Raw genomic sequence first — 72,089 nt, 5'->3', positions numbered from 1 at the left:
CAGATACAATGTAACCCCTATCAAATTACCAATGGCAGATTTTGCAGATCTAGAACAAAAAAATCTTAAAATTTGTATGGAAACACAAAAGATGCCGTATAGCCAAAGCAATCTTGAGAAAGAAAAACACAGATGGAGGGATCAGTCTCCCTGACTTCATATATTATACTATAAAGCTACAGTAGTGAAAGCAGTATGGTACAGGTACAAAGTGAGATTTATAGATCAGTAAAACAGAATAGAAAGCCCAGAAATAAACCCACACACCTATGGTCCATAAATCTATGACAAAGGAAGCGAGAATATACAATGAAGAAAAGACAGTCTCTTCAATAAGTGGTGCTGGGAAAACTGGACAGCTATATGTAATAGAATGAAATTAGAACATTCTTTAAAACCATATACAAAAATAAACTTAAAATGGATTAATGACCTAAATGAAAGACCAGATACTATAAAACTCTTAGAGGAAAACATAGGCAAACACTCTTTGACATAAATTGCAGCAATACCTTTTTGAATCCACCTCCTAGAGTAATGAAAATAAAAACAAAAATATACAAATGGGACCTAATTAAACTCAAAAGCTTTTGCACAGCAAAGGAATCCATAAACAAGACGAAAAGACAACCCACAGAATGGGGGAAAATATTTGCAAATGATGCGGCCAACAAGGGATTAATCTCCAAAATTTACAAACAGCTCATGTAACTCAATATCAAAAAAAACAACAACCCTATGAAAAAATAAGAAGACCTAAATAGACATTTCTCCAAAGAAGACATACAGATGGCCAAGAGACACATGAAAATATACTCAACATCACTAATTATTAGTGAAATGCAAATCAAAACTACAATGAGATATCACTTCACACCAGTCAGAATGGCCATCATCAAAAAGTCTACAAACAATAAATGATGGAGAGGGTGTGGAGAAAAGAGAACCCTCCTAAACTGTTGATGGGAATGTAAACTGGTACAACCACTATGGAGAACAGTACAGAAGTTCCTTAGAAAACTTAAAATAGAGCTACCATATGATCCAGCAATCCCACTCCTGGGCATGTATCTGGAGAAAAACATGGTTTGAAAGGATACATGCACCCCAGTGTTCACAGCAGCACTGTTTACAATAGCCAAGACATGGAAGCAACCTAAATATCTATCGACAGATGAATAGATAAAGAAGATGTAGAACATATATACAAAGAAATATTACTCAGCCATTAAAAAGAATGAAATAATGCCATTTTCAGCAACATGGATGGACTTGGAGATTGCCATACTAAGTGAAGTAAGTCAGACAGAGAAAGACAAATATTGTATGATATCCCTTATATGTGGAATCTGAAAATAAAGGTACAAATGAACTTATTTACAAAACAGAAATAGACCCAAAGACATAGAAAACAAGCTTATGGTTACCAAAGGGGAAGGATGCAGAGGGATAAATGAGGAGTCTGGGATTAACATATACACACTACTATATATAAAATAGGTAACCAACAAGGACCTACTGTATAACACAGGGAACTCTACTCATATAGGTAATAACCTATATGGGAAAAGAATCTGAAAAAGAATAGATGTATGTATATGTATAACTAAATCACTTCGCTGTACACCTGAAATTAACACAACATTGTAAATCAACTATGCTCTAGTATAAAATAATTTTAAATGTGTTTATTGAAATTTATTTTATTATTAATTTTCCAGTGGAAGTCATAGAAACCAACATGGATTGTTAAAATTTGATTGGACACCCCATAAAAGATTTTTTAAAAAAAACTAAATAGAACTAAATAAGTAGGGGCAAGGCTGGATAACCTGTTATGTCTTTAGTGCTGTATGTCTGTAACATTATCTTCTGTATTGGATATAATTATTTATAGGAATGCTGTAAATTTTTTTTTTTAACTCTACATTTCTATTTTGCAACCATTGAGTAATTCAATCCTGAGCACTGAATGCATGGGATGAACAAAAATTCTAAATTATACACAGGTTTGAACATTGGCTCCTTGAAGGACAAGCTATGATAAAAATATAAATTCCAGGATGTCAAATTCCTAAGGAAATTGTGTCTCTCCTGCTTTTTTCCTGTTAAGATTACATAAACACCGATGGCCTTTGTCGCAAAGAGATTTGGAATTTTCCTTTGTTCCACTGTGTGCAACATTGTCATTACTGAATTTTTATAGTCTAGTCTTCCACTGACATCTGAAGAAGTGGTCAAATAAACTTTTCCAATTAGATTATTCTTTCCAAAATTTTCTTGCCCCAGGAAAATATTAATGCTGATGTCTAAATAGGTTATAGCAGTATGTTTTTAAAAAATACATGTAGAATCAGAAAACTTTTAGAGCTAGAAGACGTCTTAGAGGTATTCTAGTTTTGTTTTCCCTATTTCATAGATGAGGAAACACAACAAGGATATTCAGTAATTTTTCCAGAAGCACATAGGCTTTTAGTGACAGTCAGGTCAGGAATACACTTTTTTCAGATAATCTAAGAGAGCATTCTTTCAGTAATATTTCATTGCACGGTAAGACTTCATTTTGGGGAGAGCATGTGATGTGGTTCTTCTTTGTGATCATGAATAGTTGCAAACAACACATAGACTTTTTTATTCTTGAAGAAAAATAAGACTAGCTTATCCAGGGCGTAACTCGTTCCTCACTATTCTCAGCTTCAGGTTATTTACACATAAATTCTTCAGTTCAGAGTCATCTTACAAACTGTTTTTCTCTTGTTTCTCTATGTTGAATTCCTTCCAAAATTTTCAGCTTTCACTTCTGCCTTCCTCTCTCAACCTGAAGCCTTTTTTAAACTCGGCTCTTCAAGATGGAACTCTCTTATCATCTTTGAATTTATAATTTAATGTACTACAACAGACAAGAACTGGAAGTTAAAAATACAAAGCCAAGACAGCCCAGAAATAAACGCACATACTTATAGTCAATTAATCTATGACAAAAGAGGCATGAATGAATATACAATGGAGAAAAGACAGTCTCTCCAATAAGTGGTGCTGGGAAAACTGGATAGCTACATGTAAAAGAGTAAAATTAGAACATTCTCTGACACCATACACAAAAATAAACTCAAAATGGATTAAAGACCTAAATGTAAGACCGGAAACCCTAAAACTCCTAGAGGAAAACATAGGCAGAACACTCTTTGACATAAATCGTAGCAATATTTTTTTGGATCTGTCTCCTAAAGCAAGGGAACTAAAAGCAAAAATAAACAAATGGGACCTAATTAAACATAAAAGCTTTTGCACAGCAAAGGAAACCATCAACAAAAGGAACCATCAGTTTTCTCCTACTGAATAGGAGAACATATCTGCAAATGACATGACTAATAAGGGGTTTATATCCAAAATACATAAACAGCTCATACAATTCAATATCACACACACAAAAAAAAATCCAGTTAAAAAAAGGGCAGAAGACCTGAATAGATATTTTTCCAAAGAGGAAATGCAGATGAACAACAGGCACATTAAATGACTCAATATCACTAATCATCAGGGAAACACAACCAAAACCACAATAAGATATCACCTCATACCTGTCAGAATGGCTGTCACCAAATATCAAACAACAAATTTTGGTAAGGATGTGGAGAAAAGGGAACCCTTGTACACTGTTGGTGGGAACGTAAATTGGTACAGCCACTATGAAAACAGTATGGAGGATTCTAAAAACACTAAAAGTAGGACTACAATATGACCCAGAAATTCCACTTCTGGGTATATATCTGAAAAAAACAAAAACACTAATTTGAAAAGATACATGGGGTCTTCCCTGGTGGCACAGGGGTTAAGAATCCGCCTGCCAATGCAGGGGACATGGGTTTGAGCCTTGGTCCGGGAAGATCCCACATGCCATGGAGCAACTAAGCCGGCGAGCCACAACTACTGAAGCCCACGAGCCACAACTACTGAAGCCCATGTGTCTAGAGCCCATGCTTCGCAACAAGAGAAGCTACCACAATGAGAAACCCGCATACCACAACGAAGAGTAGCCCTGGTCACCACAACTTAGAGAAAGCCTGCGCACAGCAACAAAGACCCAACACAGCCAAAAATAAATAAAGTAAATAAATTTACATTAAAAAAACTTGTAGTTTTTTTTTAAAAAAGAAAAGATACATGCACCCTAATGTTCATAGCAGCATTATTTACAATTGCCAAGATATGGAAGCAACCTAAGTGTCCATTAGCAGATGAATGGTTAAAGAAAATGTGGTAAATACACACAATGGAATACTACTCAGCCATAAAAAAGAATGAAATTTTGCTATGTGCAACAACAAGGATGGACTTGGAGGGTATTATGCTAAGTGAAATTAGTCAGAAATAGAAAGAAAACTACTGTATGATATCACTTATACGTGGAATCTAAAAAATACAACAAATAGTGAATATAACAAAATAGAAATAGACCCGCAGATATAGAGAACAAACTAGTGGTTACCAGTGGGGAGAAGGAAGGGGGATTGGCAACACAGGAGTAGGGGATTAAGAGATACAAATGATCATGTATAAAGTAAGCTGCAAGAATATATTGTACAACAGGGACACTATAGCCAATATTTTATAGTAACTATAAATGGAGTATAGCCTTTAAAAATTGTGAATCATTATATTCTACACCTGAAACATATCATACTGTACATCAACTATACTTCAATTAAAAAATATAAGCAGTTGAAAACCACCCCGCTACGCAGGAACATGAGAAGTAGAGAATTAAATGTTTGCGAGTTCTCAATCCGTGGCATTTCAGGAGCAAAAACAGACACAGCCTCTGACTCGGGAGAGGGCATTTACCTGAAAGCCTGCCGTTTCCTCCTCTTGCTTTGGATTGTATCCTCAGGCAAGGTTATGTTGCGGAATCACATCTGCATCTTGAGATCATACCTTCAAACGCATCAGCACAACTCCTTCACCTGCTCCCACTGCATCCAGAGAAAGAAGGACCTTGAAATGCTGAAAATGCCAACCTCTCCAGTCTTTTGTCTCAGGAGAAATTCAGGAACAATGAGCTCCTATATGAAGACCAAATTGTGATTTGTTTTCTTTCCTGTCTGCATGTGCTCTCCTCTTACACAGACACCCAAAATTTCTGCTACAGCATGAAATCTGTTGGTTGCACTGACCTGCCCCTTCCAAACACGTGCGGAGCCCATTCTGTTACCCACCCTCTTGGACCAATGCCTGGACGCAACTCTCACAGATATACCCAGTAGCCCCCGTGCTTAATCCTGGCCTTAGCTTAGAATCACCTGGAGCACTTAATTAAAATAGCATTGATGTTTCCACCCAGATCAATAGACCGACTCTGGGGGGAGGCACAGGTGACGTTATTTCTCAATACTCCTCATGTGATCCTAATGGACGGGAACCACTTAGCTAAGCATTCCTTTTAAAGCTTTAAAGTGTGTGCAAAATCCCTTAAGGATAAGGGGCCTCAATCTAAGACGTTATGTTCCTGCAAGTTTGCACTGGGGCCCATGAAATGACATCTTAACAAGTATTTTGTTGCTGATGCTGCCCAGCAGACTCATTTTCAGCAGCATTGAGTTTGAGGTGTCACACAGCCCACCTGAGTCCTCTGCATGCTGTGAAGCTTTGGGAAGGGAACATCCCGAACTTCGGGCTCCCATGAGCCAATTCCTAGCGTCTGAGCTCATCCTGGAATCGGCGTGGCTGTGTTGTCACCTAGAGCACAGGCAGTGGCCATGGAGAGAATCACATGGTGCTTCAGAGTTGTGTAAAAGGTTCCCCTCAGAATTCTACCCAGTGCCTCGAGTCCTTTAGCCCCCTGTCTCCTCAGGGCCCATTTGATTCACAGGGTAATCCATGGTGTGAGCACCTGTCCACAGGTGAGCAGAGCCTCCATCCCCAGGAGACCTGAGGCATGAAAGTGTTTACATCACAGCTTTGCCTGAAAATAAACCAAAGACAGCAATAGAGGATAGATTAGCATTTTATGTTTGGAATGGAGAGAAACGCTTCCAAATGATGCCATGAGTGCACATTTAATGATGCACAAAGGAAGCTATGATACATGCTAAGTAACAAAGGAAATTATAACTGGAAAAAAATGCAAAGCCACACACCAATATCCTGTAAGTAGGACTTCTCTTTACCACGGGGACACGTTGAAGTGGCATGTACACAGTCAGATTTGCCCTGAAGCGAACTAGGCTAAAGCTTCAAGGCCCCTTCCCAAGCCCTGGGATGCATCCCAGCATTCATGTTGACATATGTTTTTGCAAATATTTCAAAAATAAGCTATTTTAACCACAATCATTTCAGAGCACTCTCTTTTTTACTCAGATGGTCCTTATTACACTTTCCCTGCATGGGGTAGTGGGGATTAAGCTAAGGGAAAGTTTAGTTGGTAGACATACACAGTTTGGATTTGGATTGAGTGGGATATATTTATAGCATTCTCAAACATTTCCAGGGGTAGATAAGTAATCATATCCTAGTGTAATGGCTTCTAGGAACACTTCAGCCCCTCACTGTGCTGTTTCAAAAGGGTCTGAGAGCATGTTACTTTATGAACAGGTCCTATGAAGGTTCCACTACCAAGTATAAGAAGAAGGTACTGGAAAAGGAACATGTATGAAATCTGGTAATAGAAGCAAGTTGTTTGAAGAGTACTATGTTATACCATACTTGTGTCTTAAGCAGGTAGTTAATACAAATTTACATGATTTTTCTAAGTTTTGTGTTTATAGTATTCATCAGTCTCTCAAAATCTGTTAGCTGTGATTTCTAATTCTAAATAAATATTCACTTTCATACATAATTTAGCATTTGTTTTGTTTCTTTTTCTTTAAAAGTCCCCTATTCTCCAAACTTTTATGTCTCAGGTCCCACAAATCATAGATCAGCCCTTGGGTGAATAACTTCCCAGAGAGAATCCTTTTCGGCTTCAGGACAGCCTGATCCTGGCTCATTCCAGGAGCCAGAACTGAGCCAGGCAGGGGTAGGAAAGACCTATTATGAACTACCAAAGAAGTCAAAACCTCTTTGAGAAGTGCAATAAAAAGATCAACATCAGAAAGGGTTGAATTCTGTTGACAAGTCTAAGAGGCTCATCATGGGGCCAGGAAATGGACGAGTTCAGAAGTTTCACAGGCCCAGATGTACCACAGAGAGCAAGGAGCAGTGGTTGCATCAAAGAACATTTCCATGAAAAACCTGGCATTCCTAAGACTTGTTTTCATGAATGTGCACTGCCGAATAGGAGGGTAGTTTGCCCTATTTCAAATAGTACAGACACTATGTCCACTGCCAACTGTCAAGGGAAAAAGATTTAACACACACATGACTTCAAGACCACAGCCCCTATGCATTGAAATCACCACTTTGTTTTCCTTGTATGAGTATTTTATCATATATGGTTGACCCTCCATTTAGCATAAATGGAGAAGAAGAAAAGATGTTATGTTGTACACATAAACACACCCAAATTCTAGGGTTCTGGGAGAGGGAGATTTCTCCTGCTCTGTTTTTTGTTTTTGTTTTTAATAGATCTTTATTGGAGCATAATTGCTTCACAATACTGTGTTAGTTTCTGTTGTACAACAAAGTGAATCAGCCATATGCATACGTATGTCCCCATATCCCCTCCCTCTTGAGCCTCCCTCCCACACTCCTATCCCACTGGTCTAGGTCATCGCAAAGCACTGAGCTGATCTCCCTGTGCTGTGCTTCCGGGATCTAAAAAAAAAAAAAAAGAAAGAAAAATGGTACCGATGAACCTAGTGGCAGGGCAGGAATAAAGACATAGACATCGAGAATGAACTTGAGGACACGGTGCGGGGGAGGAAGAAGCTGTGGTGAAGTGAGAGTAGCATCGACACTTCCTGCTGTGTTTTTATGGGATTTGGAGGAAGAAGAAAATGGGAACTATTTCCCTCTTGCACAAGTTTACGTTAATCTGATTGCTGATGCAGAAATTCGACTAGATTTTTTGATTACTCATCATGGTATATCAGTCATGAAATTAGCTGCCCAGTAATTTAGTTCAGGGACCACAGCTAGTCTGTGGTATAAGCAGTTTAGAAGCCAGGCATCCCATCACCCAGAGTAGGGCATTTATACTCTTTCTTACTTATATTTTATACGTGAATGTGAGCAAACCGTAGGCACTCAATATTAATTTTTTAGTAGATTGAGAAGCCAGCTGGTGCAGTGGAAAAGAAGTGAGCTTTGAAGTTACACAGACTGAGCATTCAATCCTAATTCTGCTTTGGACAAGTGATCTAAAATCTCTACAACTCAGCTTTCTCATCTGTAATGTGGGAATTAAAAAACCCACCTTGTGGCTTCCCTGGTGGCGCAGTGGTTGAGAGTCCGCCTGCCAATGCAGGGGACACGGGTTCGTGCCCCAGTCCAGGAAGATCCCACATGCGGCAGAGCAGCTAGGCCCGTGAGCCATGGCCGCTGAGCCTGCGCTTCCGGAGCCTGTGCTCCGCAACGGGAGACGCCACAACAGTGAAAGGCCCACGTACCGCAAAAAAACAAAACAAAACAAAACAACCCACCTTGGAAAGTTGTGTGAGGATTCAATGGAGTGACTGTTGTGTCCTTCTTACAAGTGCCTAGTAAACTGGGGCCATTAGTAATTGATACAGGAAATCATACTCTTCCCAGGAAAGTCTAGTGTTCAACAAGCATATATACATTATCTCGTTTAATCCACATATCTACTTTACAATGCAGGGATTACCATATCTTTTTTTACTGATGAGGAAGAATACTTTTTCCCACATCAAACAACTGACAATTAGAGAGTGAAAAGATCAAAACCAAATCTTGCAATTTCTTAGCTTTCTGACAGAGAACCTGCAAGTTAAGATATTGTGTGTTTTTAAATGATTTATTCCATTACCATTAGTCCTGTCCCAACACACACTCGGTGTGAGAAATGAGAATACTTCATAAACATTAACCTAATTATAAAATAATCAGGTTTAAAATGTAACACTGATTCTTTCAGCAGAGAAAATGAGAGCTCATCCCTAAAGAGCTAGTGAGTTGACATTTTCAGATGAAAACTATGATAAGATGTCAACAGAAAGAAGCTATGATTCTTCCAACCCATTATCCACTATTTTAATGAGATTTGAGATTGGCCTGAGTAGAAAAATAACCAGGATCCTTCAGACCAGAGGAATATGTTGAATGAATTGATTCTATATCCCCAAGTTACAAATAATGCTCTACAGTTGCAAAATCTGTCTGAACTCTATTTGGCTTGCGAAAGCCACCCTACTCTAGCTTGTTCTAAAGAATCTTCCCCTTTCTGGCTAGTTTTAGTTCCTCCTACTGTCTCTTTTATTCTAGTTAGCTAAGAGATTATTAAAATATGTTCAGGGCAAATACATTCAGCTGTGACGATAGCAAAAACTTTTGGGAACAGTGTGGTGTTCTAAGATTCTATTTGGGGACTTGAATCCCGGCTTTTACTTGTGGCCAAGTGCCCTTAGGCAAGAGCTTCCCTGATCATTTACTCAATTACTCAAATTACTGAAAAATAAGATTAATAAAAAAATCATAGTATTTACCTAGTGTTAAACTATTTACATATTTTACTAGTCTTCATAACTCTATGAAGTAGTTATTTTAAATATCTTCATCTTATGGATGAACACAATGAAATTTAAAAAGGTTAAGGAAATTGTCCAAGGACATACAACTTCTAAGTAACATCACTAAAACTCAAATCCCCATTTTTTAAATATTGCTAACAGCCTCCCAAATAATGCTATCCACATGTTATTTGTGAAAATTCCTTGAGATAAATTCATGTATTGTTCATGGTATATAGAGGACTTTTAGTACATATCCCTTCCTGTCTCTTTGTATCTACTTTTTGTTTTCTCAAAGCAGTTTGCATCTTTTTATTTCACTTGATCTTCATCTGACCAACAGAGAAACTGGAAATTTGGGACTAAATGATATCAACAAATTTCCCGTGGAACTGGTCCTAGGACCCAGGGTTTCTCCTTTTACGTTTGCCATCTTTTCTCCTCTCAAAACCTGTCAAAATCCTGTAAGAAGTAACTTTTATTTTAACTTCTCTTGAGTCCTCTCTTCCTTTTTAGGCTTTGGGTAGAAAGGCATATGCTTATTTTCATAAATGGATGAATGCCTTGATAAGAACCTGATAATACACACTTAAAGTGATTACTCTGATCTTTGGAATCTTCACGGCAGGATGGCCACTCTCAAGAGGACTTTCCCTCCCCTCGCAATGACAAGCCTTAATGGAATCTGGCCTGAGCAGTGTCTGGGCTGTGTGCAGGGCTGGTGTCAGAGCAAGTGCAAGCTGTTCCCCCGAAGCTCAGCCTTTACAACATAGTACAACTCAAACATTCCTTCAAGGCACCGCCCACCTTTTCCAGTGGGAATCTACTGAGATGATTCTCTTGGAAGCAGCGTGGAGGAATGCGGGAAGGGTGTTAAGTAGGTGTTTTCAGAGGAGCTAGTGGATGGGTGAGTGGGTGGAGACAAAAGGGGAAAATGCCAAGTAAAGATGGAAAAAATAACCACTACTGCCACCAAAATATTCTGCTCAAGGAGTGAGGGAGTACACCTTACAGCTGTCAGCACTGGTCAGCCTGTTTTGCATACTTACACACACCAGGTATTTCCAAACAGCCCTGTGTTTGTTTGAAAATCCCACGCAGAGATGTCTGGTAAAGCTGTCACTGTGAAAGAGTTATTTTCTTGGTGATGTTTGCAAAACTGCTTTCAAAATTCTGTATATACAACATAAGAGACAGAAGAGTCACTGTCATCACCCACGTTACAGAGAAATCTGGACTAGTCCATTTACCCATGAGACAACATTCAGAGTGAAACACCCACATTCTAAGGCAAAAAAAAACACCTGGTTGGTTGAAGCCAATTTTTTTATTATTACTTTTGGTTCAATACAAAACGAAAGACAAAACATCACCCAGTGATCCTGGTTAGTCCTGAACCCACCAAAGTGTGATTTTCTTAGTCACTGCTGACTCTCATCTTTGATTTAGGAGTTGATTTTTTTTTATGAAAAATGCTAACACTGGATGGATTTCTCATATAGCCATTTTCTTTTGGAAACATAAAACTCCACAAAACCACACATAGCCCATTTGAAAAAGATTAGGGAACTTCCAGCAGAAGGAATGGGGTAGTTGAAAGCTATATTTTCCTTTTAGCAAGATCCACAAGAAAAGGATAGAGTGTTGTGCTTAAAGGGGAACAGATTTTGTATTTTTTGGCAAGATATTAAATCCTCTGTTGCTATATTTGGCTTCCTGCAAATAGCCTTTAGTACAAGTGCAAAGCAAAGATCAATGCTGGTGTTCTTCATTCAGCCACAGCCAAACTTGGTATGGAAAGTAAAACAGTTGGGCTTAAGTGTTGTTTCTAAGAGATTCTAGTTCATTTATTGATCAACAGCATTCTAGAGTCTAGGTACCTACTTTACACATTAAATGTATCAAAACATGTTTGCTTTCCATAATAGTTTTTCCCCTGCTTAACTGATAACAGATGTAAGGATTCAATCTGGACAGAAATGTAAAAGCTTTACCAACGTAGTCATATATGGATATTTAGTCAAATGTGTATAAGCAGGTCAAATGAGATGCTTGGAGACTTAGGACATCACACCATGGGCATATATTCCCAAAAAAGGAAGCAAAACAATTAAATGGTAGTTGATTGTCCCCAGAGAAAACACACTTCAGCTAGGAAGAATCTGTACCAGATGTCGTGCTCACCACCCCCCTGAGTGCCTGTCTGACATAAAGACAACATAACCCTTTGGATTCGAAGACACTGTAATAACCACATAAATGTTTGAAATAGCAACAAGAATTTCCTTTTTATGCAATTATTTAAGTGAATGTAGATGAATCCTACACAGATGACCATTGCAAACATGGAACACGCCTTGCGAGTTCCAGTGATATATTAAACCCTCTTAGATTAAAAGGCTGATAAAAATTAACTGAAATCTGATAGTAATTGTGGTAGGTTAAATAATGCCCACTCAAAATGTTCACTTCCTAATCCCCAGAACCTGTGAATATGTTACCTTACATTTAAGAATTTTTTTGAAATTAAGAACCTTGAGATGGAGAGATTATCCAATGTAATTACAAAGGTCCTTAAAACTTGTAGAAGAGAGGCAAAAGAGAGGGTCAGAGTGATCCCATGTGAGAAGGACTTGACCAGCTGTTGTTGGCTTTGAAGATGGAGGAAGGAGGCCATTAGCCAAGGACTTTAGAAGCTGGAAGCACCAAAGGAACAGATTCTCCCTTATATCCAGAAAGAATGCAGCTGACAGTTTGATTATAGCCCACCAAGACTGGTGCTGGATATTTGATTTATAGAGCCATGAGATCGTAAATTTGTATTGTTTTTAGCCACTAAGATTGTGGTAACTTTTTACAGCAACATAGAAAACTCATTACACTTGTCTGGTCTAAATATGGCAGACAGTTGAGAAGGCTGTGCCACATTATTTCACCTGTGATGATGAAGGTCTACTAATCGAAATGCTGATTTCCAGGCTTTGCATTTTCACATTACAAATTCATTTAATAAGAAAATAGAAGGCCCCTGTAGAGAAACTCCAGCTTCCTTTAAAAATAAGGTCTTGGACTTCTCCTTTCCAGACACACTTCTTCAATCACAATGAATTGCCAGGAAAGTTTTGTTTCTTCTTCCACGCTACTTACAGAAGCTCCATATCACAAATGTAAAAGCAAAACAACAAAGTATACCTCTCCCAAAGAGTTAATTGATAACTTCAGAAGCATTGTGTTAAAAAAATTCACAAGCCTCCTGCTATTATGTAATTGATATAGCCCATTTCACTTGCTCTTCTATTATAAACACTTGTTTTGTAACCATACAATCCTCACTATAACATATAAATCCCTTGGCTGTAGAAATTAACTTCATTAAAAAAAAACTACGGTGGTTTAATTTCTAAAGATATTTGTAATTTGTTTAATTGAATAAGAAGAAAAGAGACAGCTTTAGTTAATTGTCAAGAAATGCAGACGAAACCAAATTGCTACATTAAAATATAAACATTAAGTTCACATTAAGTTATTTATTGAAAAAATTGAAGATGACATTTGTTTTTATTACAAAGTCCTCCATCATCTCATATCATCAACATATAGTTATGAGACCTGCATTTGAAGACTGAATAGAAATACAAAAATGTCTCTTCCTCCAACCCCATGAAAAACAACAACAATAATATGATTTTATAATTAGCTTGTGAAGCGAAAAGTTTTATGAATTACATATATTTTGTAAATTAAGAATGACAACAGAGCTAAGATTAGTTAATTTCTCTTTCTGGACATGTAAAATGAAGATAGCATAAAATTGCCCACAAAACTAATAAATCTGGAATTTTTTTGTATTTCAGGGTTGTAAGATAACATTTATATTACAAGTTTTCAGTTCACTTAATCAAGTGACAAATATAAACTTCACCATACTATGAATTTTTTGTTTATAAAAGCTTTCACCTTATCTAGACTTATGTGATGAAAGCAAATTGAATCTATGTTTTCCCTTTCAAAATATGCACTTTAAAATACAAAGAATTCACATGAAGACCCTTCCCCATATTGCATACCCAGAAAAATGTATGGAATAGTAATTTTAAATCAGATACAATATCCAAGATTGTAAATAGTCAAGAAATTAAATCAAGTGTGTAAATAATCATTAATTTTTGCCCTAGCCACAGCCTAGAAAAAAATGTACACCTCTATCAGTATCTCTTACCAGTAAGAGATATCATTAGAAAACTTCACATCTTATGCATATACCAAAATAACTAATTAAAGAATCTTGTATTCTAAAAGAGTTATTCTTAGGGCAAAATTTAGTAGTCCAGAAATTGTTAACAAGGAAGCTAATCGATGATGACGCGGCATTTTCTAGGTGTCATTGTTTATTTACACAAAAGAATTGGTAAATTACACTTAACTCAATTATCATTTCTTGAAACTTTAAAAGAAGATTTAGATAATTGTATTGGATCAAATTAATTGGTATTTTCGAGAGAACATTAGTTTGATCAATTATCTGAAACTATAAAAATATTTTTCAAACAGACAAGCACAATGGACAATAAAAGGGATAAGAAAATTATGATATTTTAATTATAATGACTATTTCTATACTTTGGAAAGTGTATAGAGGGAAATTCCCAGCGAGCACTAAAAGAAAAAAACCTACTGAAAATTCTGAAAGTCTGTTCTGTGCCCAATCTCCATGACCAAGTTACCAATTAATTAACATTTTGAAGCTATTAGAACTGAGGCTCCCTTGCAGGCCTCACCCGTTCCCCACTCTCCATTTGTGTGTAGTTTACATATCCTTCTTCAACATACATTATTTTTTTTTATTTTATTGAAGTATAGTTGATTTACAATGTTGTGTTAATTTCTGTGGTTCAGTGGTACAGCAAAGTGACTCAGTTATACATATATATATTCTTTTTCATGTTCTTTTCCATTATGGTTTATCACAGGATATTGAATATAGTTCCCTGTGCTATACAGTAGGACCTTGTTTTTTATCCACTCTATATATACTAGTTTGCATCTGCTAATCCCAAACTTCCAATCCTTCCTCCTCCCACCCCACCTCTCCCTCAGCAACCACAACTCTGTTCTCTATGTCTGTGAGTCTGTTTCTTCAACATATATTATTAAACTAAATTTTTACCCTGATTTTTCTAAAATGACTTAAATAATAGTTTTAATGCTTAATAATAGATTTAAAGGATTCTAGGGCTATGTTTTTAGAGAATACATTTTAATTTCTCTCTCAAACCACCTTAAATTTTTTGAAAGATATGTCTTTTATCCTGAAGGAGGGAAAAAAAAAAACACAACTGAGTCCTTAGGGTCCTGTACATTAAAATTGGCAGGCTGATTTCAGTCTTGGTCTCATAGTTTCAGCTTTTCTGTTGTCCTGTCTGCTGTGAAGATGCTCAATCACAGGAATTTTAACAGCCATCGATACCCCTTTGTAACCACAATGGCTCAAGTGAACCCTTTCCATCTTCAATAACTGACACAGTGTCAACATCTGCTTCCAATGAAGTTGTTTCTTTTTTTCTCAAGTAGAATAAATCTGCTGACTGAGATCATAAAGGGTTGGGGTTTTTTTTCCTCCTCTTTTCATGCAGAACATTTTTTCCACCATATTTTGCAATTTTTTCTCCAAGTTAAAAAAAATGAGATAACTTCAAAAGAGATGTTTTTATTCTAGGTGCTAAGGAAGCCCAAAATATAATGAAAAAATTAAAACTTTGGTGATTTCATGAAACTGTCACTTTAATTTTGGGGACAATAATACACAGGGTCCTGGATGAATAAAAGTTTGGAACATGTAAGAAAACTCAAAGTTGGGTCTACATACCACTAAAAGGTTAATTTATTTTCCTTCATAAACAGCACACTAAAATAAAGATAATTTAGAAATTTATGTTTTATCTTCAACATCTAGTAGAAGGCAAAGATTCTCTTGCAACAATTTCTTACAGAAAAGCACAGTCATAACTATTTGATTGCTACAGAAATGGGTGTGGAAAGTAAACAGAAGTGATGTTTGGGAGCTCAATTTTATGATTTACTTACTCAGCTGATAAGTATTTGTGGTATCTGTCATTTATTGAATGTCTACTATGAGCCAGATGATTGAGTATATATATACGATTTCCAGACTGCCAGTTAGGTATTATTATCCCACTTTACTCATGAGATAAATAAATGAAACACCAAAACACACATCTAATTATGGCTAAACCAGAATTCAGAAAATGACCTAATGTCCAAGCCAATGTTGTTGGTTTTTTTTTTTTTCATTAATTCATTCTGCTTCTCTATCCTCTAGTCGAACTGTAACATAAATACTAGCCTTTTCTACCTCTTAGTACCATTGCCCCATTGACTTAATTTGGCAAACATTACATAACCAAGGGGCACTCAGTAAGGGATAGAATGCAGTTTCTAAAAATATAGTTTCTGATTGCCATTTGTATAATGAATAACGAGCTCCTCAAGGGCACAGTTTATGCCAGTGCCTAGAATTTTTTTTAAAAAAAAGGTTTTTACAACGTTGAAGAAATTAATTTCTCAATTATTTGCAAACCACTTGTTATCATTTGCAAAATGTAGAGCAATCCCGGCCATTTTTGCTTAAAATAGTAACGTAAATAACTCTAAGAGGAAAGAGAGAGGAAAAAAGCTAAAGGGGAAAGTTAGGAGGGGACGGTTAACCTTCTTAAGATGAAGCATTGATTTTTACCTTCAGAGGTGCTTTTCAAATAAACAGTGAAAAACCAAATAACCTGTAAAGATCTACCTAATCACTATTTTGTTGTTTCTTATTTCATGATAGTTTAGTGGTTGAAGCATAGATTAGATGTCAAATCAATGAGATGATTTTCTAGGATCTAGCTCACAGATCTTTAGAAAGCTTGAATAAAGCCTAATTTATAAAATAACCAAAGGTGGAGTGGTTGCAAATGAAATTGGGGAGGGAGATGGTAGCCCTCAATAAAGCAGTCTGGAAGCCTCCAAAATTAACAGTATCATTTTGGTGCGAGAAAACCAACCCAGAGAGTGACAGCATTTTAAACTTAAACTCAGAATCATACTAAATTACAACTCATCCTCTTTTATGACTTCGGTGGTAATAGTAATATGATTGTAGCAATGGGATGTGAGACAATTACAGAGACGGGCACTCATCTTTTTTGACTCACATTTTGATCCACTCCTTGTATAGGCAAGGATCCAGTCCCTGCGATGTGCCAAGCAACACCTGGGCCTGTTCTCAATGGGGGATCTCACACACAAATCTCTCCTGTGTATAGCAGAATTCAGATCCTCAACTTTTCTTGGGTCCTCTGAGCCAAGGAATGTTTTATCAGATAGTTACCAGGAGTGACACAGGGCAAAGTGTCACCCTAAATTCAGGATGAAGCTATCTAATTGTCAGCTCTCTTGCCTTACATTCAATTCAGTGGAGAGTAAGGAAACGGGCAGAAAGTCAATACGTTTCTTCTCATAATTGGGAAAATCCAATTGAATGATCTGAATGAGTTGGAGTACAAAACTGCTCTAAGAGAAACTGCAAAGGAAGTTAACAGGTTCCAAGGGAAGAGGAGGAAAATAAATATCCCCAGTGAGTCATCCCATGGGAGCTACTGAGCACTGGTCTTTGAGAATTCAGGAGGACACAAAGTAAAACAAATTTTATAGATTCATTCAACCTTGTGCTACACAGATTTAGGCAAATTACAAATAATTGTATCAAATCAAATTGTAGATCAAAATGTAGATAATTTAACCAAGCCACTCCCTAGAAATCTAAGTTCATGTCATTAGTAAGTGGAAGATTCCTTACGTTTGGACCTCACATTAGATTAAATGTGTATACTGTGTTAAGAGTAGTCTGGTTAAGAAGCAATATAGTGATGAAAATACAAGAGAGTGTATAGATTCATAACTGATAAGATGCACCAGGAAAGAAGATTATGGCATTAAAATAGAGTTAAGGGAAATATTTGAAAATTATCTGTGAGAACTCTGCCTAGCTAAGCAGAGACTATGTTGCTCTTATATCTAAAATGTTCACACATATGAGATACACTATTTAAGATGGAAAATGTATTTCACTAAACATTTAATTTCACATGGGTGAAGACAGAGATGGGAAAAATTGAGAAACATTTTTAACAAACTAAAACTTCTATAAAATACTACCTTTTTGATATGAGCCATCTCTGGAAGCAAATGAAAGAATGGACTTTACATTGAAAGTCCTTAAAATACCAATAACGGCTACTTTTATAAACCTAATCTTTTCCTAATAGCATTTTAATGATAATCCCAACTTTTTCTTATTTAGATCCTGAGGGCCATGTCAAGTTGAATCCTGAGTCCTCAGTAATAAATTTCAGGTAAGTTGTCAATTTATTAACCTAATTTCAGTAATTGTAGTATAAATCCCAATTTAAATTTATCTTGCCCCCATTTTTTTCTTAAAAAGAACTAAATCAACTAAAACCAGAGTTAAACAGACAAAAAAGACGCAAAAACTGATTTAAAATATTACATATGCAATACATTATTTTTCAATTTAAAATGATGGGTAACACTCTCAGAAACAGCCATTGAATTAAAGGCTTTGTGATGTGTCTAGTACCTTCCCAAATATTATCCCTTCAAACTATCTTCAGGAAAAAAAAAATTCACTTAAAATATGGCAAAAAATTGCCATGAATGAATAATTATAAACAAGAAAAATAAGTCACTGGCACTCAAAGGTAGCATGATTATTATTATTTTTTTTCCAGTAGTTGGATAGAAATTCTGGTTCCATTTTTCAAAGTCAGATGGACTAGAAAGATAATTGTATACTCTAGGCAAACTCTCCATCTGATTGAAAGTTTATGCCAACTTTCTTCTTAGTCAACCTCCAAGCAGTCTTTGGGAGAAATCAAAGTAATGAAATAGCCTTTCTTTAGTGTGATCATTAAAAAACTTCCTTTTCAAGCTTTACATATAACTCAGAGCTAAGTGAGCTAGCATGGAATTAAATCTTCACTGAGATTGAATGTAAAATAATACCATATTGGCTTGGCTATGGTGCTACTTTTGTAAAAAGGAGAAACTATCAAACATCTGAGGTAAGCTAGAAAGCACAGAGCGCATCACAGACATCTTAAAGCCAAGCATTTTAAACATTTTTGCCAGTGCTTCTCTGAGAGCAAGTTCTTTAAACAGAACTTAACAATTGTTACAATATTAAAAAAACCCACATCCCTCAAAAATAGCCCATCAATGCTAAATCAAACTTTCTGTATTTTTACAAAAATAGATGCACATAGAGCTACAAAATTGTATTCCTGAAAGAATGATCATTTTCTTTGTGGTTCATCTTTTCCTGACAAGGTGGTTGGTTCAAAAAGAAAAAAAAAAAAAAACTCAAAAAAAGTGTTGAACTGAAACAAAAATTAAACCATGTATTGTTAAAAGCAAGACAAAAAATAAAAGAGAGTTGCACAGTTGGCAAAGGCTCAGATGAGGGAAAAAATAAACAAAAATGCTTTTCTTCAATGTCTATGACCCACTCTGCTTTCTCAAGAAAAGGCTCCAAACCAAAGTCAGCTGGATAACACTTCCTCTTTTCCTTCCATGTCTACTGTGTCCCACTGCAGAATGACAAACCCTGGCAGCATCTTTTCCCAGTGGGCCCATGGATTCACGCTTCAATCTAACTTGCTAATACTGTGTGTTTCAGTACCATGGTGAGTCCTTACTCTTGTCTTGATGCTGTAGACCTAGAAAAGGTGACAATGAGAAATAGAAAAGAATCAATATATGTAGCACTCAAAAATGGGCAAAATCTACATATAGAAACCAAAAAGACAATTGAGCTCACAATGTACAAACAGTCAACCAACACAGTAGGTGACAAAAAAACTCTAGACTAGAGCAGTGCTATCTGCATGGTACACATTCTTCACTATGGTTTTATCTTACTAGAGTAGGTGTGAATAATAAATAAAATAATATAAATCAAGATTTCTTCCTTCTAATCCCAAAAGGAACTGATATGGGGGAAAATGACAGAACTAGTCGTTGGGCATTTAGGCAACGCTTCCGTTCATACTTTTCAGCAACCATCAAATGACACTTTTGGACTAAGGTAGTGACTAAATTTACTTACTTTTATTGCCTTTTCTTTCAGAAACTACTTAAGATGGCTTATAAAAATCCATATCTCAAAGCCAGAAAATGAAATTTACAGGTAAGTTTAAAAATAGTAGTACAGGGCTTCCCTGGTGGCGCAGTGGTTGAGAGACTATGAGCTACTGAACACATTTTATTTTATTTAAAAATAAAATAAAAAAAATAGTAGTACAAAAGGAAAATATGTGAACATGTATGAATTCCAACTCAAAGCTAGAATGATTAGGACGAAGTATATCAAAGAGGAAACAGAATATATGACTGATTTGGTTCTAATGTAGTCAATTGACTAATTTCTGATGCGGGCAATTAGCACAGCATCTTCAGCTAACACTCACTTGAATCACTTTATTTTTGTCCTGAGGCATAACTGTTTGGAAGAGTGAAGACTCCAAATAATGGTTGTTCTTCAGTTATTTAAAACCAAATACCAAAACATGAAGAGAAGGCTATTAAATAAGTGAGTAGAAATGCAGTGTGACTGCTGTTATGTGGGTGCTAGGATCCCAGGCTGTCTTCTTGATTTTTTTTTTTTTTTTTTTTTTTTTGCGGTACGCGGGCCTCTCACCGTTGTGGCCTCTCCCGTTCAGGAGCACAGGCTCCGGACGCGCAGGCTCAGTGGCCATGGCTCAGGGGCCCAGCCTCTCCGCGGCATGTGGGATCTTCCCGGACCGGGGCATGAACCTGTATCCCCTGCGTCGGCAGGTGGACTCTCAACCACTGCGCCACCAGGGAAGCCCTGTCTTCTTGATTTTTAATCTAAACCTGTTTTAAGTCTGGGCTGGATGTCAGAAATTGAATGGTTAAATGAGCCAGTATGGTTTTCAATGTAATTGTCACTAAAACAGCTATAGTGATTTCATTGCTTGTCCTTCAACTTGTTAAAGAATTTTATAAAACAATGTGTGTCATTATAAAAGATACAATTAGTCAGTCATTGATAGGAGACATTAAGACAATCTACAAAACAGATTACATAAAGGGAGGAAGAACAAATAAAAGGAGTCAGAGAAGCACCTCATAGAGCCACAAGACACAATCTCTGGTTTATAGCATTCGTATCCTGGGAAAAAGCAGCACTTCTAGAATGCCAAAAGATTAGCTCCATCTTAAGTTTTTTTTCATGTATACCAGCATTATGTTTAGATTCAGAGTCAATAGTTTTCCTTTCCCTTTTCAAAAGAAGAAGAGAAGGATAAAGAGAAGCAGGAAAAAGAAATAAAAGGATCTGGGATGTACCAATTCACTCTAAGTTTGCTTTATTCATATAATAATTTTGTGGTCAGAATAATTTGCAACCTGACAAAGTCTCCGTTGGGTGACTTTTATAATCTAAACCACCTTAACTGACAATCTGCTGACTGCATGAATATTTTTTTCATTATTAAAATGTCTCATCTTCTGTATGACTCAGTATTTTCCACACTTGAAGACTACATCAATCTATAGAATGTCAGCACTGCAAGTCATGAATAGTGTTGGAATTATCAAGTGGTTTGAGTGTCTTTTTTTCTTCTTAAATAAAAGCAATCCTCAGTTTGCCTTGCAAAGACAGATGACTCCGTCAAAAGCACGTTAGCCTTTTTCTGTGGACAAGGATTACATTACTTAACAGAGCCCTAAATATTCTAACCAGAATAACTGGTTGGAATAACTTTCATTATAACTTTGTCTCTTCAGTTGTTCTGTTTCTAAAGCTTTGCATTACTCCAAAGCAAACCTTAAAAAAATCAATTCATCTACGCCCTGAAACATATTAAATAGCTAATGTTGTCCTTTTGGCTTAGCTTCTTCTTAGTGATGGGACATAAATAAAACTTTTACTTTGATTACTAGGTATCTATACCTGTAAGTTTCAAAATAGGTATAAGTAAAGCACAAGAAAATGAACAACCACAGGCAAAAGACCCTACTACTAGTAAGTTGTAACAGGAAAGCAGGACTATGATCTTTCCTGTTAAACACTTGTTGAAGGAAGATCAGAATATTTAAGGATCAGCCAGTACACTTAGTTTTCCAAGTAAGGGTGAAAGGAGACAAAGTCATTAACCCATGATCCTTACATGGTCTATTCATATCTTTAATCCATGATCCTTACATGATCTACAGTTACTTGGGGTTTCCCCAAATTTTCTTACCAGAACACAAAATCAACTCTGCTATTATGTTGTTCCTATTCAGGCTTTTTGTTGCCTTCTCAATTCCTCAACTCAAACCTATATGAAATTAGTTTATAACACATTCTGAAATCTGCCCACTGGCTAGCTGAAATCACCCGTGTTTTTCTCTTGATGTTAGTAACTCAGTTTTAGTTTTATTGTTTCGTCTGTGAGATTTTCCGTGAAAGGAAAATAAACATCATAACAATAATGTTAGCAAACACTTTCTTAGGGCTGAATATGCCAGATGTTGTGCTGCTTTATGTGAAATATCTCATTTAATGCTTCCAACTATGCTATATATATATATATATATATATATATATATATCCATTTTACAAGTGAGAAAACTGAGAGTAAGAGAGGTTATGTTAACTATTAAGTGGTAGAGCCAGGACTGAAAATAGGTGGTCTGATATCGGAGTCAATGGTCTTAACCACAATGTATATGGCTCCCCCTATGTGGACTATATTGTCTGTAGGCTGTGACACTAGCCTATACTGCAACTCCCTGAGTCAAAGTCCTTTCATTAAATTAATTTGAAGAAAAGTCAATACATTTTTCTTAACACATTTATTGGAGTATACTTGCTTTACAATGGTGTGTTAGTTTCTGCTTTATTCCTTTTTGCACTGTTTAGAAACACCCTGATTTAACAGAACTGATACCAGTGTTAACAAAATAGCTCTCCTACTGTGTTTTTTTAAACTATACATTTGAAAAGCTTTTCCCAAGACACAGCAAATGATTACAGAGTAGTTTGTTATACCTCAGATGAAGACTACTCCAGTCGTGTAATGGACATGTTTTATTAACTGATGTGTTTTTTTGATATGTATCTTTAATATAACCACTCCTCCCTGCCCCCCAAAGACCTCCCCAGTGTGAACACTGAAGACATAGGGTGGCCATTTGACTCATGAGGTGGTTGTCAGAAATGGGACCAAAGAACAAAGACATCACATTGTTGGCTTCAGAGTCTGAGTCTGGGATGGAATTAGGAGAAAAGCCTGAAAGGAAATGCAAGCCCACAGACCCAGTTCCTCCCTTCAGTTCCACCACCACCACCACCTGACCACCAAAAGAAAAGGGAAAAAAAACCCAGACCCAGGAATAGAACAAAGGAAGTACGAACATAAGAAAGAAATATAGAATAATTAGTAGCAGGAGAGAAGTCTTGGTCACAGAAGATCATAATAGGATTTCCCTTTAAAATTTGAAGAATCTGACTATATATCAAGGTATCATAATTCATTTTCTAGCTGAGATTTTTGGGAGGCTGTTGCTTCACAGATTCATCTCTTGCAAAAGGCTCTGGGAATAAGGAAGTAGAGATGACAACAGGGTGTGTCTAAGCATAGAAAGCCTAGAAACTTCCCCCTCCCTAGTTTCCTTCAACTCCAACGTGTCTTATGAAAAGATCTTAAAGTTCCCATGGGTCCCTGCAACAATGATACAGAAGTTAGTTCAGAGAGATTTCTGGCAGGCCTGCTGTTACATTCCATAGTAGTGGGTACCCCATGGCAGAAGATGTGGGTATCCCATGGCAGAAGATGTGGGTATCCCATGGCAGAAGATGTGGGTACCCCATGGCAGAAGATGTGGGTACCCCATGGCAGAAGATGTGGGTACCCCATGGCAGAAGAAATGGCACGAGCCACCCCAGTGAGCACCTTGGAGGGATGGTCACAAATATTAGGAAGCTGAACTCGAAGTAATTAGTCATTGTCTGGGGAGCACTGTATGGAGAATGCACAGAGAAACAGTGTGGGGAGGGGATAAGTTTGCAAACAAAGGCCAAGATAGGAATGAAATGACAAGGCCAAGAGCAGAGAGCAACCTCTTAATCAACAACGTTCACAATGTGACAAACAATGTGATGCAATGTGAAGCAATCCCTAGGGAGAGCATGAGGGAAGCATCTGAGAAGAGGTTTCAACTCTAAGTGGGACAGTGTTTTAAAAAACTGAGCAATGAAGATATCAATGAGCTGGACCATGAATACTCAGAATTGATGAAATTACTGTATAGCACAGGGAACTATATTCAGTATCCTATGATAAATCATAATGGAAAAGAATATGAGAAAGAATGTGTATATATATATATATACATATATATATGTATAACTGAATCATTTTGCTGTACAGCAGAAATTAACACAACACTGTAAATCAGCTATACTTGAATAAAGTAAATTAAAAAAAAAGTATTGATGAAGTTAAATTTTCTTTTATGGGGCAGAAATAAATAATAAGTTGGTTTACTGAAAATGTTACACTCCAGCACACCTGAGTTTTAGGGACTATGTGATTATCAGAGTCATATCCACTAGAAAAGCATATCCTACTTCTAAGGAGGCATAATCACTTGACAACATCATTGACTATCGCTCATAAGTAAGGTGAATATGCTTCTAATTAATTTTATTGCTGGAGATAAAAGAGGTAATGTGGTAACCATGCACTGGTGAACATGCTGTTGATAAAAAGAGAAGAAAAATAGGAACATAAAACCTGGATGTGCAGGTAGAATATTTTATGACTGAAAAGTAAAGAAAATACTTAAATGAACTTTTCATTTCATAGATATTAAGAGTCTAGAAAACCCTTGTGGATCAGAATGCTTGCTATTAGACTAAAAGAAGCTGGTAGCTTATTTCTACATTAAAAAAAAAAATGAAATCCTGCTTCATCCTTGCTTTAATAAAGAAAAGCTATATTTTTTTTTTTTTTTTTTTTTTTTTTTTTTGTGGTACACGGGCCTCTCACTGTTGTGGCCTCTCCCGTTGTGCATCACAGGCTCCGGACGCGCAGGCTCAGTGGCCATGGCTCACAGGCCTAGCTGCTCCACAGCATGTGGGGTCTTCCCAGACCGGGGCACGAACCCGTGTCCCCTGCATCGGCAGGTGGACTCTCAACCACTGCACCACCAGGGAAGCCCAAGCTATAATTTTTACAAATATAAATATATACAACACTGTATTGGATGCTATATCAAAATATCCAACCTTCACCAACAACCTGACATCTAACACTGACATACTGTCAAATGATCACAAACTATGTGATGTGAGAGACAGTCATATTATCTTCTCCTACTTTATAAAATTATCACTGCTAATGATCATACAACTGCATTTGTTTGTCTGAGGCCCGGAGCAATCAGTTTAAATGCTAGTTAAGAATTTCTAAATAAGATCTACATGGGGGTAACACCTTAACACTAATGAAGGGAAAAAAAAATAAGAGTGAGGGCTATCCAATTTGGAAACTATGATTTCATTTCAGGTGAATATCAAGATAGATCATGTTTACTCACCATGGAGACCTCCCTTTATTTGTTTTTAAAACATCTTTGTTTTTTTAAACTTTAAAACATCATAGATTTCTTGTTTAAAAATCAAGTTACAAAGTATTTCAAAAGTAAGAGTTCTACGTAATGTCCCCTGTCATCACACAACTTGCTGAGTATACTTCAGATGTACATGCATACACCTCTGTTTGTCCTGTGCTACAACATGCTTATTTCACCAGCAATATTATCTTGGAAAACCATTCATGTCAGTGTATGTAGATCAACCCTTTTGAAGGGCTACACAATATTCATTCTTCCCTGTACCATAAATTACCCAGTACTCTACAGATACACATCATTTGGATACACAGACACATGTGTGTAAAATTATATTTGTTACTTATGTGAATATTTTGGTAGATAAGAAAAATTCCTGAAAATATGTTTGTATAATTGCTGAACCCAAGCATATACCCACATTTATGCTTACATATTTCATCATGAGGGGTGTGTTTCAGAAAGTTTGTACCAATATTCATATTTTTACTATTATTATCATTATTATAGATTAAAAGTATCTAATAATTTCAATTTACATTTCTTTCAATATTAATGAAGCTGAACATTATTGAGATTATGGCATTTCTTCCTCTGTGTTTTATCTTTGGCCTATTTTCTATGCTTTTAAGAAAGTAATTTCCTCATTGATTTCTAAATGCTTTTTGTATATTAGATATATTAGCATTTTTTCTCATGTGTTACATGTATTTTTGGCCAATTTGATGAGCACTAATTACCTCTATACTTAGTACTGAAATTTTGGACAATAATTCTTTTAAAAGTCATCACAAACAAGATGCATTCTTGAACCAGACCAAGGATTAAATTTATTATGACACTTGAATTACAATTATTCACTTATCATGACAACTCTTCCATACTAAAACAATAATAAAAGATACCTAACTATGACCAAGTAATAATTGATTAGCAGAGGGAGGGTTTTCAGTGTATAGAGACATTTTCTCCGGGTACATTTAGAATTGGCTTAAAATCCCCACACTGTCAGAAACAATGAGGTGAAAACTGTCTGAACCTGCCAAAATATCTTTAATTCAGATTCAAAAGAGGAGGAGAAATTTAAAGCTCTCTGAACCTGACGTTACCGGTAGACCATAATTTACTGCATTATTTTAAGAAGCACGGCACCCGCACACCTGAGGCCAACACTGCAGGTGACGAGCAGTTCAGTGGCCAGGTGTTTCCCACTGCTGCTGGCCCAGGTGGCAAGCTCCCTTAGTCTGCCTGCCCTCTCAGACCTCTCCTCCCTCCAAAACCACAAACTCATGCACAGACTCTCCAGCCTTTGCCTTTAGCGATATCCACTACCTTAGACTTGTGCACTTTAAATGCCCAGCTGGAAGGGAAATTGGCAAGTACTTTAAGCATCAGGATATGGAATTACAAATCTGGACCAGCAATTCTAAAACCGACCTTTTGGACAAATATATAATATAAATCACAGTTAGGTAGTTTTTTATCACAGCAGCAATTTACCACGTTCAAAATGTCAGTGTCAGTGTGATAACCTTTTGGCTGAGAGAAGCTGGGGACCAGGAGGTGCAATATGGCATGAAGACATCTCTCACCAAGTTAGTGACCTCAATTTCAAAGCAGATAAAAAGTAGGGCTTCCCTGGTGGCGCAGTGGTTGAGAGTCCGCCTGCCGATGCAGGGAACATGGGTTCGTGCCCCAGTCTGGGAAGATCCCACATGCCACGGAGCGGCTGGGCCCATGAGCCATGGCCGCTGAGTCTGCGCGTCCGGAGCCTGTGCTCCGCAACGGGAGAGGCCACAACAGTGAGAGGCCCGCGTACCGCAAAAAGGAAGGAAAAAGAAAAGAAAAGAAAAAAAAAAGTAACTTTGAAGACAGAGACAAAGAATAAAGCAAAAAAGGAATGGGGAAGAGTGAAATGAAATACCCTCTGTAATTTCTTCTACAGACTTTCTCCCAGAACTGGAGAGGAGTAAGACCAGAAAAACGCCTGGATCACTTATTGTAACTGAAACCACAAGTTATAATACTCTCAAGAGATTCTAACTATCCAGACATCTGCTGGATAACAAACACAGCCAAATATCCATCTTTAAAGAGGTTTCTAGGTTATGCAGTGACAGCTTTACGATCCAGAAAATAGATAATACAACCAAAGGAAGAGCTAATCTGGATCCACTGCTTACCCATAAAACCTTAATTAGGGACACAACACCACTACAGCAAACATTCTACCTGAAACTATGAGTTAGTTAAGAACTCTCAAATTTTAAAACTTACTTCAGAACTGTAGAAATACAATGTAATTTTTAGGCCCATTTAGGTTAAGTAATCAATCTTCCCATTAAATCAAAACATATTGGAAAATATTCAGTAAGAATGAGATATGGTATATATAGATCAATTCTCCACTGACATCATTTTTCATCTCACTTCTATGTGACACGAGCACAAGCTCACTCTCTGACATTTTCCAGAAACGTCTGTCCAATCCAAGCAAACATAAATAGGGCTTCAATGATTGTGAAGATACTAGATGTCACCTGATACTGCTCAAACGAGGCAGCTATGAAAATAAGCATTATAACACATGCTTGTGGTTGACAAAAATTAAATGCCCAGTATATCAGGCTGTAACCAAACAAAAAATGGCATATTTTGCTTCTCATCAGTCTCTCGCAAGACTTTTTTTGGTCATTATTGCCAAGGAATTCAGAACATGTTGGCCACAGACAACTGTTTGTGAAACCTTGTATTGTTGATAAATAGAACAATAAGAGAAGAGTTAGACAGCCAGAAAGAGAATAAAAAGTATCTGTAAATTCCACAGGCCGTATAGAAATTTTGTATAGAATCTTTGTAGCCTATTTGAAAGTCAATGTGAAATTGCCTGGGGACAAGTTCTAAAATGGATTTCTTCATTCGAGCTGTTTCTTTTAGATGCATGCCTGTATGTGATACAGGAAATAGGAAAGCATTACTGAAAAGACAATTTGCTGGTACAAAATACACTGACCCCTGAAACAAGCCTTTTAATGCTTTGAGTGGTTCTCCATTAGAGTCATGTTAGAATTAAGTATGAGTTTTTTGAACCTCTATAGCTCTCCTCTCAGGCAAGCATATAAGCTTCTCTTGGGAAGACACTGTGTACTTTGACAACATCCCCAATCCCCAATCCCAGTCAATGACAGGTAGTTGATGACAACTCCTTCAAGAAAATAATCAAGATAATGGTGTTGGGCTTCCCTGGTGGCACAGTGGTTGAGAGTCCGCCTGACAATGCAGGGGACACAGGTTCGTGCCCCGGTCCGGGAAGATCCCACATGCCGCGGAGCGGCTGGGCCCGTGAGCCTTGGCCACTGGGCCTGCGTGTCCGGAGCCTGTGCTCCTCAACAGGAGAGGCCACAACAGTCAGAGGCCCATGTACCACAAAAAAACAAAAAAAAAAGGAAAAAAAAGATAATGGTGTTGCCCAATTTTGCTTGCAATTTTTAAGAGAACATTTCAGAAAGCAAGAGATGCCACCCAATTTATATAGCTACTGATAGCAACTTGTTCACAAAATTAATACTAGAATGGAAAATGAATCTGTTTTTAGCTCACAACTTTAGAAGATTAGCATGTATTAATGGAGTTTTGGTGAATCTAATTATATGCATAGTCTAACTTCCTTATTCTGCACATAAAATTTCCTTTTCATCTATGTGAGTGTCAAGAACAAATATCTCAACCATCCATAAGCACAATGGGATAGGATATACATTTTTAGTAACCTCTACCACATGGTAGAGTGTTTAGATGGAGAACACTATGTTTAAAAATGTCAAAGATGTATATTCTGTTGACCCTTCAAATCTTTATCTTCTGGATTCTTTATCCTCCCTTCCCTCATAATCTGCCCAACCAATACCAAAGCACCCAGTTTTCAAGGTATGGCCAATACCAGCAAACACCACTACTGGGAAATTTGACTCCAATAAATATCACAGCTACTCTTCAAGAACAGAAACAAATTAAATTAGAAATAGTCAAAGTGATAGAGGCATTCAAAGTTTGCATCTCAATTATGCATGATGCTTCACATCTCCAGTGTGACCTTTTCTGTTTGAAATGCACCATATTTATTAAGAATAATGAGAGTTTTAGCTCTGCACCATGTGTCACCATCTAGAAAACACAACCACGTTCATTAGTTCATTGGAATCTCCTAGTTGTGTCAGAGTAGGGAGTATCATCTCCATTTTGCATCTAAGGAAGAGGATCAGAGAGGTAGAGAGGCTTGCTCAGCATAATATAGCTAAGTGAACATATGGGTCCTGGAATCTATTTTTTGGACCTCTGCTTTTTCCATAAACGTCTCTGCAAAGATTAACATTCCTGTGTTTACCATCATTTTATGAGCCCCTTAGTTTGGGGGAAAGAGTAAATTGTTGATAAAATCAATCTTTCTCCTCTCTTTTTCCTTGTCTCTTTCTCTTACATACACATATGCACATACATACATACATATTTTTCTCTTATTCTCTCCTCCTTAAACTCATATTAGTGACCCCAATACCTTCAGCCCCAAAAGGAAACACAAATTGACAAACTAGTCTTCACTGCTTTCATTGAATTGTAAGTACATGTACACATATGCAGGATTTCTCGCCATCCCTTTTTTATAAAAAGGGCATATATAGGCACTTCTTCATCTCTTTTTTTGTTTCAGTCAGCAATACCACACAAAACATACTTCACTCATACATTACCCTCTTGACGGCAGTCACTTGATTCTATTTTTTTGCTACTATGAGTATTGTCACGATAAACATTTTTGTACCTCTATCCTCATATGCTGCTGCTTGTATTTGTGTGGCATAGACTCACAAGAGGAAGAATACTGTGCCAAAGGTTATGAGAATTTTTTTTTTTTTTGGTTATGAGAATTTTTAACTGTAATACATTTTCTAGTTCACTTTTTAAAATCTTACAATTCTTTAATTTTCTACCAGCAATGTATGAAAAATAGCATTTTCCCTTAACTAACATGTCTTTCACAAGGATTCACACACACATACCACAAAGGCAATTATTTGTATTATTATGCAAATGCATCCTAAAACATTCAGAATCCTCTCAGAAGGCTTCTGCATTGGTCCTATAAGGTCAGAGGAGGATCTGTGGGAAGAAATCCCCAGGTTTCAGGCATTGTGACGTTATGGCACCATTCTAAGGATGAAGGGCTGGGAGAGAGCATGGGCAAGGTCTACATGGCCCTGGGAGAGCAGGGGAGTTTCATTAAGGCCCTGCAGAATCCAGCCCTGGATACTCAAAACTGACAGCAGTGCTCTGGAATGCATTTCTCCCTCTGATTTACCATCCTGCTACTTTTCATGCAGATTTCACTCTCTGGCTGGGATCTCCTGGCCTTTTGCATGCCTCTCAAAGATGGTTTCCATCTTCTTCTGGTCACGAAACTGTCATTCTGGACATGTGCCTTGTACAACTAACACCATTCAAGAGTGTGTAAATACTGTAACATACCTTTGGTGTTTTTTCTTTTATTTTTCCTCTCAGCGGAAAATAGACTTATGCCATAGGCCAAAGAAAAAGAAAAAGGATTACAGAAAGTGTGAAGCAATCAGCTGTTAATTACTGAAGTCTTTACTGTCACCAAATCATAATAAACTGTAAAAAAAAGTCCACAGGAAGTATTACTTTATAAACATTCTTCCTAGTATTTTTTTTTAACCCACAACTATTTTTTTGTGACATTTTAACTATTCTAATTGAGATAAGGCCCTCAAGGTAAGTACCCAGAAATCTATAAATCTCTATCGACCAGAGTGACTGTCATTGAAAAATCACATAGTCCTAGGGATGGCTTCTATATTAAAATGTCATTTAATGTGTCTCCCTGCTGAAATCAAATGATTAGAAGTAAGCTTCTGTGTCTATTCTATTTTATGACACTATTAAATAAAATTCCTTAACTTCTTCATTTATAAAAATCATTAATAACATCAGGAAAGACTTCAATGAATCACCAACCCCATTACCTTCATATATATATTAAATGACTAGTATATATGTTCCAAAGAAGTGGTGAAATGGAAAAGAGAGAAACTGTTTGTAGTTGAGCCCCTATCATATGTTTTGCTTTGATGCCTTCTCTTCTCTATGCTGAAAAATATCTTGGTGTTTTAATATTTTTTAGAGCTCATACTATCCTGTTAATTATTACTGTGGCTCTCAATGATCTCTCTCCAAATTTAGCATATTTATCTTTCATTATAAAGCCTGGAATTGGAGCACTAGGCTATCAGGTAAATATTCAAATGTCTTAGGTTGGTAACTCTTGGTTTCCTTTGGTCTTTTATTGTAAATGTATATGTTTAGAGAGAGAAATGATTTCCAAGAAGTTACTGTATGCAAAACTCCATGATTTTGATACCCTTAATATTCCAAATAAAATTCCAAAGCTTGTCAGCACCAGACCACCTACAAGAAAGCATGGGTCTTGAGAGGTGATCTAGAGAGATGGTAACTTACAGGCTGGATGGAAAAGCAAGTGGTGACTTTATATCCATTTCTCTTTCATGGAGAGAAACTGCTTCTCCATTTGCTGCTCTAGTATGTGAGCTATTTTTACCCCACTCTTTTATTTCCTATATTTGATAAAACAAAGATATTTATACTTTTAATGGATTTCAATGTAAAGCATCCATATAGTATTAAGCAAGACTGATCTTAACCAATGAAGGAGTTTAATTAGCCTATTTCAAAGGGAACACTGTATAATAATTTTAAGCAATAATAATTACAACTTAGATTGCATTAAAATGCATTTTGGGTCATTTATGAAAGACGTCTCTTTCACAAAATATTCAATTAGAAGATTCAGATTAAATCAGATTTTTATATATATATATATATATAACTATAAATATATATGTAGAACTATGAATACATATATTTATACATATATAAGTGCATATATGTATAAAATACATTTATACATATATAAATATATATATAGCTTATAGGCCTTATATCATAAAAAATTCAGAAAACTATCTAAGGTGATTCGACTTTTATGATATTATCAGACACATAGTGTCTATGAAGAAAAAAATAAAAGAAGGACGTTTGTGAACTCCTGACTTCCCTATTGTTGCCCAGTGCTCCCTATTCACTATCAAAATTTAAGAGCTCAAAAATATTTTTTCCAGGTTTCTTAACAGAGTATTGCTGTTTGCACAAGGAGGGCAGATACAGATGCCCTACAATCATATCAACACACTGATCGTTCTGAGCGATGTATATAAAGTATCCATTCAACAGAGGGAGCAATAAGTGACAGCAGATCAGGCAAGGCAGGAAAGCAGGGCCAGGGCAGGGTGAGGTAAAATTTAAGGAGGTATGTACTTGCACATCTTAGAAAGTGAGTATCTCTTTAAATTTTGAGTTGAAGCACCTCACTCTCCTCACCCTAGCTTGGGCCCTTCAGAAAAGATGGACCATCTCTCCTCATGCTTGTAGAAGAATTTTGTCTACCAAACCCCAGAACCCTATTCTATTACTGTATTATGATACTCTGTAATTAAATTTTTAAAAAATTAATTATGGCTATAGTAAATGCTCTTTGAAATATTTTCAAGAAATAGAGAGGTATATAAAATAAAAAGTGAGGTTCTCTCAACCCCATAGTTCTACTAGGTACATAGCCAAGAGAACTGAAAACATATATTCACCCACAGACTTGTATATGAGTGTTCATTACATTATGCTTATTAGCCAAAAAGTAGAAACAAACCAAATACTGAAAGAATGAATAAACAAAATGTGGTTTATTCATACAATGGAATAGTATCCACCCTAAAAAGGAATGAAGTTCTGATACATCCTATACGGATGAATCTTGAAAACACAGACCAGGAGAAAGAAGGCAGACACAAAAGGTCACATATTGTATGACTCTATTTATATGAAATGTCTACAGTAGGAAAATCCATAGAGGCAGAAAGTAGATTAGTGGTTGCCAGGTAATAGTGGAAGGAGGAAGTATGGAATTTCTTGTGGAGGTGATGGGAACGTTCTATACTTAGACAGTGGAGATGGTTGTAGAACATCGTCAACATACTAAAACCCACTGAATTGTATGCTTTAAAATGCTAAAGTGTATGATATATGAAATATTGTTCAATAATAAATTTTTTAAAGCTAAAATGAGTGAAGGTCTGATCACTTTCCCTTATGTAGCCAGAATTTATAGTGTACCTACTATGTGCAGGGCACATCTGTAAATGTTTTACTTCATTAACTCATTTAATCCTTGAAACCACCCAATGAAACATCTTTGAAAGATAAGGAAGTTGAGGCACCAAGCAGGTTAAAAAATTTGCCCAAAGCCCTGTAGCTAGCAAGGGACAGAGCTGGGCTTATAAAACCAGCTTAAAAGCTCACATTGCACACTAGTTACTAGGAGTAATGGCCATTAAAAGTTGGGGTATATACTTCTAGGCACACACATGCATATGTATGTGTGTCGACAGATAACAAGTATTCGCATGGGACTATACATACTAGAGGTCAGCAAACTATAGCCCATAGACCAAATCAGGCCCACCATCTGTTTATACATAATCCATGAGCTAAGAATGGATTTTATATTTTTAAATGGTTGAGAAAGAAGGAATGAAAAACGAAGAGTATCATTTCATGACACACAAAAAGCATATAAAATTCAAATTTTAGTATCAATAGAAATTTTATTGGGACACCGCCAGCTCATTTATTTTTTTGTCTGCGATGGGCTTCTACAGTACAAAAGCAGAGTTGAGTGGTGGCCACAGACAGTGTGACCCCCACAAAGCATTAAATATTCCTATCAGGCCATTTACAGAAAAAATTTGCTGACCCTTGGATTATACCATACAAGATACTCTAAAACTTTCTTAGGTCACTAAACATTATATCATGCTCAACCTCCCAGACTTCTTAATTTCATTAAATGGTTGCAAAATTAAAATGCACCTAAAATTATTCAACCTTCCCCCTATTGACGAAAAGGGCATATTCTTTACCAAATTTCTCTCCAAATGGTTGGATTAATTTATTTACCTCCTAATGTAAAAATGACTTACATTGGTGGCCTAAGTACCTGGTCTTTGGGAAGTTTCAGGCTTGTCTCACCTGAATGCAGGCTCTTTTCACAGTTGCTCAATAGTCACCTAACAAAGATGCTGAGTTCTGAGCTGTTTTGGGCTGCACGGTCAGGTCAGCTTTACACAGATTACATAGAGGGACTCATCTCTCATTCTTCTCAACAATCTTACCTTCCCTGCTTGGGTCTATTATACAGAAACTTCTTTTACAAGTAGTTAGAAAAGTGGAAGAGTAGCTACCGCTCTTTTTTTGTCCCTCTGTAGTGGATACTGTGGTGGGCTGTCAGGTCCCTCACTATTCTGTGTTGAGATATTCATTCTCCTGCTGTTGGCAGCTCACGACCTTCAGTTGTTTCGCTTTGGGAATTGCTTTCAGCTGAACAAGGCTACCTTGCCTAATGTCATGACCTTCCTTCCAGGGGCAAATCCATCCAGTAACTGATCAGTGTGGGAATATAAAAGCCCATCCACCTTGACTTAAGGCAAGACAATTATAAAAGGCCATCCCAGATCTAGAGCTCCCTGTAGAATCCACTGAGGTTCAGTTGAACTTACTCATTGTGAGACTTCTCCTGTTCAATTCTTCTCCCTTTGCACAAAGATGTTGCCCTGAGAACACTACTGCATATACTTCCTACAACCAAAACTGCATCAGAGTCTGTTTCTTGGGGAAACTGACCTAAAACATTCCTAACTCTTCCTAAAGGAAGAGAGATGTGATATTTGATATGATGCCCGAGAATAGGAGAGGAAAATGAGTCCCTGTGGCTTAGCCCCTTCAATTCTCTCTTTTTGGGGCCACCCACATGCAAGGAGGTGCATGCTCCTCCTGCTGCCTTTGTAAGGTAAGTCATGCCTCAGACTATGCTTTTCTGAGGCAAATCTGACCAACCATCATCTCTTTTCACAGTAACGAGGCTCTAAACTGTGTGACAAGGAAGTTGTCTATGGGAATATTCTCTGAAGACTAGATTTTCCCTAGGATTGGATCTCCCAATATCTAAACTTAGCTGAGGATTCCAGGAAGTTCAATTATGGTAGTAAGCCTAATCTAAGATCTCCAGTTTGGCCTGATCAATAATTATGCTAATGATTTGATCTTTATCTGCTTGATTCCTTTGTCTTTGTTCAGTTGGGTTAAAACTATGGGACAGGAAAGAATCATGATCATCATCCTAAACCCACACTGACAAAGAAGAGCACTACATACATCCAAAAGGTAAACCTTCATTCCTCAATATTAACCATTTACAGTCTAATTTAACAGTTTTAATTAATAGTCTCTTTTACCTATATAAACAGGGAGATGCTACCCCAGCAACTCTTTAGATTGGGGTAGGTCTTAGTTCAAATCCACCTTGAGCATTTGTGATTTAGGAAGCAGTTTTCAAATAGGAAAACTGAGCTGTGTCCTTATCAATAACTGAATCAGAGAAGATCCATCTCAGATTTGGTTTAAGGATTAAAAGCAAAAAAATATATATAAAGTATCTCTGGCAATACCCTATATAGTGGGTATTCAATACATATTTATTCATAGCTCAGTAAGTATTAAGAACTATTATATAATATACCCATATGGGTGCTCTCTAGATTCTTCAGAGAGAACAAAAATCCCCTCTCTTCTACTTCCAAAAGGTAGTAGGATGACTTTTCATTCCGAAGAGACTGTTTCAAGTCAAAATTCTGGACAGTGAGTCAAGGAAACAGGGTCACACCAAAATTAACAAGTACAAAAGTAGGTAATAAGTGACAGAGAGAAACAGGGAGCAAAGGCAATCACATCCACCTTCCACTTTATGTTATAAAATGCAAAGGTTGGATGCTACAGACTGAATGTTTGTGTCCCCGCAAAGTTCACGTTAGATCCTAACCCCAAATGTGATGGTATTAAGAGGTGAGGCCTTTGGGAGGCAATTAAGTCATGGGGTGGAGCCCTCATGAATGGGATTAGTGCCCTCATAATGAGATCCCAGAGAACTCTCTTGTCCCTTCCCCAAGTGAGGACACACTGAAAAGACAGTATCTATGAAACAGGAAGTGGGCCCGCACCAGACACTGAATGTGTTGGCACCTTGGTCTTGGATTTCCCAGGTTCCAGAACTGTGAGAACTAAATGTTTGTTGTTTAGCCCACCCAGTGTATGGTATCCTGTTGAAGAAGCCCAAACTAAGAAAGAAGAAAATATTCCATTTGCCTGCTAAGAGCATTGTTAACTCTGGCCACGCAGGTACCTGGAAAGTGAGAGCCTGCAGAGACTGGCTGCCAATGATGGCAGCTACCAAACTGGGGCTCTCATTAGATTTGGCCCCAGGCATCAAACAACGCAAGAGTTGCCTTCATACTGTTAGTGTGTGGCAAAGGAAGGAGGGAAGCCTGTGGTGGTTAGCCCCATCATATTCTCTTCTCACAGAGAGGGAGAACCAAGTCCCCTGAGAGTTTAGAAAACCAGCTTGAACCCAGAGGCTAAGTAGGAAGCTGAAATGGGTAAGGTTAGGCAATGACCAACATTGGAAAGCTCAGTAAAGAACAAGTTAACCAAGATAAGAATGTTTCACTTATGTCAGGGTGAACGCAAATTGATGCTCAGCATTTATTACTCTGGGGTTTTCTCTGCTGTGACCAGCATTCAGATTAAAGACCTTGCACACTAAGAATAAAACTAAGAAAAACTATGAAAAGAGTGAGTTTTCTAATCACAAGGAAAAAATAAAGAACTAAAATTTATAAAAAAAAGAAAAGAGTGAGTTTCCTTAAACTTCTGGAAAGAAAATTCTAATTTGTCACGAAGTGTTCCAGGAAAAGAACCTGGGATTGGAGGTGGAGGTGGCTGCCTTTGGAACGTAGATTCTGGGGATATAATCACTGACCTGATTTGTCTTCTTAGCCTGTGATGCTTGTGATTTTGTGAACTCAGAACTACTAACACTATTAATATGTGTAATCTGGTCCAAAAATCAAGCTCAAACATTTAACACCATGACCTTCGGAACTAGTGAATTCCAGAGAGGAGCTGAATGCTCTGTGAAGAAATATTTCCCTTACCAATTTTTTTCTAAATCTGTTGATTACTTTAGAGTAATCTCAAGTCTGATGCTTTAAAACGAGAGAGAGAGGGAAAGAAACAGAAAGGAAGGAGAATAAGGAGGATGAGAAGAGGAAGGAAAGAAGGAAGAAAGGGAGGGAGGGAGGGAGGGAGGAGGAAAATAACAAAAGGCAAATGAAGGAAAAGGAAGGGAAGGAGAAGAAAGGGAAGAGAAATCCATTCCTTTAAAATACGTTCCATAATTCTTTTTAAAGACCATGATTATATTACATGGATTATATTCCAGAAAGCAGTTTGGTTTATAAATAATAAATAAGGCCTGACAAAAAAGGGAGAAGGAAAAATTACTGAAACATACTATTTCTGAATTCTGTTAGGCATTACACATCACTGGTAGAGAGCACAGAGACATGGGAGATTTAAAGAATGTGTTTAAATCTTTGTAAATATAAGGTGCCAGAGATTCCAGTTCAAAGAAACAGATTACTAGCTTAAGAAATGGGAGAAAAGTTCTGAGACCTCTCTCACGCAGTCATACCAGTTTCTGCAGGAATGAAGGAATTCTTGAAAAATGGTTAGCTCTATAAACATATGGGCAAAGCTGAACTTTCCATGGAAGAGAAAAAAAGTTTTCCAGGTATTTAAAACATCCTCCATTTTTCTGTATTTATTTCATTAATTTTTCTTCTTTTATGGAAAGGAGGAAATCACCGGGCTCACCTGTATCAAACCCCACACTTGGCACTAAGTCCACGGTTCCGTGAAAGGCTCCGGCCCACGCTGAGGTAGCAGTGGTGACTGTAGTCGGATCTGTTTTTGTGATGTCACACGGGGGAGCGGGAATCCTGGCCGCACGCACAGACGGCATCAGCAGGGGCCCATAGGATGGATCCAGGGCAGAGCCAGCAGAAGGGTGGTGGTGATGGTGGTGGTGGTGGTGGTGGTGGCGGTGGTGCATGTGGGGGTGGTGATGCCGCATGTACATGTCATGCATGTGGCTGTAGGACGGGCTCACCTGAGATGCCAAAGGGTAGTGCCAGGACTCGGACACGGGAGGGGGAGGGGCGGGGCCAGTCTGATGCAGCCCATGTCCTGACCAGGGGCTGGGGTCAGCGGCAGTAAAGGTGCCAGGGGGTGCAGTGACCTGGAAGTCAGGATGAACTCCCCCCAAACAGGGTGCAGATGGGGGCTGGTAAGAGCTGGTCCAAAAGGAAGTCGGGAAACTACTCCGCTGGCTTGAGAGAGCTGAGCTGTCTGAGAAGACAGAAAAATACATTATTTACATAAGATTCAGTTCTGGGATAGACTTGCCTCTACTTGTCCAATATTTTACAAGCAGGCTAATTAGCATACACTCTTTTTCTCCCCACACAGAGGTGAATAGATACCAGGTAAGCCTCTGAGTTGCCATGCCAGGTCAGTACTCAGGGGTCCAGGTGCTGAACGAGTCCCCTGCTTTGTTTGCTTAGCTTAGGCTGTCACAGTCTAGGCTGAGGTCGGCAAGTCTGGGACTGGAAAGCTTTGTTTCCTCCTGCGTGTCTTGCTGCCATCAAGTCTGAGCACAGGTCACAGGTATTTAAGTCTCAGGTAAGAAAAGCTTATGCCATAGACGCGATTCAGGTAGGTTGGAAACGGTGATGTTTACCAATTTCTTTTAAAGGAAAATACAATTTTCACCCAAACTAAGCATTTTAACGCTGAAAGTAACAGATGGAAGTAAGATCACAGTGATGCTTGCCAACACCCATTTTCCACCAAGAAGAGTATGTTCCAAGCTTATTTTTTCTGTACAGGTCTGGGAGTTTCTAAACTGAAAATAATAATAGTTCACATTTAATGTCAGTGACCAAATGCCCAATACTAGGCCAGGAGCTTTGCATGGATTTGATCTCACTGGATACTCACTCCAACCTTATGAGGTAGTTACTGTTATTATCCCCATTTTAGAGATGTGGAAACTGAGGCAGGGAAGAAGCTCAAGAGTCACAGCTGGCAAGTGGGAGACTGGGCTTTGAAGACAGGTAGCCTGCCTGGATGGCTGGCTCTCATCATACCTGTGCCACAGGACAGCACATTTGTAACTATAACCTGAACATCTAGAATTTGGTGAAGATTCTGTGGAAATCATGAGTGGAGGAGACTCAACTGGGGTAACGGATTTGAGGAGATGTTTAGGGAAGGGGAAATGATATCAGAGAATAGCACTTGGAGATAAATAAGCAAGAGGGTCTCCCGTCCTCGACTTTGTTTCAATTCAATTTCTCCACTCAATGGTCTTGACATGTTTATATAGATGACCTACTATGTGTGAAACATGGGGCGACTAGGGATGACCGGACAGATATCACCTTTAATCACAATCTGGCAGGGGACAGATAAGTAAATAGACCTGAGCAATGTAATTTGGTTTGTGCTCTCATAAGGGGAAGTACAGGGAAAGGGCACTAAAGCTGCCTAAGAAAGTAATAGCTAAATAGAAAGGGTCGGGAGGGCTAGCCTTGTGAAGAGGTAGGGAAGAGTGTTTTAGGCCAGGGGTCTCCAACCCCCGGGCCACGGACCACTACCGGTCTGTGGCCTGTTCGGAACCAGGCCACACAGCAGGAGGTAAGCAGCGGGAGAGCGAACGAAGCTTCCTCTGTATTTACAGCTGCTGCCTACCATTCGCATTACCTCCTGAGCTCTGCCCCCTGTCAGCATTATGGTGAGCTGTATAATTATTTCATTATATTACAATGTAATAATAATAGAAATAAAGGCCCAATAAATGTAATGCACTTGAATCATCTCGAAACCCTCCCCCCTACCCACGTCCTCTGTAGAAAAATTGTCTTCCCCGAAACAGGTCCCAGGTGCCATAAAGGTTGGGGACTGCTGTTTCAGGCTAATGAAAAAGTATGTGAAAAAAAGGCCAAAAATTACACATACACACACAAATAGCATTTGAGGGACAAAAAAAGAGTTCAGTGGGCAGATGGTGGCAAACAGACTATGGTCTAAGAAGGACCCACATGGGTGTGTTTTTATGAGCCATGCACTAAGTGTGGGCGCTGTCCTGAGGAGATCCAGTGAGCTTAAAAGGGTTTTAATCTAGGGAGCGTTATAGTCAGAACTGTGTTTAGAAAGCTCGATACCTCCAGTGAGAGCCAGGTGCCTCCAGTGCAGGGTAACTAAGCAAGCACGGGCCTGGGAGTCTGGGGTGCTCAGCCAGAAAGCTGACACCCAGCAATTACCCTGTCTCATTGTAGGACCCCAAATGATCTGCTGGCCTCTCTGTGGCTCAGTGTCCTCCAATCAAATGTGAGGATTTGAGCTCATTTAATTCCAAATATCTTCTGTCCCCATACCTCTAGCCATTCTGTGACATGTCCTATGGAGGATTTGTATCTATAGATAATGATAAGGTTGCTTAGTACATTAGTCATGCAAGTACAGTAAAATAGTATTTTTATACTGGGTTCCACATAAATGAACCTTGCTAGATCTTTCCATGGAATAAAAGATATCCTAAGAAGTACTGTGAAATAAAAGTATTCAGAAGTCTGACACGTTCACGTTCTCACGTCATAAACTTCCAGGACATAGTTTTCTTGCCTCAGGGAAAGCTTATATAACTTGACTCAACCCCTACATGTGTAATTTGATGAACGTAATTATGATTATCACCGGGTTGTTCAAACATTTCCTTTCTCTAGCTTCCCTAAAGGCTGTGGCACTAACACTGCGAGCTCTTCCTCTCTCTCCCCATCAGCCCTACAGCAGCGCTATCATCCACCCCATCCACAGACAGATGGCTATTCAGTGTCTCAGTTCAAGTTTCCTCCCATCCCCTGCTCAGGATCTCCATGGATCTCAAAACCCTTGAGGAAATCTAAGCGATGATGTTCTTCAAGAGGCAAAGGATGAAAGGACAAACTCTTTTTCAAACCTTCCAACAGTCCTGGCAAACTTTTACTTGAATGGCTTAGTTTTGTCACAATCACAATCTATCCGAAAATAGCACTTAAAGTCACTTACTGGCATTGAGGCAAATATGTTCTATTTAAGAATGGTCTTCCTTTGACATATGAAACATGGCTGCTAATGACAAGAAGGAAAATCGTGTAAGCTGTAGGAAGAAAATTCAATTTGCCTTAAATGATGGCCATTTGTAGAATATTTCTATCATACCCACAGTAGAAAGCTGTTAACGTTTAAAGTTTAAAACTCATACAAAGAGTTTATAGAGGCTCCTTATATTATACAGTGCAGCTTTGCCACCACCAATCTGCTCCTTTGTTCTCACAGATCCAATCTTTGGTGGCAAACCCTTCATTCTGCTCATAATTTGTATCTCTTGCGGGGCCAGAATCTCATTATAAAAACAGCTGAACTCAACCCACAGGTGTGTGCCAGAGACAGACAGTTCTCTTTATTAATATCCCCCATTAAAATGTCAAAAGTACAGAGAGTATATGTCATTTCCCTGGATGCTTTCCTTTTGTTTCTTTCCATTTGTATGTCCACGGACCTAATTTTATTTTACAGATGCTTACGCATTTTGGATATGCGTGCAGAAATATGAATAATGAAAAAATTCCTTACCAAAAATATTATCCTACTTATGACGTATTGTATTGTGATTAGTGAACACATTAGCATTGAAAGTAGAAATCTATTCTAAAAAATGCACCCCATAGAGGCTGAACAAAGCTTTAAAATGCCCCAGGGAAAAATCAAATTAGAAGCAACTTAATATTTTCCCAGTCAGTATGTCTCCTGATATTAACATAAAGTTTGCAGAGATCTGTGCAGCTCTTTTCAAAAATAATGTTGCAGTCTACAAGTAAATGAAACTATATTGAACAGAAAATGTTTATGGACAAGTCTACATTTCAAAACCACTATCTGGTATCTTGATTGTTAAAAAAGAAATTCTTGATACAAAGAAACAGATGATATTCTTTGTTTCATGCCTGGGAATCAGTGTGCTTATTTCATATGTGTGTAAATTTTTTCATTACATGACTCTTTGCTTACAAGTATTTAATCACAGCCACATTTTTTTGGATGAAAAAGCTTATGAAAAACTGCACACGCTATTTCCATGCAATATTACTTTTTAGCAATTCAGAACTATGCGATATTCACACTCTGTGGTGACTTTGGGCTCAATGATACTGGATATTTGGGTGACGTTAACACTGAGTCTAACATGTACAAAAAGTCTAAATATACTTTGGTTCAGTTTGCATTTGGGATTAAAGAATATTACACATGCATACACACCCTTATTTCTAAACAACAACAAAAAAAGAAAAAAAGAAATTGTCTCATACAATCCACTCAAAGCATACCCAGTAATCCCACTGGCATGGTTTTTAGCAGAAATGTGTCTTAGAGACATAAAAGACTTTAACATGGATCATCAGGTGGTTCTTTCAATTTCACAGGAGCTGGGATACTTTTGACATTAAACTTCAATGCCTCTGAAAAACAACCTAAGGGCAAACACTTTATGCAAGAGAAAATTCAACATATAATTTTAAAAAATAAATATTTTGTTACCTAATTTTGAAAAAAAAATGAAAACTATATTAAAAGGAAAAATAGGACCATAAAATGTTGTAGAACCTCTATCTTAAGTCATCTTAAAAATCTCCAGAAAACATATTCTTAGAATAAATACTGATTGAAAACATCCATGTTAAAAGATGACATTTACCTTTTTATTAACCTCAGTGAAAAAAACTGCTACTCCATTCTCAACCTAGAGGGCCCTCGCTCTAATTTTAATTCCCTTCCTCTTGTTCTGTTTCCCATAAAAATAACTCATTGGGTCAGAGGTGAAACGATACGTGTTCCAGTGTTTTCTGTCACTCAGGCATTAAGCATTACCATTATATCAAAAGACTGCCCTCCAGGTATTTTGTTCTAGAGTTGCTCAAAAATGGGCCTTGTGACTCTAAAGTGAGAGTTTCAAGGGGTGCTGTCAGCTGCCCTACTCCTTGGAGGCAGGACAATGAGATAAACCAGGCCTCAATTTCCTCCCACGTGTTTGTTCTAAGCTTCCCAGCAGCGATTACTTCCAGTGCCTCTTAGAGATGCCGCCCAACTCTCTCCGTCCCTGTCTCAGTCGGCCCAGGAGATAGGCCCTCTCTCCCCTTCCTCCTCTTTGCTAAGTTTAATGCTCATTTTGAGAGGGCTTTCTTATGAGAATGTTGCTCCAAGAAGACAGATGTAGATCAGTCATGCAGAAAACATTTACTTTTCAACTACAAGAAGAAAAAGTGTATCAAGTTTACCACTCAGCATAGTTTTCAAGCCAGTGACATATTTGTCTATGTCTTGACTTAACTACTCGCTTTCCCTACACACACACACACACACACACACACACACACACACACACTTTCTGTAATAACACTTAAGCACTGAGGTCAGTGAATAGACATATTTGAAGCCAACGCTTCTATTGGATGGGATAAGGAGACAGTCAGATTCATTAGGTTTTCTTAATTGAGAAGCTCTACTCAATCCATGAGGAGATATAATGCGAGAAGAGGTAGTCGTCGTGATGTCATGTCAAATAAAGTACAAATATTTACTGTCAACTGCTTGCCTCAAAGCTGCAAAACGTTTAAAGAGGACTTTCCTAACTCCATCAAGATACAGACGCAACGTATGACCGCTGTTCCATCATTAGCTGACACTCTATCATTTGCCTAAAGATTTACTGTGGAAATACATTCTGCAACCAAACATAATTCAGTTTTAAATTCCTTTGAAGTACTGTAGCACTTGTGTAGCACTGTAAAAACCTCATGCCATAAATTAGACCCTTTAATTTAATACAGCTGCTCAGCAGCTCCTCCTAAAGTATTATTGCCACGGCCATCAACATTGTCAATAGCCTTGAGTACTTAGTATGTCCAAAACACTGTATTTTTGCCAGGAATACAAACTCCCAGAAAACAGTTTTCTGAATAAAGATCCAAGGTTGGTTTTCTATGTGCCAAATGAATGGAAACTTACTTAAGGTAGAGAGAAAAGGCATCTGACCTTCAGTTGGTGCCTTGCATCAAGCCCTATGCCAAATAATTCATATATATTATCAAAATATCTTTACAACAACCCTAGGAGATGGGTATTAATCAACACATATTATAGTTGAAGTTAATCTCAGGGAGACTTTGAGAATTACTCAAAGATAACATTGCAACCAGGCAGTAATAAGGTCAAAACCTGAACCCAAAACAAACATAATCCAACCAAAGACCGCATTATGCAAACCTGTGTTGCTTTGGCAATTAATACAATATTTCCAGCAACTCTCTTAACTAGACATGGGAATCTCAATTTATTATACTTCTCTTTAACACATTCAATAGTTGCTAAATCCTTAATTACATTTTGTGGATTTCATATGAATCTTATCCAACTTATGTATACTTAACTAAAAACACTAATTCACAATTAGAAACAACTATGGCAAAGTTTTATTCACAAGTGGAAAGTAAGTAATACATTTGAAATCATAGAATTTCACAGAAAAAAAAAAAGATTTCAACAACCACTTAATTCAACCCCCTTATTTTATAAATAAGAAAACTGTACCCAAAGATTGCATACAACTTATTACTAATAAATTCTCTATTAAGTCTATTAAGGACTTTTTTTGTTTTCTAATCCTGGGTACATAGTATGAACTTGGTTCATCTAATTTAATCACTTGATCATTCAATTCATATTCCATATTTTTCACATAGAAATGCATTATCCTGAGTATTGGGGAAAACGATGTGAGTTAACTAGATAGGATATATATAGTCTCAGTGGAAAAGGAAGAGATGGAAATTGAAAAGCACGCTGTGTTTGCCTGGGCTACTCTGATAAACTAACATACAAAGCTCTAAAAATTCTGGTCTCTACTTACACCTCTTCTTTTCATTCCATTCACACTAGTATTTCGGCTTCTCGTTGAACACTCAAGTTCAATTCTTCCTCAGGGCCTTTGCACTGGCTGTTCCCTCTGCCTTAAATAATTTCTCCCTAGATATTTGTGTGATAAGAAGCACTCTTATTTCCTTCGGGTCTGTGCTCAAATGTAAGTCTTAGAGAGACCATCTGTTATCACTCTAAGTAAAATAATACCTTGCATCTCATTATATATATATTGCCTGTCTCTTTCACTAGCAAGCTCCATTGAGTATAGAAGCTTAGACTCTCCTGTCTACTGCTATATTCCCACTACCTAGAACATAGTAGGACCTTAATAAATATTCGCTGCATAAGTCAATGAATGAAACGGGAGATAGATTTGAAGGCCAGATTTAAGATAATGCCAAGAAAATTCTAATAATACTTACTAAAACATTACCATTATCCACAGTTTCTATACTGAAATTTGACAGCCTTCCAAAGATCCTCTCCACTCAGTCATGCAGATTCTGTGAGTCAGAAATCAGATTCAAACACACCTCTCTGTGACCTCTATATAGTGGGAAATAAAGAAGAGGAAGCCCAATCTACTGCTTTGCTTTACTGAGTTAAAAAAAAAAATAGCTTAAACCAGGGAGATACAGTCAATAATGTCTGGGTTGTACACTACAAAGAGTTAACATCACAACAAAGCAGGACAGAGAAAGCCATCAAGAGAACACAAAAGGCTTTCAAAGTATGTATTCCTGGGTCAGACTCAGACCTCTGCTATGTCATCACGTAGCACCTCGTGGAATGAGCAAGAGCTAATTTTTAAACACTGATCCAGGCACGCCTATTATTTAGAGATCCAAATTGGGCCATCGGGGCTTAAGGAATGGTGCTTCGCAGCTCAATCCTGCCACTATGAACTCAGGCCAGTTGCATCACTACTTTCCACGAGGAATTTAAGGGGTGTGACTGCATCCTTTCCAACCCTGCATTCCACATGTGACAAAACTGATCCAGCTGTTTGTCTGAAAGAAATTCCTTGCTGTCCTTAAAAATTAAAAAGCGAGTGGATATCCGTCCTCCAGGGGCAAGTCTCCAGCTGGAACCTGGTACAGACGGTTGCGAAACAGAGCCAGTGCCCTGGAGAGCATCTGCTTTGGAATTCTTACCTCGCCATAAGGGGGTTAGCCCCATCTTGCTTTTTGAAATGGCAGATTCTGGATGAAGGGTGCTGGCTTGGCCCAAAGCTCTTGAGAAGTGTTCATCCACTACTGACCCAATGTCTCCCTGGAAATAAGTGAAAAGGACACAGCGAGAGTTAAGGTACTCCATCTCGGCAGGCTGGTCTTTCTCCTCCTCCTCCTCCTCCTCCTCCTCCTCCTCCTCCTCCTCTTGTTTGCTGGGAAGGGTGACTTCCAGAGAGTCCTGCATCTTGCTGTATACCGCTAACTTCTTCTGGGATGGAATAAACAAAACATAGTATCAAAGACAGTTTGTACAAAAAGCATTAACGAGTTAACTTTTCACTTAAAAAAAAAAAAAATCTAAACATTAACATATGTTCACAAACTGATTCTTCTTCATTTGCTTTACTCCACCTTCCCCTTCCCCAAACCAGCTTTCTGCTTCCCACCCTGAAAAAAAAGACTTTGCTATTTCAAATTTGGCAAAAAAAAAAAATGTCCATTATCCAATGGTATATTCTCAGACTGTGAAAGGCAGGCTTTTTTTTTTTTTTGCTTAATTTAGATATACCAAAAGGAGAATGACTTTAAAAAAAAAAAAAAGAAAGTGACAGAGCCCTTCCATTTTTGTTCCCTTTTCTATTTTACAGATTTAATGTACAGCAACATTATAGTTCGGGACAGGGAGGAATGGAGATGGTAGGCCTAACTGTCTGGGGGAGGGGTGGAGAAGAAAAGAGTTTTTCATAAATGAAATACACTAAAATAAAAACAGGAATGTAGCATCTTATAAAAGGATTTGGCAGATGTGCTGAACTCATTTCTCAAAAATCAAACTAAAATGACAAAATAAGTCTGTGTGAAGATCCATTTTGCATGGAACATATTTTTCAGATGTTCCACTTACCACCATTATCATAAAAGGGGAAATAAAGGTATTATGATGACTTGCTGAAAATAATACAAGATACTAGCAATGGCTAGGATGGCTTTTAAATCAAAATGAAAAAGGTTTGGTAATTTTAAAATGTTTTCAAAACATAAAATCGTAGCTCTAGTAATAGTTTATATTATGACTGATACTCTTTATTACCCCATGTAATCTTTACAATTCTATAATGTGGTTATCATTACTGTCCATATTTTAAATATGAAGAAGTGAGGCACAGAGAAGCGAAGTAACTTGCCAAAGGTCACAGAGCTTATAAGTGATGGACCCAGAATGCATAATAAAAATACACAAATGTACATATGTGTGTACATGTATGTGTCAGAGGAGGGCAGGGGAGGGATATCTAGTGCGGAAAAAAAAATCACCAAAATGTTATGTTTTGTGTTCTTTTTCTGGGTAGTAAGCTTGTAGTTGGTTGTTATTTTCTTATTCCTATTTTTCAATATTTCCAAATATTTTTTGTAGAACCCATATCATTTTTATAATCAACAACTTTAGTGCAAATTATATATAAGAAAATAACGCTAAAAAACTATAAAACTCATTATCTTAATGACAAAATGAGCATCCTATCATCTATATACCTACAAAACCTGACCCTTTGTCAGACCATTTTTCTTATTTCAGAAAAAACTGCATGTTGGAAAGTGAATGTCAGTAGAAAAAAATAAATCATTCTAGAATAGTCAGTAAGCACATAGTTTGGCAAATGTTATCAAAACACATAACCAAGACTCAATGTTTCTAGTGGTAATTACTAGCCCCAAAATCTGTAGCCCCAAATTATAAATGCCTCATTCGGAAAACTGAACCCCAGCAATGAATATGTTGTTCTTGTGTGAGGTAGGGTCTGAAATGTTCAAGCACATTACAAGCTGCTGCTTATTATTTAGGGCTGCTATATATACACACACACTATATGTATCTCCCTTTTTATTTGAAATCTGTGTCAGTATGGTTATCGCTTCTTGATGAATAGATGATTCATTCCCTGTGAGTGAATATGCCTTGCTGATGAATAGGTGATTGTAATGACTGAGTGGTTATAAAATTCTTACAATCTGTTCTGCTCAGATTTGAACATGGTTATGTTTAACTTCAATAGTAAAAAACACCGTAGTAATATACGTTATGTATAAAATGAAAAGATTGAACTAACTGACCTCTACAGTTACTCCTGGCTTTAAATTCCATTATAAAGTTACATGAATATTACTATTTATTAGTCAAATCACAGTACTGCATCTCCAGGCACATGTGCATTTACCGAAGTTATACTATTTTAAGCAAATACACACACTCTGCCGAATATTCAGGCATATTAGAAAGAAGCACTGTTTTTATTTGGGAAAAAGATTAAAACTGATCTACAGAGTGGCTTCACTGCCTTAAGTGTTAAGTATTATCTATTAAACCGATTTCTTTTTTCTCATTAACGTCCAGTGCAGCATCAGTTTGTGAGAGTCAGGCTTTGCATCTACTTGTTTAATTTGTTTAATTTTAATGCTTATTCCTTAAATGAAAGAGCCTTGGCTATGTTAATTATCCAAAGAAAGACAATTTTTTTATTTTATCCCAATTAGCAATTGATTCTTAGATAAAATTAAAGTTATATATATGTGAAAGATTTGAGAACTGCAAATCAAATGCAAATATAGCCTCCATTTGTATGAAAATGTAGCACAGTATTATGATCAATAATGGTATCAATAAAATTTCTTAATTTTTACATTGATGGCAGTTGAATTTAAGCCATAGATTTTCAGTCAATTTAAGATTACACAATTTTCTAAATGCTATATAATTTTATGTTACTCTTTTTTAACCAATTGCCGAGTAGTTGGATACAAATAAGTTATACATTTTTCACTATGAAATGGGGAAAAATTAAGCAAAATCTTCCATTGTGTCAAAATACCTTTTATGAGTCTATTTTCTAAATGTCAATTCTGTCAACGGATGCATTGATTCCCTATAATCTTTATATTTCCTATATATGTAATATATATCTATATATGCACATATGCATTTATATAAGTATATATTGAAATATTCCTTTCAAATACCTGTCGTACTATAAAAATATCTATATTGACTCCTCTATTTAAATACATTTTGGGAGGATGCTTATAAAATATACTTTTTTTTCTCTCTCCCAGCTCTTTGAGGCAGGTCTTCTACTAGTTAAATAAATTTGCTGGAGACCATCAAAAAAATAAAATAAAAAAGGAGCCTATGATACAGCTACCAATGGGCAGGATATAAAGCATATTTCTCACCCCCCTCTTGCATTTTGCTTCAATTTTCACAAATTTTAGTGTACCCATTTAAATATTTACGTTTACAACACACAGGAGCATTTATGACCACACCATCGACATCACTTGTTAAAATAAGAATTCTAAAGCATCCAAACAGCCTGATAGCCTTCTAAAATGGCAACACTGAATTTACATACATTTTTTAAACATCAAGTGTGAGCATGAAGAAAATGGGAACACACAATTTAAACAGCAATTGATCCATATGCTAACATTCACACTATCCTAGTCTCCTTCCCCAATGACTCTTAAGCCTCAACTGCCTTCTGTTATCTGTGCTTTTGTGACTGTAAATCAATCCTTTGCCTTTTTTCAAAAAAAACTAAGTATGTTATTTATGTACACTGTTGCCATATTCTGTATTTACTTGGTGTTTGCTCCTTGGAATGAAACTTCCCTAGTGTTATCTTCATTCTTGAAAGTAATATATAAAATTTAAAACTTGAAAATAAATCTCAAATCATCAGAACCCAGATTTCCTGAATCAATGCTGAAAGGCAATGTGGTTCATATTTTTCTCAAAATGCACTATCACACCCTAAAAATAGCCCAATCTGTCAGAAGTATTCATATTTTTCTTACTAGACACTTACGAATTATTAACAAAAAGAAGTCATCAGAAGGAATTTCAAAGACTACAATTTGGTTTATTGAATGCACCTTAACTGACTCATCCTCCATGGCAGAGTAATGACAAATTTCCTTCAGGTAAAAGAACCTTGAGTTAGATGAAACAGTGACCGAGTTAACAGGCACAGAGTTAAAATTAACTCAGAAAGACTTGAAAGTAGCAGTGTGAAGGAGTCCGCCTAGCCTAGGCAGTGCGAACCATGCCCAAACACCTCACAGCCTGCCATCAGGCACAACAGAAACAAACTCGCACAGGAATGTGCCGGGGAAAGGATTTGTCTGACAAGAGAAAGACTTCCATGTCAGGAGCCAAATACCACTAACTTCCCAAGGCTTAAGCCTACAAAATGCCAAATGATTACTGTGCATATGTGGAAACTTTTTTTCTAAGGAAAAAAAAGTATTTTAATGAACCATTGGATATTTGGAAACAGCTTTTTTTTTTTTTTTTTCTACTGGCTATCTTTTCTAAATGCAATGATTCTTTCATCCCGAGAGACATGGTTAGAGCCTGTAAGAAAGGACCACTAGCCCATAGTCAATGTTTCAAAACTATGAAGTCCATAAAGCAGTGTGTTACTCTTTGATCCTATTTTTCCGAATTTACTTGAATAACAGATTTTTTTTTTTTTTTTTTTTCGGTACGCGGGCCTCTCACTGTTGTGACCTCTCCCGTTGCGGAGCACAGTCTCCGGACGCGCAGGCTCAGCGGCCATGGCTCACGGGCCCAGCCGCTCCGCGGCATGTGGGATCCTCCCAGACCAGGGCACGAACCCGTGTCCCCTGCATCGGCAGGCAGACTCTCAACCACTGCGCCACCAGGGAAGCCCGAATAACAGATTTTTAAATCTATCCCAGAGAGACTTGAAGTTTTGGTCCTTGGCCTATTTGGAGGAGGAGGAATCAGGTTGTGGGAAGGTGGGTCAGGATAAGGAAGATAGTTCACAGACCTCTGATATATTTTATTTCACTAACTGTCACACATACACAAATATTTTGTCCAAATAATTATTCTCAATGTATATATGCAAAAACTGATTTACTTGGCCACATCATCTAACTAGTAAACGGCAAGGATGGGATTAGAACCTCTTTCTGTCTGACAACAAAGCATCTGCCAAGAAAACAGACTAAAGAAAATGAGTCTCTATATAATATTTAGTTTAACTGTATAAACAAATAGAAGCCCACAGTCAGCGTGGCATCATATGCGAACTAAAGAAAGTCTAAAGTTATTTATAACACTTAAAAACTAGGGATGTAAACATATCAAAGATATGGCTATTAAATAATGCAGAGCTCTTCAAAATATATGTATATCTAGATGAACCTGCCCTTCTATATCTAGAAATGTGTTGTCCCCTTGGCAAGTCAGATACAAAATACAATTTTTCTGGAAATGTGAGTGGAGCCAATTTACTAGACACACTCAGACCTCGAGATTCTGTGTTTGTTTGCTTTTTTTGTTTGTTTGTTTTTTATTTTTCTTAACAGTAGGAGGAGCAAACCAAAAATAATATTAGCTATTTTTGAGCACACCTGCCACTCAATGATTCTGGTCATTATCAAAAAAAAAAAAATCAAACTCATCCCCTCAAAGAATGAAATTTTTCCAGTTTTGAGGATGTTAAAAAAAATGTGCCACAGGCTGAGAATTTCAAAATTTGCATTCCCAAAATGTTTTAAGCAATGATCGCATCATGAGGGTATGTGTTCTCTCTCAAACTGACTGCTTTGAATGAAACAACAGTTTCTGATGTATAAATTTCTGGTATGTTTACATAATCCTATTACTAGATTTAGGGTATGATTTCACTTTTTAAAATTTATCTGTTAGTCATCGAATTGCCAGTTAATTCTTATTTTGTGTCAGTCATTGTGCAAAGGCTCGGAGGCACAAAAATGAAAGTCATAGCAGTTGAGAGAGGCTTGTAAGGAAAATGGTAAAGAAAGAGAACCTCCAGGTTTATCCACATGGCTAATTGTCTAATTTCTCCAAGTAGCTGATATTCAAAAATTTTTAAATGAGAAAAGTAAGAGGGTAACACTAGGTGAATTACTAATTGCTTTTGTTGCTTCTAAAGAAGCCCAGATGGAAAGGGAACACAGTAGAAAGAGAACTGGAATGGTTAAGGGGATTTGACCAAAACTAGTCCATGAATCTGGGTAAGGCATCGAAACCTTTGGCCCTCAGCTTTCTCTTCTGAAGATGAGGAATTCTGACTTCATTATCTCAGAGGTCTCTTCCAACTCTGTAGGCTAATAAGCAACATGCTGGAGCTCTAGACAAACTCACACTTCATTTTGTTTCTTACGTTGGCTGCCTTTTCTGATTTTGCAGGACACTGGTCAAAAAAACCCTACAGATCATTGAAGACTAATTCATTTTCAGACATAGGTCATCTAGCCCAATTCCTAGGAACTAGTTTGGGTACTTCCTTTAGCTATCTTCACAGTAACCAGAAAGGAGGCATCCTTCAAATATCCCCACCCCATCCCCCAAGGACAAGTGTTTTTGCACACTAAAACAACATAGTTTTAAGAGGAAAGGACACCTGTTCGGTTTAGGCCCTTCTTCCTTTCTTTTCTTTCCTTTTTCTTTTTTTTCTTTTTTTTCTCTACTGAAGTATGAGACAAGTGAAAAATAGTTCAGTTATCCCGTTTCAGACCATACTTGTAAATTACTGAAATAAATCTGGTATCCACTGAAATATCTATTAAATATGGCATTCATGACTTGCTTCTAGCAACAGACGTTTGGGTCTAATGGTTTAAGTCACTATTAGGGTCTTCCTAAATGAATAGTTAAAGCAGAAAACCAGCTGCTGAAAGACGTGCTTTTTAAAAGAGTCAGTGCAAAGTTTTGACCAAAATTATTTCCTCCACTATCTCTGCCAGAGTCTGAAATTCAAGTATTGGAGAGTTTTAGTTTCTTGAATGAAAATGTTTTTCTAGAGACAATACCTTAAATTGTTATGTATTACTAGATGTATCAGTTTTGAGATTTCTTTTTAAAGCCAGTTGGAAATAGGGCTGATGGGATTCAAGTTAAGTGGCCGGGTTTTAGAATGGCAGTCATTTAACTCTCGAGTTCACTTTAGAATCTGCGTTAGGCATCTTGCGCATAATATTTTTAGTCTTATTGACAATCCCCTTTGCACAGAAAAACACAAGACAGAAATGTACATACTGCACAACCGGGTCAACACAGCATCTCTTCTGTAGTTGTCCAAGGAAGCACCGTGCAGGATCGTTCTACCCACTGATCCCCCTCGTTTCCACTGTTATGAGTCATGTCCCCATCATCTCCAACTCTGAGATGTGAGACTTTACCAAGCGCTAAGTGAAGTAGGACTTCCTTGCATTGAATGAAAATATCCTTCACTTAAATTTCCACAGAATGCTTCCTTGTCCCGGCATTTGGTTCTTCTGGTGAATGTAGCCTCACTGCACATGATTTTATGGATTTCAAGCCTGCCCTTACTATCCGTATTGTAATCTCCATTCTGGTTGACTGCCAGAGACAACAGTTCAGTTTAGTTATTTCAAAGTTTAATTTTCCTTCTAGCTTTGAATTTTCTGGCTGGAAAGTTATTGGGAGCATAAAGCTCTGGGGCACTTGAAGCTTCTAAGTCTCTACAGTCAAGTTACTTTGTGTAGTTTGGAATCAGAGGGGCTGTTCTCTCTCAAAGAAGTCCTGTATGAATTCTTATAAATCTACTTAAGTCCTTGCTTACAGTTGCAAGAAAATTATATCCTCCAACTTAAATAAGTGGACTGTGTATTGAAACTATTTAGAATGTAATTGTATGTTTTCCTCTTAATAAATCTAAACTTATGTTGGAACAGCAATGATATATGAGGCACTTAAAGCTGACTGTTAATACTACTTCCTGCATATTATTTTCAAATAAATACATGTTCATTTGCTAAGTGGATATTCTGCTTCATCAGCAAAGGATGCAACACGGATAGCAAAAGTCATTAGCATAATACAAATGCTTGCAAAACAACTTTGGAATGCCTAAACTAAAAACGTACACTACCAAGGACTTGGAAAGAATTTCAAGCTCCAAGGCCAAAGAATCTACTGCATATTAATCTTCTTTATCAAAAAGTTGATTTGGAGCACTAAAGACAGAAATAAGCCTATTGTGCAATAGCAAAAAAAAAAAAAAAATCTTGGGAGACGGCATGGTATGGTGGAAAGATGCTCTGCTGGGGAGCAGGGGATCCAGTGGTCCTACTTTTGTCACCAATTAGCTTTGAAATCTTTAGCCAGGCATTTCAGCCCTATAAACATGCATTTCCCCGTCTGTAAAAGGAGGGGTTGAAGTATGTTTTCCCAGGGTTTTTTCCTAACAAACAGAATCTCAGATTTTATGACCTAACCAAGGTGGCAGAGTCCAGAGAAAGAGTTCGAAAAACTCCTTACAAAGTTAGAACTGAAGTTCTGCCTCCCAAGACTTTTAATTCTCTTAAGTGAAAGCATGCATGCATATTCACCCAGCTGTCACCCTTGAAGAGAGCAGCGTCAATATGCTCTAACTTATATGAAGCCCAAAGTGTGATTGTTAAAAACTCCTATGCACAATTAGAGAATGGGCGATTGTTCTCCTCTGCTTTCACCACCTCACCTAAGAACTCACCCAGTTCTGAAAGCTTTGCTTTAAGTATCTCCCTAATGTTAACATTATGAAAATATGGGGGGAGGGAGATTTTAGATGACAGATTGTCTGCATTTAAGATGAGGAATCTATGGGGTATGAAGGGAATTTATGATTGTTTCCCTCAATTTTTCCTGACACGTATTTTGAATTTTTTTTCATTTTTTCCTACTGTCACTGTCGGGATACAAACGCATTCCTTTCTGTACACGTTCTGCAGTGTCATCATGCCTTTGGAGCACGTGCTGAGAGACTAAGTCGAGAGTTCTCCTGAGGAGTTGGTAGGGACTGATGCATTCAAGCAATGAAGAGATGGTGGGCACAGGGACCAGAGACCTTAGATCCCTTAGCAAATCCTGGCTCTATAAAGCACACTGTTAGATTTATGCACGCAATTCTAGGAATTAACGTCAGGGACTAAAACTGACTCTTTAGGTATATTTACATTTTACTTTTATTCACTTAGCCTACTGTATGCTTAAGTAACACACTGCAATGCAGCCTGATGTATACACAGTTCACTGTTTTTAAGGTACTAACCTATTACCCACCTATGATTTATAATATGTTCAATTAAAAAATGAAACAAAATTCCAAGTGCCTTTTACACTTGTAATTACACAAAATCACATTGTACTTTTAGGTGGAAAGCTGCGAATACATGTGCCTGGAGCATTAAGTTCTACTATTTAAAAAAGAACTTCTGGTGTCTAATCATGCATTAAGAGGAAAATATACCTATGTTTAAAATCTATCATAATAAACCACTATGAGATAATAATTTACAAGGACTATAGAGCTATATGGACTTGAGGAAAAAATCAGTTCAAAGATACACTACAATAATTGAAAATACAGAAGTGATACAAAACTTTAATGCTCTCTTTTCTAACATTTTCTAAATGACCATTAAACTTTGTAACTCTATCACTTTTTCTGCTTCCTGCCCTCAACAAGTCAATTTTTCAAATACAGTAGGACTCGTAGCCCTTGTTTTTGTCTCCCAGGCAAGATGCTATTAGGGGTCACTTCCCACGTACGGAGAAAACAATCTTCATGGATAATAATGATAAAACCTTATGGAATGCGAAAACAACCAAAATATGTATTCTCAGATGACTACGTTGGGGCCAAGTCAATATTAGTCCCACTTCACCCACGCACCACATAGTCTAAAAATGCTGTCAGCCTGATAAGAATTTCCTGATTTACTCTGTTTTCCAACAGAAAATATAGGGCATCAAAATAAACCCCTGACAGTAAAAGTACAGTAGTTACACTCCTGTCTTTTTATTTTGCTATAGCCAGTTACATAGTCAAATAGTTGCTTTACCTGACAAAAAAGCAATCTCCAACAAGCCAGTGTAGTAAAAGCAACATGAAAATTTCCAGCACACTTCTCAACTAAATTCTTCAGTTCAACTCAGCCTAACATCTACTTAAACAATATCTACAGAAGCTCAAAGGATAGCAGAAATTGATCACTATTTACAAATAGGTGCCACTCATCGAGGTGGACAATTCAGGTGAAAAAGAAAAGCTCATGTTTTGGTTTGTTGACGGTCTTAACAAAGGAATGTGATTTGGCAACTGAGTTTCGGGGCAACTGCAAAAGTTAGGTAAGGTATTGGAGTTATTTTTCATTGAAAGCTAAATTTCATGATTAGTTATTTATAATGTTTCTGATACCGAATTTTATTTTCTAGCTCAAAAAAGTATTCCAATCCTAACCCCCACTAGCGATTCGTATTTGAATGGAACTATTTTCACAACTCTAGAAAATAAAACCTTATTCACAACTATTCTGCTAAAGTTATTTTTGAAGGGGAAAAATACCTTTCTGAATGTTTAGTAAAGTTTGAGGCTGTTGCTCGTCCACATTCCAATTGATAATTTAAGGCCTCTACAGTCTCTGAGATGGAAGAAAGTAAAGAAGAAAAGGGTGGTTCATCTGGGACACAGTGTTCATAAAACACAGAAAATTGATATCCAGCGTCTCTTTGCATCACTTGCCTGACTTGGACTTAAATGGTTTCCTCCATTACTTATATCTTTTATATTAAAACCAAAGAAATAGAGCATAACCAAAATAAAATGTTTTAACCTGTCACCCTTGTTCACAAATTACAAAATGTTTTCCCATCCCCCTCTCTAAAAGTAATCTTGCTTTGAAATGCTGAAGATGATGAAGAAAAAAAAAAAAAAAAAAGATAGCTAGAAAGTGGGACTCCTTCCTCTTTTGCCCTAGTTGTCCTGGTTAAGCTCATACTGTTCAGCAGATAAATCTAGAGTACGTACTCTTCCGGAATCAGCTGAATTTCAGTCCCTAAATTCTAAACAGAAGTTATAATTTCTTTCCAAAGAGTAGCACAATAAATCTAGTAAAGAGACAGGGGTAGAGGAAATAAATTAAATGGCCAGATTAATTAAAGAGCCAAACCCTGAAGACCACAATAAAATATATGTTTTTTAAGAAACTAAAAAAAAAAAATGTCAATCAATAAATTCTGTGGATGTTAGTTTCGGAACCATATCTAGATCCCTGATAGGTGTCCCTACCTCAGAGTATGTATATTTTTTAAGTCTCACTAAATCAACCCACCCTAATTCCCAGAGTCTCAGGACCCTATTTTGGTACAGCCCCTGGCCACATGCTCACATATGTGTTTTAGGTAGCGCTAACTAAGCCTTGACACACTGCGGGCGAACAGGGAGGAACGTCCAGGGGTACCTAGTGCTTAATTCCCCAGAACCCCACTCTCCCTTCTAAAGGAACTTTATCATCTCCCTAGTTCCTGAATCCTTTTTATCCAACAGCATTCAGTCACTCTTGGCATGGCGGAGACCCAGCATCCAGTGACCCAAGGTTACCTCTTAGCTGGGAAAGGAGAGGGTTCTTCTGTCCAACAGACTGAACCATAACATCTCTGTGCTTTGATGGAATTAAAAATGAATGAGGCATTTGGGGAATAATCTCTGTCACCTAAGTATGGAAGATGACAGACTTTGCAGAGAACTTCTAGTAACATTGGACAGGTATTACACGAGACCCATGTTCCACCATAAAAGTTCCAGAAAAGTCATTCCATGGGCTCACTGTCCAGGTAGCCTCCCCTATGTCAGTGACACATTTCATCCTCCTAATCAAGAAAATCCTGAAACACTCCACCGTTTCAAAGGAAACAAAATATTTGGTTTAAAGGAAGTTTACTCACATACTCCTAAGACAGATGCCCTTGGTGAGCTTCAGAGAACTGAGCCCTAAGAGCTAGGGTGGCTATGAGGAATAGCTTCTGAGCCGGTGACAAGAGCTCACTGAAGCCCCCAGCCAGGTAATGCCTCGCTTGGAATCCCCACCCGTCCACCTGGAAGCTCGTCCTTCCCGAAGCCTCGTCTTTTCTCTTCTGATGGCTTTCTGTTCAAGGGCGCTCCCGCAAGTCTCAGAGCATCCTCCGCGCCACCCGTCCCAGAGGGACGTCTTGGGAGCCCCAGACCGATACTCTCGCTGCCCCTCGCCCCCGCCCCCGGCAGGCTGCCCGGTCGGTGACTCACCTGCTGGCCATGTTGGGGCGCCGGGTGGTAATAGGCTGTGGGGCAGGTTGCAGCTGCCACGGGGTTGGGCAGATACTGGGGCGCTCCATACGGCTGGGGGTGATACATCACCTCCGCACAACTCATGGCAGCCGGGGCAGCGGCGGCCCCGGAGCTGCGGCCGCTGCTCTACGCGCTCGTGCGACAGGCGCCGCCGCAGCTGCCGCCTCTGTCGCAGCCCCAGCTGCTACTGTGGCGAAGGCGGGTCCTCGGCGGCCGTGGGCTCCGCGCGGGGCGCGGGCTCGGGAGGGGTTGGCAATCGGCGGTGGCCCATGCGCGGGCACCCTCATCTTCAGCCCCTCCGGCTGTCCCCTGGCCTGCGCTTATATAGCGACTCGGGGACGCATTGGCCCGCCGCGCGGCGGGAGCATGGCAGTGCGGGGCGAGGGCGAGGGCGAGCGCAGCGGCGCCCACGGCAGCGCCAGCCGCAGCCGCAGCCCCGGCCGGGGTCGGACAGACCTGGGGAACCGGGCTCTGGTTTGCATATACACGATGCACGCCCGGGGCTCGTCCTATCACCGGCGCTCCCGGCTGGGCGAGGACCGGGAGGCGGGGGCAGAGTGAGGGGGACGGCAGGGGAGGAGGGGGAGCATCTCGCCTCTCCCGGCTCTGACGCGGAGCTCCGCGAAGTTCCTCCAACTCGGTCGGTGGCGGGCCGGTCGCCCAGCAGGGGGACCCCGGGGAGGGCCGGCCGCGGATTGGAGAGAAGTTGCAAGCTCTCTCCGCCTCCCGGCAGTGGGAGGGAAGGAATGGTATGAGAGAGGTTCCACGCCCTGAAAGCTCCGCGGGTTCCCACCCCATCTCCTGTCACCTGGGCGCTGGGGCGAGGGCTTCCCAGCCCCAAGGAGCTTTTACAAGGAACACCAAACTAGAGGCCAAGGCTACAGGAAGGCCAAGTGCACTAGGAGGTAAAACAGAGCAGGCGCAAAATGAGCTGGAATTGGTTCCTACATTTAATATAACCGTAAGTGAAAGTTAACTTCATTGCAAGCGCGCACGTGCCAAGAATGCGACGCGGTTTTCCGTAAGCAATCCCCGCTTTAAGTTAACACCTTCATGGTATGACCCCCTTGCGGGACGTCAACCTCTTCTGGCTTTTTCAGCCCGGTTTCCATAGAGCAACAGTGACAGTCGATTAAACCCATCCAGCTATTATTTAAAGGTTTATTTGCACGTGGTTTACAATCCTCTCGGAAATGAAAAGTTCGTTCCTAGGAATATAATTGTATTTCAATATAATGAGGTAAAGCAGAAAAGATTTATACTTATTTTATAAATAAGCAAACTCTCTGACCAAGTGTATCTCTCCCCCTATATATGACACAGAACAATCTCTTTTGTTTTCACAGAGACTATCCTTTGAGGAGAAGTTAATCTAGATGTTAAACGTTCTGATGTTGTTAATGGACAGGCTTGCGTTCCCCCTAAAATTCACGTGTTGAAGCCAAACCCCCATTGAGACTGTATTTGGAGACAAAACCTATCAGAAGGTAATTAAGGTTAAATGAGGTCATAAAGATGGGGCCCTAATCTAGGACTGGTGTCTTTGAGGAAGACATGCCACAGATCTGTCTGCTTTGGCACAGAGGAAAAGCCTTGTGACACCCAGTGAGAAGCCTCAGTCTACAAGCCAGGAAGAGAGGCCTCACAGAAATTAACTCTGAGGGTACTTTGATCTTGGATTTTTAGCCTCCAAAACTGTGACAAAATAATTTCTGTGTTTAATCCACCCAGCCTGTCGTATTTTGTTATGGCGGCCCTAGCAGACTAACGCAGATGTACAGTACTAATATATTGTTTGTATTGTTAAACTTTATATGAATGTGTATGTGGCTATGTATAACCACACAGACACACAAATATATAAATGCATATACGCTCACACATGCCCTCACTCATACACTCAAATATACAAACCATAGTAATTGGATAGGAACTCTTGGCTACTCACAGCAGCTCCTATTCACTCACTCATTCTTTCATCCACTGAAAATTAAAAAAAAATATTTATTAAGAGCTTTCACAGTTTAGACTTTGTACTCTTTGTAATGGAGGAGTATTCCAATCAGTAAGAGACAAACAAGTTTATTTAAAATGATTTTTACTGCCTTTTCACAAGTTGACAACCACTGGTCATACTCATCTTCTGTGTTCCAGATTCGTCTATTCTGTTTCTGTCTGGATGGCTCCACATAGATATTCATTAGGAACCTCAGTCGTAGTAGCACTAATATTTCCCCATAGCCCCAACCCGATCCTCCTCTTTTAATCCCCATTTCAGGTATTGAAACTCCCACCCTAGTTGCTGAGCTGGAAATCTGGGAATCATCTAACATCACAGTCCCCACATTTGGTCTTGGAGTCCATTTCATCCACACTTTTACCTTTCTAGTGACTCCACTCATCTCCTTATCTCTGCTGCTATGATCCTTAGTTCACTCAGCATCTCTCACCCAGAATCCCGCAAGAGGCACCTACCTGATTTCCAGGCCCCAAGTTCAACCCTCTTCTGATCCATTTTTCACGATTTGTCCTCCTATTCTTTTCCAGCCCAGCCCCTGCAAATCCAACAAAGTAATGATGCTTGACCCTCTTTTAAAAACAATTTCCCAGCAGCTCTCCACAGTCCAACTCCTTAACATTCAAATTTTGGCCCCTACCTATGTCACCATCTCCTCCAACTGTCCATTCAGCCATTTGAATTGAGACCTCCCTTTCTAGGAAGAAGTGTGGTCGCTTAACACCACTAACTTCATCTTCAGATAATTTAATATATCTGTAACTGATTTTTTTTGTACAATTATGTGCTCAATATGTCTCCTCCACTAGACAATTGCTGAGACCATTTATATCTTGTACATCTAACATTTAAAAGGTGTTCAGGCTATATTTGTTGACTTAGAAAATAAAGGCAGAACTAGATCCAACATGTTCATACCCCAATTTCTGTATCTTCCCTGTGCCCCGTAGAGCCTCTATCTAGTATGCTGCAAATATTTACTGTATGACAAAGATGTAGTTCTCAGATCCTAGTAAGTCATGGACTCAAAAGTCTGGAGGTATTTGGCAAAATCTTTCTATAATGCAATATCTTTGTTTTGATACCTCCCTTCATTTCCACATAGCAGCGATGGAAGAAAATGAGAAAATGAAGATAAATTCTGCCCAGACAGAATTAGAATCTAGAGGAAGCATAGACAGAACAGAAGGAGAAAATAACCTGTCAAAGGGTGGAGTCTTTGTTTGCTCATTAATAAAAAGTAGGATCCTTCCTGTTAAGGAGAGCTAATTTGGAGTTCTGATAGGAGAACAGATGTGCCTTACTTCCCCCCGGTAGATATTTAGGGTTTTAGGATAGAAAAGAATCACAAAGATCACCTAGTCTAAAACATCTTCTTTCAAAGGTAAGCAAACAAGTGGTCAGATTAAAATCTCCTAGGGAAATGGAGGCAGAACTAAAACCAAAGTGTCCAGGTCTCTGGACTCTTAGTTCAGTTCTTTATCACCCACAGTAATATTTATAAACAAACACATATGTAAATCTACATGCATGCATACATTATATGTGGATGTGCATACGTGTACCTATTCGTGCATATCCATCTATGCATATAAGAAGAGGTTTTAGATGAGATTATCCTTTGGCGAACCTTGAGTTGTGGAAAAGGAGTGAGGGGAAATGTGGGCCGATTATATTTGACAATAGTGAGTCACCCACACCAGAGAATTTGATCTAACCACTGGTGTACTCATTTTCATATCTGTCATGCAGGGGTGGGTGTCACAATTACTTGGAATAACTCAGTGATGGGATGGAACTTGATAATTTGCACTTCTGAGCTCAAGTTCCTTAAAAATTACTCATTTACCTTCTTTTTCTTCTCTCAGTCTCCACCACTGATCTTCTGGTTGAGTGATGAGGAACTCAAGCCTACCCATCCAGTGTTTATCCTCCTACTCTTTTCTATCCCAGCCACCGTAGTTTTAATAGAATACTTAGATGACCTTAAATGTTCCCAACTCTTCTGAGTCAGAAGTTTACAGTCATTATATTTTTGGGCTCACCCACCAACCTTCCCAGAATATTTCCAAATTTTCCAGCTGGAATTTAGTGGGGTGAACTCCCCAGGCCAGGTTTTTTTTGTTTTTGTTTTTGTTTGTTTGTTTGTTTTTGCGGTACGCGGGCCTCTCACTGTTGTGGCCTCTCCCATTGCGGAGCACAGGCTCCAGACGCGCAGGCTCAGCGACCATGGCCCACGGGCCCAGCTGCTCTGCGGCATGTGGGATCTTCCCGGACCGGGGCATGAACCTGTGTCCCCTGCATCGGCAGACGGACTCTCAACCACTGCGCCACCAGGGAAGCCCCCCAGGCCAGTTTTATTTGGAGGGGTAACTTGAAGTAGGTTTTCCCAATATTTCTTGGGGTAAGATAGGGCAAAGAGGGGGGCAGCTTTTTGTTTTTGAGAGATGACAACCATGCTTGTCTTTAACTTAGGGTCTTAGTGTAAGAGAACACATGGAACCTGCAGTGCCTGTGTTGGACATCTCAGCATGTGTATCCAAACTCTCTTCCCAGGCCACCAAACAGCTGATTCTTGGCCAGCACTCTGGCCAGCTGATAACGCAGCCTGCTCTAGGAATTACCGCTCTGAGCAAGTGGACTTGGTTCATATGCTCAGAAAATTCCCAAGTCTTGAGTACATACACATGGTTGTTGTAGGCAGAATAATGCCTATGAATATGTTTATCGTATAGCAAAAGAGAGTTAACATTGCAGATGGAATTAAGGCTACTAATGAGTAGATTTTAACATAGAAAAATTATCCCCGATTATCTGGGTGAGCCCAGTGTATGTAATCGCAAGGGTCCTTTTAAGAGGGGAGACAGGAAGCAGAAGAGTCAGTGTCATATTGATGTGAAGTGAAAACGACTCTCCAGCCATCACTGACTTGGAAGATGGAAAGGAACCACAAGCCAAGAAGTACAGGCAGCCTCTAGAAGCTAGAAAACGCACGGAGTGGGCTCACCTAGAACCTCCAGAAGGAATGCAGCCCGGCCAACAAAACCATTTTGGACTTCAGACCTCCAAAACTGTAAGATAATAAATTTGCATCGCTTTAAGTCATTGAGTTTGTGGTGAGTTGTAGCAGCAATAGGAAACGAATCAACAATTTAGTGGGGGAAGGGGTGCTAGAAGGGAGAACTTGGGTGAGCATGTCCCCCTTTGCCCTACAGATTCCTTGGAGGAGAGGCACAATAGGAGGAGAACCAGTGAGAGGTTCTCTGAAGCTCAGGGGCCAGGGAGGGACTCTGGCTGCCTGGATCTAAGAGTGGTTCTAATAATACTAATGGAATAGACGGAAAAACAGAAGGTGAAAACTCACATGCAAAGCAGTAAAACCACTTTTAGCAGTTGTCATTTAGGATCACCTGCCTTCAGTGGGCCCTCCTCAATGCCCAGCAACTTTATTGTGTTCCTCTGGCATGCTTACCCCCATCCTCTTGTGACTACTGTCTCCTGTCTTCTCCACCATTCTCAAATCCTGCAAAACCACTTTCTCCGCTTTCTACTTTTCTACTCACTCTTCCACCCGTATGCAATCAGATTTCTGCCTCATCACCCCACCAAAATGTATTAAGGTCACCAGTAATGGTCATGTTAACAAGTTCAAAGTCTGTCTTTAACTTCATCCTAACTGATGCTTTGTAAATTCTGACACTGTGGATTAATCCCTCCTTCAAATTACCTCTTCTCTTGACATCCTATCATGACGTCCCTCTTTGCTAATCTGTCTCCTTACACTTTGGCTACGCTTTCTCAGTTTCCTTTATCAAATCCCCCTCTACTTAAACTCTAAATATAGAGCTCCTTAGTCTTTTCCTGGGCCTTTTTCTCATCTTACTCCATCCTCTCATCCTAAGAGATCTCATCCATCTTCACATCACTTCTATATGCAAGTAACTTACAAAAATTAGCATCCAGCCCAGAGTCCAAGACTTACAGATTGGAGATATATCTTATATGAGGTCCTAAAGTTAATAAATAAAGCAAATGAAACCATGCATGGTCCAAATTATTATTGACAATTTCTTCAAAGCCCCACAATGAACTGGATCACATATACTGTGTCTCAGTAAGTGCGACACAGACAATTTAACCTCCAGCATTGAAAAGACTGCCTTTTCTTGGGTTGACAACCAGGTGAAAAATTGGTCCATGTTTCGGAGCCATATCTTTTTTTAAAATACACTAATCTTCAAATGCTAAAATCATACTCAAATTGGCAAGATATATGCATAATGTAAGAGAGTCACGTGGGGATTTAGACTCAAGGAATAATAGATTCATATCTCCCATCTTACTCTTAACTCTGGGCTAGTTCTACTAAGTTTTATCACACTGGTGAAGACAATGCTTCTTTATCATAAATTTTCTCTTCCCCTCTCTTTCTCTTTCTCTCTGTTTCTCTTCTCTCTCTGCCTCTGCCAGCTTACCTCCACAGCCTCCTATCCATTTTCTCCTGTCCACTCTGCAAATTTGTTCCACCACATGTCATGCATCCACTTGCTTCAGTCCAATGAGCCCTCTTCCTCCGTCTTTGCATGCACTATTTACTTGGAAAATTCTTCCCCCTACTTGGTCTATTTACTGTCTTAGGGCTCAGCTTAAACATGTTTCCTCAAAGACACTTTCAAATTTAAAGTACACCCCAATTCTGCCCCCACTACTCTCTCAAAAACATCCTGCCCACACCCCCTTCCTAGTATTTATCCTATCTTGAAATATAGGCTTTTTCTTAACCTTTTATTTCTGTCTCTTCATTCATGAAGGGATAAAGTATATATGTTTTATTCATACTCATTACTATATCATACTTATTCAATGAAGTAATGATTTTATGCTTTATTAAAGGATAATTTCCTTTTGGGTTCAACATGGTCACAGTTGTAGGGATAGGCTTTGTTTAAAGGTAGATGTTTCACCGCCCAAAATGTAGGTTATAGACTTGTTAGGTGATTTCAAACGTGTGTCTTATGAGAGGATGAAGAATAATGAAGGAGGGTAAAATGGATCCGGTGTTTATGATTTTTCTGTTTTCATGGGCAAGAGGATGATAAAGGGAACTCACATTTTATGAGCATCTGCAATGGACCAGGCATTTGCACTGATTCCTTTTCTCTCACTCATTTAATTTTCACAATAATCCCATGAAGTAGTTGGTATTACCATTTTAGATATGAAAAAGATAAGGGTCAGAGAAATTAAATATTTTAAAGATCACCTAGCTGGTGAGTGGCTGAGCCAGGATTTGACCCCAGGTCTGATTCCAAAACACTTGTATTTTTTAAAAAAGTATTATTATACCATATATTATATAATAATTACTGAGCACTAAGTCTAATGAAATGGCCTACGTATATATTTAACTTCATGTGTTCGTGTGAAAGAGTTAAAAAGATAGTTTCACCAAGGAATTGATAAGCCTCATAAAAATTTCTTAGATCAATTATTTGTCTAGTGGGTCAATTTAATTAAAATTTCCTGCTGAGCCTAAGTTTCTGGCTTTAAGAACTAGTTTGGAAAGACGTGGATAGGGAGCTCCTGAAAATTCTCAAGTTCAGTGGAAAAACTGATGCTAGGGATCACAGAAGTAGCTTCAAAATTTTCTCTTTGGGTAGAATTGAGAAGTTCTTTTCTCAAAAGTACTTCTATGTTTAATTTTTTCTCTTCCATTCGGTTCCTTTCATAATCTATTAAAAATTGAATAGCATCAGATTTGTGGTTAACAGAGGCAGGGGTTGTGGTAGGTGGGATTAGATGAAGGTGGTCAAAAGGTACAAACTCCCAGTTATAAGATAATTAAGTACTAGCAATGTAATGTACAATGTTCTAAAGATGATTGACACTGTTGTACATTATCTATGAAAGTTGTTAAGATAGTAAATCCTAAGAGGTCTCATCACAAGGAAAGCATTTTTTTCCAATTTCTTTAATGCCGTACCTATATGAGATCATGGATGTTCACTAAACCTACCGTGGTAATCATTTCATGCTGTACGTAAGTCATATCACTACATTGTACACTCTAAACTTATACAGTTTTTTAATCATTTTTTAAATTGAAGTATAGTTCATTTACAATGTTGTGCTAGTTTCAGGTGTACAGTAAAGTGATTCAGTTATATATATATATATATATATATATATTCTTTTTTTACATTCATTACAAAACATTGAGTATGGTTCCCTGTGCTATACAGTAGGTCCTTTTTGTTGGTTATCTAATTTTATATATAGTAGTGTGTATATTTTAATCCCAAACTCCTAATTTATTCCTGCCCCCTCCCCTTTGGTAAACATAAGGTTGTTTCCTGTGTCTTTGAGTCTATTTTTCACATATGAGTGATATCATATGATATTTGTCTTTCTCAGATATTTGTCTGACTTCACTTAATATGATTATCTCTAGGTCTATCCATGTGGCTGCAAATGGCATTATTTCATTCTTTTTTACGGCTGCATAATATTCCATTGTGTATATATACCACATCATTTTTTATCTATTCGTCTGTCGATAGACACTTAGGTTGCTACCACATCTTGGCTATTGCAAATAGTGCTGCTATGAATATTGGTGTGCATGTATTCTTTCAGATTAGCGTTTTCTCTGGATATATGCCCAGGAATGGGATTGCAGAATCTATTTTTACTTTTTTAGGGAACATCCATAATGTTCTCCACAGTGGCTGCACTAATTTACATTCCCACCAACAGTGTAGGAGGGTTCCTTTTTCTCAAAACTTATACAGTTTTATGTCAATTATATTTCAATAAAACTGGAGAAAAAATTTGAATAGCTTTTGATATTACCAGAAATGTGGCCTTAGTTTCAGGAAACAGAGACTTTGAATGGAATAGGGTAGAGTGGCCAGAGTAGGCAGGTGGACAGGGCAGCAAGCCATGTAGAGGACAGTGATTAGGGAAGCTACCAGGTGGTTGAGCTCTTTACCAAGAGGGCAGGGGCTGGCTGTGCTGTGGGGTGACTAGTAAAATCAGAGTCAAAAGTGTCCTTCAGGGCTTCCCTGGTGGCGCAGTGTTTGAGAGTCCACCTGCCGATGCAGGGGACACGGGTTCGTGCCCGGTCTGGGAAGATCCCACATGCCGCGGAGCGGCTGGGCCCGTGAGCCATGGCCGCTGAGCCTGCGTGTCCGGAGCCTGTGCTCCGCAACGGGAGAGGCCACAACAGTGAGAGGCCCGCGTACCACAAAAAAAAAAAAAAAAAAGGGTCCTTCAGATACTCACATGAAGAATGAAAAGAGCACAAACCTTAGCTCCAGACAAAACTCTGAACTTCAGTGTTCTCATGTCTAAGTGGATATAGTTATATTTATAAGGTTTCTGTGAGGATTAATAAATAATACACGTAAAGTTCATAGGGGAGAACCTGACCCATGCTGAACTTCAAAATGTGCGTTTATTTCCCTATCACAAACCTCCCTCAGCAAGTTGTGAAACAGACAAACTTCATACTGTATATGGAACAAGACCTATCATAAAATAACTAAATACTTAAAAAAAAAACATAATTTGGGGGTCTTTTTAAGAGCTCTGTTCTAAAAACGCACAAGCCAAACATCCAGTCCTGTGAGTTCAAGGACAGTCTAGGGCACACGACATGTGAGAGCTGTGCATGGCGCATGCCTGTTGTGTTTTGCATTATTCTATTCTCTTCAGCCTGGTGAGATTTAATGGGTAAGCTTATAAGAGTCAGCATGTTCTCCCTGCAGAATGTTTTAAAAACATTCATGCAAGAATTTCTTAGGCAGGGTTTTTTTACAGAGATATTATTTGTACTCTGATTCAAGACGCTATTTTTTTTCCTGATGATTTTCAACATCTAGTAACGTGCCACTTCTCTGTCTTATTTACTTCTCTTATGATGTGTTTAGGTCAGAGCACATGGTGCTCATTACAAGCTGAAGATCTCATGTAAAGACTCCGAGGATGAAGTTTCCTCTATTTACAATTTAATAAGGAGGCTAGTCTTAATCCTCCTAGTTTGATTTGTTTAATAAAAAGTGAGACTTTAAGTATCTCCAGTGGACCCAGCAGAGACATACAGCAAATAACATCACCTGCTTCACCAATTTCTCACTCATTGGAGGTTCATCGCAACTCTCTCTCTTAGTACCTCTGTTTACTATTAGAATATATTCCCGAAACAGTCAGCATGCTCTTTCTGTAGAGTCTGTTGAATTTTTTCTCCTCTAGTAATTTTGGCTGGAATTATAAGATTTTATAGTACTCTTTATTTATATATTTTATAAAGATTTAATAATAAAGGAATCCAAGTTGGGAAACAGTGAGATGAGATGAAGAGATACCAAGACACTTTTAGCCTGCATCAACAAATCAGCACAGAGTATGTACTTCACCGAGAAATAGGATCATTTGTTCTCGTGGAAGATAATGACAAACCATTAGTTCAATGTGTACTTTGAGTTGGTTGTTTGTTGCTTTGCTAGCTTTCCTGGTAGTAATGGCTGATCTGGGCTAATCTAACTACATTCTCTCTGTCAGCCTCTGACAAGTGGAATATATTCACATGACGTCTGGCCTGGTATGGGTGCAGCTCCGTCCTTGGAATGGAACAAAGCTAAATAGGCCAGGAGGGACTAAAGCCTTGATCTTGGCATCATTAGCACTGTGTTCTAACCCACCGGGCTAATAACCCACAGACAAAGACCAAATGGACTAATAAATCCCAGCAGCCAGCATAATCTGGTTTGAATTTGTTTCTCATTTTTAATACATTAGTTTTCTAATTTTATTTAAGTATTTTAGGGTAAATGAAGCCAAAGTCCCATGTTGCTATCATTCAGAAGAGAGACGGCAGAGAGGAAACGCTGTGTCCCACCACTTCCCACAAACACTGGGCACAAAGGGACACTGTAGGCTGCACTCTCCCTTGGACAAGAGGTGTAAACCTGGAAGACTGAGGGCGAATCATGATTTTTATAGGTAATTTTTTCTTAATAAGCACAAAAGAGTCTTTGTATTTAAGGAAAACTTTTTGGACCACATTGAAGGCCAATAGCTTTTATGAAACAAAAAAATTACTCCTCTGTTTTGTTGCTTGTTTTTTGCCAGATTGTCATGCATTGTGTTTGTTCCATGTGTCCAAAGATATGCATACATCTTCAAGTCCTAAAAGTAATTTAGTTGCATCCCAGCTGCCCACTTCTTTCTTATTGTATAGATAGGTCACTGGAGAGGTTGTCTTCACATTATTGTCCCTGTGGCTACGGATGCCTGGAATATATTCAAAATCCCTCCTACTTCCAAGGCCCACTATAAGCAGCACTTATTTTAGGAAGCATATCTTAACATTTGAAAATTCCTTTATACTATTATAATTTGTGTTGCTTGCACCTTATATTTGGTGACTTGATTATATGCAATTATTATTGTTGTTCTTTATTTTGCTCTGATCATTTCAATGATCATAACTGCCTCCCTCATGAAAAGATTCAAAAGACAAATTCCATGAGGGAAGAGGAAGAGTTAGATATTTCTTTGGTGGTTCGCACAGCACGAAAAGTGGGTACAGTGTAACCCTGCTTAGGTTAATTTGAATTGAATGACTGTTGCTGTGATCAGAGAATGTTGTGGATTGTCGATATATAAATGGCCTTGCTTTGGTCTCTTTAAACACCATATAGGAAGAACACAAATGCTAAGGACTTTTTATGTGACTATTAGAAAATATATCTTTCATTATTTTTAGCTTAATTTTCATATTTTCTTTAGAATAGTGTCAAAATGTTGGGTATGATGAGTAATACTTTTGAAAATACTTTTTTTTTCATTTTCTAAGGATTTTAACATAAGCAGTCTCTTTAGTATAGTAAAACTGTAGTACGACTGAGATTTCAGGAGATATATATCATCTCCAGTAACTATAAATTATAGTAGCTTATCCTTCATATGTTAGTGTCCAGAGAGACTGCAAAATCAACTCCATCCTGGCAGTATAGTTAGGGATAGATTTCCTGAAAGTATCCAATTATAGCAGAAACCAAGATAAGGAAATTAAGTAACAGTAATATTAGCAATAATACTAATAATAACACCAGTAATAATCATAGTTAACCTTTATGTAGTGCCTGCTATGTGTCTGGCATGTCTTAAGCACTTTACATATAATAATTCATTAATCCTCACAATAGATTAGGAAATCAAGTGGTTAAGTAATCACCCAGGCAATCTGTCTCAAAGGGGTATTGAAGAAAGTTGACATGTAATTTTGGCAGTTCTGAATAATTTTATCCATTCTACCATAGGAAGCCACAGTCTCTTGTCTACAACTTTTTCTTATAGCTGAACAGACGACATTCATCTCTAATGCCTACAATGATATTCTGTGCTCTAGATAGCAGTGGTCTTCACCAGAGGGACAAAAGCATGAGTGATAACCTGTCCCTGTATATATCAACCTGGAATCTTGAGGAGATAGGGACACACACAAACCAACGAAAATAAAACAGTACCTCTGCTGCCTTAATACTTGTCCAGTTTTCTTACTTATAGTATCCAAACATAAATTTTATTCTTTCATAAAAGTGAATAAACTGAAATATTGGCATATCTGCTGCCAACTTTGTAGGATTAAATCTCATAAATTCTCAAGGACTGAACTCTTTGTTTATACTTTCTCTGGAAGCACACCATGTTCTTTATGGATAATAACAAATATTTTTAAAAATCTAAAAGTAATTTCAGAGCATTTGATAATCAGGTCATGACGTAATCAACTTCAGATATGCTACAAATATGAAGAACTTGATATGAACAGATGGGAGAGATAAAGCTATTCTTGGGCAATGTGAGATGCAATATTGAATATTAATTGTTACTTCCAGCTCAGGAAGTGTGCAAAACCTAGTCATTAACTACAGCATTGCTCCTCAAAGTGTAGTCTATGGTCCAGCAGGATCATTATCATCTGGGAGCTTGTTAGAAGGAGAAAACCTCAGGCCTCGGCCCAAACCTGCTGAATCTGAAACTGCACTGTGATAAGATCTTCAAGGTGATTTCTATGTGTGTTAAACATGAGAAGCACCAAACTGGAGTGTTTCTCTATGGCAGTTTATGTATTACAAAATCATGTTCCAGACATTCACATCATTTCATATCCTCATTCTGCCTATGAGAAAGTTAGAATATGTACATGTTTTTTCATGATAAAACTGTTGCTAAGAGAGAAATTCTCCTGGGTCAAATACATAGAGAA

At 38.2% G+C, this 72,089-nt stretch overlaps 1 protein-coding gene across 7 annotated transcripts; it reads right to left on the bottom strand.

The window, feature by feature from the left end:
* Positions 1-13,115: 13,115 nt before the first annotated feature.
* VGLL3 (vestigial like family member 3) lies at positions 13,116-59,122 on the bottom strand. Of its 7 annotated transcripts, none has more exons than XM_067739194.1 (4): positions 58,756-59,122; positions 46,619-46,736; positions 38,262-38,795; positions 13,116-19,423 (listed from the first exon to the last, which is right to left on the bottom strand). In XM_067739194.1, exons 1-4 carry the CDS (start codon positions 58,879-58,881, stop codon positions 19,380-19,382), a joined length of 822 nt encoding a protein of 273 aa, XP_067595295.1. In that variant the 5' UTR covers positions 58,882-59,122; the 3' UTR covers positions 13,116-19,379. The 7 variants fall into 7 exon arrangements, with proteins under 7 accessions (XP_067595295.1, XP_067595290.1, XP_067595289.1 ...); XM_067739189.1 differs by having other exon boundaries at positions 46,619-46,901; positions 58,756-59,116; XM_067739188.1 differs by having other exon boundaries at positions 46,619-46,904; positions 58,756-59,111.
* Positions 59,123-72,089: the final 12,967 nt, after the last annotated feature.

Source organism: Pseudorca crassidens, chromosome 5 (assembly GCF_039906515.1).
Source record: "Pseudorca crassidens isolate mPseCra1 chromosome 5, mPseCra1.hap1, whole genome shotgun sequence".
NCBI classification, from domain to species: Eukaryota; Metazoa; Chordata; class Mammalia; order Artiodactyla; family Delphinidae; genus Pseudorca; species Pseudorca crassidens.
The sequence above is the reverse complement of the archived record's forward strand: the minus strand, read 5'-3'. Positions and strand labels throughout refer to the sequence as shown.

Coding starts and splice junctions, on each gene's coding strand:
- VGLL3 (XM_067739187.1), bottom strand. CDS start 58,881: ATGAGTTGTGCGGAGGTGATGTATCACCCCCAGCCGTATGGAGCGCCC. Junction 46,905..58,755: donor CGCCCCAACATGGCCAGCAG/GTGAGTCACCGA, acceptor ATTCCATCCCAG/AAGAAGTTAGCGGTATACAG. Junction 38,796..46,618: donor GCTAACCCCCTTATGGCGAG/GTAAGAATTCCA, acceptor CTGTCTTCTCAG/ACAGCTCAGCTCTCTCAAGC.